Source organism: Oncorhynchus masou, chromosome 23 (assembly GCF_036934945.1).
Source record: "Oncorhynchus masou masou isolate Uvic2021 chromosome 23, UVic_Omas_1.1, whole genome shotgun sequence".
NCBI lineage: Eukaryota > Metazoa > Chordata > Actinopteri > Salmoniformes > Salmonidae > Oncorhynchus > Oncorhynchus masou.
The window spans coordinates 18287943-18360031 of record NC_088234.1 but is presented as its reverse complement, the minus strand read 5'-3'; the positions used below and the strand labels follow the sequence as shown (position 1 = coordinate 18360031).

The following is a 72089-nucleotide window of genomic DNA, read 5'->3' as shown; positions in this document are numbered from 1 at the left end:
TTTCTTATATCAGCAGAACGCTTCCGTTACAAATGCGAGGCAGGAATGTTTAAGAGGGCGGGTCTTTACTGTAAAGCTATTCGTGTAGTTCTATAATTCGGGTATCTGTGCTTTTTCTGTACAGTGGAGGTTGAGAAAAGACTACAAATAAAGACTTTACGTCACTCCTTAGAGTCTACTATATTGTAGGTTTTACCACTAGTAATGGGGCTACCTCTAGAGATTTCTCGAACACTAAAATATGTAAATACACATATTTTTATCTAATAAAAAATGTTGATGGAGAAAACATCTCCTCGAAGTACCAACGCACATAGCGGAACCTGTTATTGTGAGCAACGTGAATAGTGGGACCTATCTTTGAGAAACACAGGACATTTTCGCAACCGAAAATTGGTAGAGAAATTTGCTTATGTTGTGATCTGGAAACCAAATTTAGCAGCTATTACACAGATACCGTATCAGTTATAATATCATTAATGTGTTTAGAAAACAAAATTAGTCAAAATGTTGATTAAAGTCAAGGTAAGAGAACGTCAGACACGGATATTCAGCCACTAGCAAATTAGCTAGTTTTTGCTTTTAATTCAGATGCTCAGTGCATACAATCAGTAGCAAGCTAGCTACCTACATGGGTCCATAACATAAGATTCGAATAATATAATATTTTACATGGCTACATAGATCATAAGTAACTGTCTTCTGCTGGTTATGAGTGGTCAAATAATAGATAATCCTGAACATGATTAAGTATTTTCTAAATGTCTTTCTCTCAGACCCTCACAGGGAAGGAAATTGAGATTGACATAGAGCCCACAGACAAGGTATGTATGTATGTACTTTTTCCAGTATTCCCTTTGTTCCTGATGTGTGTGTTTGTGTGTGTACACCATGCACTGATATTATGTGTTCATTGTGTGTATTCCGTTTGTCTCTGTCAGGTGGAGCGGATCAAGGAGCGAGTGGAGGAGAAAGAGGGGATCCCTCCTCAACAGCAGAGGTTGATCTACAGCGGGAAACAGATGTAAGCCACAGAGGCAATATCTTGGAAATAATCATGAGAAAAATGTAAAAAAGCTTATATGTTTCGGAAATCCCAGTCCTAGGGCAACAGCACTGGAACATTGTTAATGTGGGAGGCAGCCCATTTGCCTTAGGTATACTACACCTCTACAAACATACTTTAGTCAGTGGTCAGATAACAACAGACATGAACATGATATTGTCCCATTCTTCCTAACATCCCCTTTTCCCCGCTGTGTCTTTCCCTCAGGAACGATGAAAAGACAGCGGCAGACTACAAGATCCAGGGAGGTTCTGTACTACATCTGGTCCTGGCACTGAGAGGAGGGGAGGTCCTCCACTGTCCCACGAGCCTTCTGCTCGCCTTGTAACCACCACGCTTGCCTTAGCCCCGGTTAGATGTTGCCCTTAGGCACAGATCTAGGATCAGCTTAACCCTCCTCAAATCCAAACCGTAATCGTTATGGGCGACAAATGCAAAACGGACCTTGGATCAGTGATTGTGGGCAACTTCAGCTCTATCCCCTTGGAACCGGCCAATGTCGACCTTCTCTGAGACATATTACAACTGTAACGAGGTGTTGTCCTTTTGTGTTGGGAGGATCGCCATGTCAGCATTCTCTCTTGTCCCTTCCTCGTTTGAGAGCATCAAACTGATGCAGATGTTACGTTTATAATGCGTGACAGTGTGAGAAAGTATTATTCTGTATAGAGATAGATTCATGTAATGGTTTAGTTTGTCATTAAAACATCAGTTATCCGCGATGGATGTTGCATTGTCATTAATGATGTGTTTAATGTTATGGGACTGCTTTGTAGGAAAAATTCAAACACCACACCAGTCAACAACAATTATTTTACCCTAGTATAATAATCTCTTGTTACTGTAGCTATGTACATTCATGCTGGATCTCACAAAAATAATCCATAAGAGACAGGAGGTTGGTAGAAAGTTAAACAGTTCTCTTTGAAGTACAGTGCCTTGCGAAAGTATTCGGCCCCCTTGAACTTTGCGACCTTTTGCCACATTTCAGGCTTCAAACATAAAGATATAAAACTTTATTTTTTTGTGAAGAATCAACAACAAGTGGGACACAATCATGAAGTGGAACGACATTTATTGGATATTTCAAACTTTTTTAACAAATCAAAAACTGAAAAATTGGGCGTGCAAAATTATTCAGCCCCTTTACTTTCAGTGCAGCAAACTCTCTCCAGAAGTTCAGTGAGGATCTCTGAATGATCCAATGTTGACCTAAATGACTAATGACGATAAATACAATCCACCTGTGTGTAATCAAGTCTCCGTATAAATGCACCTGCACTGTGATAGTCTCAGAGGTCCGTTAAAAGCGCAGAGAGCATCATGAAGAACAAGGAACACACCAGGCAGGTCCGAGATACTGTTGTGAAGAAGTTTAAAGCCGGATTTGGATACAAAAATATTTCCCAATCTTTAAACATCCCAATTACAGTACAACGGTTTGATTTGTTTGATCGTAGCTAGCTAGCTACATAGCCGTCTTTGTATCTAAGACAATTGTGTAGTCTAGAGCGATTTTCTAGGTTAGCTAGCCAGCTATTGTCGTTCTTTTAACGTAACGTAACGCAATCAACACTGCTAGCTAGCCAGCTAGCCCCCGACTAGCAGCACTGTAGAAACTATTACAGTACAACGGTTTGATTTGTTTGATCGTAGCTAGCTAGCTACATAGCCGTCTTTGTATCTAAGACAATTGTGTAGTCTAGAGCGATTTTCTAGGTTAGCTAGCCAGCTATTGTCGTTCTTTTAACGTAACGCAATCATCACTGCTAGCTAGCCAGCTAGCCCCCGAATAGCAGCACTGTAGAAACTATTACAGTACAATGGTTTGATTTGTTTGATCGTAGCTAGCTAGCTACATAGCCGTCTTTGTATCTAAGACAATTGTGTAGTCTAGAGCGATTTTCTAGGTTAGCTAGCCAGCTATTGTCGTTCTTTCAACGTAACGTAACGCAATCAACACTGCTAGCTAGCTAGCTAGCCCCAAATAGCAGCACTGTAGAAACTATTACACTCGACGGAACGACTTGATTAGTGTAGTGTCAACATCGCAGCCACTGCCAGCTAGCCTACTCCAGCAGTACTGTATCATTTCAATCATTTTAGTCAATAAGATTCTTGCTACGTAAGCTTAACTTTCTGAACATTCGAGACGTGTAGTCCACTTGTCATTCCAATCTCCTTTGCATTAGCATAGCCTCTTCTGTAGCCTGTCAACTATGTGTCTATCTATCCCTGTTCTCTCCTCTCTGCACAGACCATACAAACGCTCCACACCGCGTGGCCGCGGCCACCCTAATCTGGTGGTCCCAGCGCGCACGACCCACGTGGAGTTCCAGGTCTCCGGTAGCCTCTGGAACTGCCGATCTGCGGCCAACAAGGCAGAGTTCATCTCAGCCTATGCCTCCCTCCAGTCCCTCGACTTCTTGGCACTGACGGAAACATGGATCACCACAGATAACACTGCTACTCCTACTGCTCTCTCTTCGTCCGCCCACGTGTTCTCGCACACCCCGAGAGCTTCTGGTCAGCGGGGTGGTGGCACTGGGATCCTCATCTCTCCCAAGTGGTCATTCTCTCTTTCTCCCCTTACCCATCTGTCTATCGCCTCCTTTGAATTCCATGCTGTCACAGTTACCAGCCCTTTCAAGCTTAACATCCTTATCATTTATCGCCCTCCAGGTTCCCTCGGAGAGTTCATCAATGAGCTTGATGCCTTGATAAGCTCCTTTCCTGAGGACGGCTCACCTCTCACAGTCCTGGGCGACTTTAACCTCCCCACGTCTACCTTTGACTCATTCCTCTCTGCCTCCTTCTTTCCACTCCTCTCCTCTTTTGACCTCACCCTCTCACCTTCCCCCTACTCACAAGGCAGGCAATACGCTCGACCTCATCTTTACTAGATGCTGTTCTTCCACTAACCTCATTGCAATTCCCCTCCAAGTCTCCGACCACTACCTTGTATCCTTTTCCCTCTCGCTCTCATCCAACACTTCCCACACTGCCCCTACTCGGATGGTATCGCACCGTCCCAACCTTCGCTCTCTCTCCCCCGCTACTCTCTCCTCTTCCATCCTATCATCTCTTCCCTCTGCTCATACCTTCTCCAACCTATCTCCTGATTCTGCCTCCTCAACCCTCCTCGCTTCCCTTTCTGCATCCTTTGACTCTCTATGTCCCCTATCCTCCAGGCCGGCTCGATCCTCCCCTCCCGCTCCGTGGCTCGACGACTCATTGCGAGCTCACAGAACAGAGCTCCGGGCAGCCGAGCGGAAATGGAGGAAAACTCGCCTCCCTGCGGACCTGGCATCCTTTCACTCCCTCCTCTCTACATTTTCCTCCTCTGTCTCTGCTGCTAAAGCCACTTTCTACCACTCTAAATTCCAAGCATCTGCCTCTAACCCTAGGAAGCTCTTTGCCACCTTCTCCTCCCTCCTGAATCCTCCTCCACCCCCTCCTCCCTCTCTGCAGATGACTTCGTCAACCATTTTGAAAAGAAGGTCGACGACATCCGATCCTCGTTTGCTAAGTCAAACGACACCGCTGGTTCTGCTCACACTGCCCTACCCTGTGCTCTGACCTCTTTCTCCCTCTCTCTCCAGATGAAATCTCGCTTCTTGTGACGGCCGGCCGCACAACAACCTGCCCGCTTGACCCTATCCCCTCCTCTCTTCTCCAGACCATTTCCGGAGACCTTCTCCCTTACCTCACCTCGCTCATCAACTCATCCCTGACCGCTGGCTACGTCCCTTCCGTCTTCAAGAGAGCGAAAGTTGCACCCCTTCTGAAAAAACCTACACTCGATCCCTCCGATGTCAACAACTACAGACCAGTATCCCTTCTTTCTTTTCTCTCCAAAACTCTTGAACGTGCCGTCCTTGGCCAGCTCTCCCGCTATCTCTCTCAGAATGACCTTCTTGATCCAAATCAGTCAGGTTTCAAGACTAGTCATTCAACTGAGACTGCTCTTCTCTGTATCACGGAGGCGCTCCGCACTGCTAAAGCTAACTCTCTCTCCTCTGCTCTCATCCTTCTAGACCTATCGGCTGCCTTCGATACTGTGAACCATCAGATCCTCCTCTCCACCCTCTCCGAGTTGGGCATCTCCGGCGCGGCCCACGCTTGGATTGCGTCCTACCTGACAGGTCGCTCCTACCAGGTGGCGTGGCGCGAATCTGTCTCCTCACCACGCGCTCTCACCACTGGTGTCCCCCAGGGCTCTGTTCTAGGCCCTCTCCTATTCTCGCTATACACCAAGTCACTTGGCTCTGTCATAACCTCACATGGTCTCTCCTATCATTGCTATGCAGACGACACACAATTAATCTTCTCCTTTCCCCCTTCTGATGACCAGGTGGCGAATCGCATCTCTGCATGTCTGGCAGACATATCAGTGTGGATGACGGATCACCACCTCAAGCTGAACCTCGGCAAGACGGAGCTGCTCTTCCTCCCGGGGAAGGACTGCCCGTTCCATGATCTCGCCATCACGGTTGACAACTCCATTGTGTCCTCCTCCCAGAGCGCTAAGAACCTTGGCGTGATCCTGAACAACACCCTGTCGTTCTCAACCAACATCATGGCGGTGGCCCGTTCCTGTAGGTTCATGCTCTACAACATCCGCAGAGTACGACCCTGCCTCACACAGGAAGCGGCGCAGGTCCTAATCCAGGCACTTGTCATCTCCCGTCTGGATTACTGCAACTCGCTGTTGGCTGGGCTCCCTGCCTGTGCCATTAAACCCCTACAACTCATCCAGAACGCCGCAGCCCGTCTGGTGTTCAACCTTCCCAAGTTCTCTCACGTCACCCCGCTCCTCCGCTCTCTCCACTGGCTTCCAGTTGAAGCTCGCATCCGCTACAAGACCATGGTGCTTGCCTACGGAGCTGTGAGGGGAACGGCACCGCAGTACCTCCAGGCTCTGATCAGGCCCTACACCCAAACAAGGGCACTGCGTTCATCCACCTCTGGCCTGCTCGCCTCCCTACCACTGAGGAAGTACAGTTCCCGCTCAGCCCAGTCAAAACTGTTCGCTGCTCTGGCCCCCCAATGGTGGAACAAACTCCCTCACGACGCCAGGACAGCAGAGTCAATCACCACCTTCCGGAGACACCTGAAACCCCACCTCTTCAAGGAATACCTAGGATAGGATAAGTAATCCTTCTCACCCCCCCTTAAATGATTTAGATGCACTATTGTAAGTGGCTGTTCCACTGGATGTCAGAAGGTGAATTCACCAATTTGTAAGTCGCTCTGGATAAGAGCGTCTGCTAAATGACTTAAATGTAAATGTAAATGTAAGGAGCACTGTGCAAGCGATAATATTGAAATGGAAGGAGTATCAGACCACTGCAAATCTACCAAGACCTGGCCGTCCCTCTAAACTTTCAGCTCATACAAGGAGAAGACTGATCAGAGATGCAGCCAAGAGGCCCATGATCACTCTGGATGAACTGCAGAGATCTACAGCTGAGGTGGGAGACTCTGTCCATAGGACAACAATCAGTTGTATATTGCACAAATCTGGCCTTTATGGAAGAGTGGCAAGAAGAAAGCCATTTCTTAAAGATATCCATAAAAAGTGTAGTTTAAAGTTTGCCACAAGCCACCTGGGAGACACACCAAACATGTGGAAGAAGGTGCTCTGGTCAGATGAAACCAAAATTGAACTTTTTGGCAACAATGCAAAACGTTATGTTTGGCGTAAAAGCAACACAGCCCATAACCCTGAACACACCATCCCCACTGTCAAACATGGTGGTGGCAGCATCATGGTTTGGGCCTGCTTTTCTTCAGCAGGGACAGGGAAGATGGTTAAAATTCATGGGAAGATGGATGGAGCCAAATACAGGACCATTCTTGAAGAAAACCTGATGGAGTCTGCAAAAGACCTGAGACTGGGATGGAGATTTGTCTTCCAACAAGACAATGATCCAAAACATAAAGCAAAATCTACAATGGAATGGTTCAAAAATAAACATATCCAGGTGTTAGAATGGCCAAGTCAAAGTCCAGACCTGAATCCAATCGAGAATCTGTGGAAAGAACTGAAAACTGCTGTTCACAAATGCTCTCCATCCAACCTCACTGAGCTCGAGCTGTTTTGCAAGGAGGAATGGGGGAAAATTTCAGTCTCTCGATGTGCAAAACTGATAGAGACATACCCCAAGTGACTTACAGCTGTAATCGCAGCAAAAGGTGGCGCTACAAAGTATTAACTTAAGGGGGCTGAATAATTTTGCACGCCCAATTTTTCAGTTTTTGAGTTGTTAAAAAGTTTGAAATATCCAATAAATGTCGTTCCACTTCATGATTGTGTCCCACTTGTTGATTCTTCACAAAAAAATACAGTTTTATATCTTTATGTTTGAAGCCTGAAATGTGGCAAAAGGTCGCAAAGTTCAAGGGGGCCGAATACTTTCGCAAGGCACTGTATGTCTCAGTAGGGCTCGGAGTTTCTCGGTCTGCTCACATGGTCAAGAAAAACATTTTGCGTCACTCATGTACAATAAGGTAGGTGGTGGGACTGACAGCTACAGTCAAAGATTTGACAGGTGTAAGAAATATGGTAATAGCTCACGCTTCCACTGTGATAGGCTAGGTGGAAGTTGCAGCAATCCTCTCAGATATCCAGAACTGCATAGGGCTTAACGGTCGATTTGGCCAACCACATGACTCCAACAGGGTCACCAGGAGGGATAGGCCAATGAAGTTGGAAGTCCCACCCGGTTGACTACATTAAATTGGTAGAAGCCCTCAATGGCACTGCCCATGTTAATACCTTTGTCCACAAGAGGCCTCTATCGTTATCTATGGCAAGGGGGGGTCAAATCCGGACCGCTGGGCACTTCAATCAGGCCCACAAGACACATTTCTATTGAATTTATCATTTAAAAAAATGTCTTACCCCTTTTTTCTCACCTATTTTGTGGTATCCAATTGGTAATTACTGTCTTGTCCCATTGCTACAACTCACGTACGGACTCAGGGGAGGCGAAGGTTGAGAGCCAAACCCTCACGATGCTGGGCCAATTGTGCGCCACCTCATGGGTCTCCCAGTCAGCTGTGACGTGGCCTGGGATCAAACCCGGGTCTGTAGTGATGCTGCAAGCACTGAGATGTAGTGCCTTAGACTGCTGCGCCACTCGGGAGGCCCCTGCAAATTGATTTTAACGAACAACTGGTCCCCCAAAAAATGCGGTCCTCTGTTGAATTTCAAAATCCCGATGTGGTCCTCGAGCCAAAAAGTTTGCCCACCCCTGATCTATCCAGTTGGTGAATGCAATATTCAGTGTGGCTTAAACCATTCTAGCATAGACAGGATGTGGCCAATGAATTACTGAGGTGTGTTTTGCATTATACAGTATATATTGATAAAGTACATAATCTACCTATTTTATTTATATGTTGCAATGCAACACACAGTGTCACGTTCTGACCATAGTTCTTTTGTGTTTTCCTTGTTTTAGTGTTGGTCAGGACGTGAGCTGGGTGGGCATTCTATGTTGTGTGTCTAGTTAGTCTATTTCTATGTTTGGCCTGATATGGTTTTCAATCAGAAGTAGGTGTTAGTCATTGTCTCTGATTGGGAACCATATTTAGGTAGCCTGTTTTGTTTTGGGTTTTGTGGGTGGTTGTTTCCTGTCTTTGTGTCTATGTGTCATGTCTTGTTATGTCTGTTCCTGTCCTTTCTCTTCATTCTCTCTCTCTGCTGGTCTTTTTAGGTTACCTTCTCTGTCTCTCATTCCTCAGCTGTTCTACATCTGCCCTAACTAGCTCTTTCACTCTTCCCCACCTGTTCTCTCTTCCCCCTCTGATTAGGTCTCTATTTCTTTCTCTGTTCCTGCTACTTTCAGTGTCTGATTCTTATTTGTGTTTTTTGATGCCAGAAGCAAGCTGTCGTCTCGTTTGCTTCCACCTTGTCCTGTCCTGTCGGAGTCTGCCTGGCAGGAGCATCCTGCACTATACTAACGTTCTTTTGTTCCGCTGACAACGTTGGAAGAGGATTTATGCCATTCCTGTATTTTCATTAAAGAACTCTGTTTTCTGTTAAAACCGCCTTTGGGTCTTCACTCAAGTTCATAACAGAAGAATCAGACCAAGAATGGACCCAGCGGCTCCGGACCCTTTTCACTCCGCCGTCGAGATCCAGGGAGCGATGCTAGGCAGACACGAGGAGGAATTGTCTGCTGCTCAACATGCCGTTGAGACCCTGGCCGTCCAAGTCTCCGACCTCACAAGACGGGTTCACCAACTCCACCTCGATCCACCGCCCACTTCCAGGGTTTCCGAGTCGCCGGAGCCCAGGATCAACAACCCGCCGTGTTACTCTGGGGAGCCCACTGAGTGCCGCTCATTCCTCACTCAGTGTGATGTGGTGTTCTCTCTCCAGCCCAACACTTACTCCAGGAGCGCAGCCCGCATCGCCTACGTCATTTCTCTCCTTACCGGACGGGCGCGTGAGTGGGGCACGGCAGTCTGGGAGGCGAGGGCTGAGTGTATTAACCAGTATCAGGACTTTAAGGAGGAGATGATACGGGTTTTTGACCGTTCTGTTTTTGGCGAGGAGGCTTCCAGGGCCCTGTCTTCCCTATGTCAGGGGAATAGATCCATAACGGATTATTCTATTGAGTTTCGCACTCTCGCTGCCTCTAGTGACTGGAACGAGCCGGCTTTGCTCGCTCGTTTTCTGGAGGGTCTCCACGTCGAGGTTAAGGATGAGATCCTCTCCCGGGAGGTTCCTTCCAGTCTGGACTCCTTAATAGCTCTCGCTATTCGCATAGAGCGACGGTTTGATCTTCGTCGCCGAGCTCGTGGAAAGGAGCTCACGTTCTCCGTTGCTCCCCTCTCCACATCACTGCCACCTGCCGCATCACTGCCACCCTCCTCCGCCGGCTCGGATGCTGAGCCTATGCAGCTGGGGGTATTCGCATCTCGGCCAAGGAGAGGGAACGGAGAATCACCAATCGCCTCTGTCTCTACTGCGGCTCCGCTGGTCATTTTGTCACCTCATGTCCAGTAAAAGGCCAGAGCTCATCAGTAAGAGGAGGGCTACTGGTGAGCGCAACTACTCAGGCCTCTCCTTCTGGATCACGCACTACCTTTCCGGTCCATCTCCGCTGGCCCGGTTCATCTGCTTCCTGCAGTGCCTTGATAGACTCTGGGGCGGAGGGCTGTTTTATGGACGAGACCTGGGCTCGGGAACATGACATTCCTCTCAGACAGTTAGGGGAGCCCAGGGCCTTGTTCGCTTTAGATGGTAGTTCTCTCCCCAAGATTCAGCGTGAGACGCTGCCTTTAACCCTCACTGTCTCTGGTAATCATAGCGAAACCATTTCTTTTTTAATTTTTCGTTCACCTTTTACACCTGTTGTTTTGGGTCATCCCTGGCTAGTGCGCCATAACCCTTCTATTAATTGGTCTAGTAATACTATCCTATCCTGGAATGTTTCTTGTCATGTAACCTGTTTAATGTCTGCTATCCCTCCTGTTTCCTCTGTCTCTTCTTCACAGGAGGAGCCTGGCGATTTGACAGGGGTGCCGGAGGAGTATCACGATCTGCGCACGGTGTTCAGTCGTTCCAAGGCCACTTCTCTCCCTCCACACCGGTCGTATGACTGTAGTATTGATCTCCTTCCGGGAACTACTCCCCCGGGGTAGATTATACTCTCTGTCGGCTCCCGAACGTAAGGCTCTCGAGGATTATTTGTCGGTTTCGCTCGACGCCGGTACCATAGTCTCCTCCTCCTCCCCCGCCGGAGCTGGGTTTTTTTTTGTTCAGAAGAAGGACGGGTCCCTGCGCCCATGCGTGGATTATCGAGGGCTGAATGACATAACTGTTAAGAATCGTTATCCGCTTCCTCTTATGTCTTCAGCCTTCGAGATCCTGCAGGGAGCCAGGTTTTTCACCAAATTGGACCTTCGTAACGCCTACCATCTCGTGCGCATCAGGGAGGGGGACGAGTGGAAGACGGCGTTTAACACTCCGTTAGGGCACTTTGAATACCGGGTTCTTCCTTTCGGCCTCGTTAACGCTCCAGCTGTCTTTCAGGCACTAGTTAACGACGTCCTGAGAGACATGCTGAACATTTTTGTTTTCGTTTACATGGACGATATCCTGATTTTTTCACCGTCTCTCTCGATTCATGTTCAGCACGTGCGACGCGTCCTCCAGCGCCTTTTGGAGAACTGTCTTTATGTGAAGGCTGAGAAGTGCATTTTTCATGCCGCCTCTGTCCCTTTTCTCGGTTCCGTTATTTCCGCTGAGGGCATTAAGATGGATCCCGCTAAGGTCCAGGCTGTCATTGATTGGCCCGTTCCTAAGTCACGCGTCGAGTTGCAGCGCTTTCTGGGCTTCGCTAATTTCTACCGTCGTTTCATCCGTAATTTCGGTCAGGTGGCAGCTCCTCTCACAGCCCTTACTTCTGTTAAGACGTGCTTTAAGTGGTCCGTTTCCGCCCAGGGAGCTTTTGATCTTCTTAAGAATCGTTTTACATCCGCACCTATTCTTGTTACACCTGACATCTCTAGACAGTTTGTTGTTGAGGTTGACGCGTCAGAGGTGGGCGTGGGAGCCATTCTTTCTCAGCGCTCTCTCTCTGACGGCAAGGTCCATCCTTGCGCGTTTTTCTCTCATCGCTTATCGCCGTCAGAACGTAACTATGATGTTGGTAATCGCGAACTGCTCGCCATCCGCTTAGCCCTAGGCGAATGGCGACAGTGGTTGGAGGGGGCGACCGTTCCTTTTGTCGTTTGGACTGACCATAGGAACCTTGAGTACATCCGTTCAGCCAAACGACTTATTGCGCGTCAGGCTCGTTGGGCTCTGTTTTTCGCTCGTTTCGAGTTTGTTATTTCTTATCGTCCGGGCTCAAAAAACACCAAACCTGATGCTTTATCTCGTCTCTTCAGTTCTTCTGAGGTCTCCACCGACCCCGATGGGATTCTCCCTGAGGGGCGTGTTGTCGGGTTGACTGTCTGGGGAATTGAGAGGCAGGTAAAGCAAGCACTCGCTCACACTCCGTCGCCGCGAGCTTGTCCTAGGAACCTTCTGTTCGTTCCCGTTCCTACTCGTCCGGCCGTTCTTCAGTGGGCCCACTCTGCCAAGTTAGCCGGCCACCCCGGCGTTCGGGGTACGCTCGCTTCCATTCGCCAGCGTTTCTGGTGGCCCACTCGGGAACGTGACGCGCGTCGATTTGTCGCCGCTTGTTCGGTCTGCGCGCAGACTAAATCTGGGAACTCTCCTCCTGCCGGCCGTCTCAGACCGCTTCCCATTCCCTCTCGACCGTGGTCTCACATCGCTTTAGATTTTGTCACCGGACTGCCTTCATCAGCGGGGAGGACAGTTATTCTTACGGTTGTCGATAGATTCTCTAAGGCGGCTCATTTCATTCCTCTCGATAAGCTCCCTTCTGCTAAGGAGACGGCTCAGATCATTATCGAGAATGTTTTCCGAATTCATGGCCTTCCGTCTGACGTCGTTTCCGACAGAGGTCCGCAGTTCACGTCTCAATTTTGGAGGGAGTTTTGCCGTTTGATTGGGGCTTCCGTCAGTCTCTCGTCCGGCTTTCATCCCCAGTCTAACGGTCAAGCCGAACGGGCCAATCAGACTGTTGGTCGCATTTTACGCAGTCTTTCTTTTCGTAACCCTGCGTCTTGGTCAGAACAGCTCCCCTGGGCAGAGTACGCCCACAACTCGCTTCCCTCGTCTGCTACCGGTCTATCCCCTTTTCAGTGTAGCCTCGGGTACCAGCCTCCGCTGTTCTCATCTCAGCTCGCCGAGTCCTGCGTCCCCTCCGCTCAGGCTTTTGTCCAGCGTTGCGAGCGCACCTGGAAGGGGGTCAGGTCGGCACTTTGCCGTAATAGGGCGCAGACTGTGAGGGCCGCTAATAAGCGTAGGACCAAGAGTCCTAGATATTGTTGCGGTCAGAGAGTATGGCTCTCCACTCAGAACCTTCCCCTTAAGACAGCTTCTCGCAAGTTGGCCCCGCGGTTCATTGGTCCGTTCCGTATTTCCCAGGTCATTAATCCTGTCGCAGTGCGACTTCTTCTCCCGCGCTATCTTCGTCGCGTTCACCCGGTCTTCCATGTCTCCTGTGTTAAGCCCGTTCTTCGCGCCCCGCTCGTCCCCCCCCCATCCTTGTCGAGGGCGCACCCATCTACAGGGTTCGTAAGATTTTGGACATGCGCCCTCGGGGCCGTGGTCATCAGTACCTAGTTGATTGGGAGGGGTACGGTCCTGAGGAGAGGAGTTGGGTTCCCTCTCGGGACGTGCTGGACCGTTCGCTGATCGATGATTTCCTCCGTTGCCGCCAGGTTTCCTCCTCGAGTGCGCCAGGAGGCGCTCGGTGAGTGGGGGGGGTACTGTCATGTCTTGTTATGTCTGTTCCTGTCCTTTCTCTTCATTCTCTCTCTCTGCTGGTCTTTTTAGGTTACCTTCTCTGTCTCTCATTCCTCAGCTGTTCTACATCTGCCCTAACTAGCTCTTTCACTCTTCCCCACCTGTTCTCTCTTCCCCCTCTGATTAGGTCTCTATTTCTTTCTCTGTTCCTGCTACTTTCAGTGTCTGATTCTTATTTGTGTTTTTTGATGCCAGAAGCAAGCTGTCGTCTCGTTTGCTTCCACCTTGTCCTGTCCTGTCGGAGTCTGCCTGGCAGGAGCATCCTGCACTATACTAACGTTCTTTTGTTCCGCTGACAACGTTGGAAGAGGATTTATGCCATTCCTGTATTTTCATTAAAGAACTCTGTTTTCTGTTAAAACCGCTTTTGGGTCTTCACTCAAGTTCATAACATCTATGCACCAGATAGGACTGTTTTGGTTTGTGCATTGTTTTGTATTTTGTTCATGATAAGTTTCTCTTATTAAAGAACCATGAACTCTAACCACGCTGCATTTTGGTCCTCCTCTCCTTCCCAAGAAGAAAACCTTCACACACAGCAAGGCTACCACTGTGTATTCCTGAACCAACATTGAAGGCCGGCAGGCCTCTGTCTGGTCCAGGTAAAGGCAGGCAAGGACTCGGCAGAGGCTGCCTGCTTGGTTTAACAGATTAGATAAGGCAGTGATTGAGTAGTCTCGTTCTATGTGTTCTAAATCCCCTGGCAGATTGGGTAAAGAATCTGTCGATGTGTCCTTGAGCAAGGCACTTAACCCTAATCGCTCCTGTAAGTCGCTCTGTATAAGACCGTCTTCTAAAATGTACATTTCTGCAGTGATTGTGTATGTATAATATGGTTCTGTAAAAAGATGATTGTGAGATAATTGGCGTTAATGTTCCGAACACACATTGGTTTGAATGGTGTCAGCTATATTTATCTTTTATTCTTTTGAACTTAACATGGTATTTAGAGTACTATATAGGTAGAGAACATTGAACTGAACAAGACTAAATGTCAATCACTAAATGTTGATAAAAATGCAGATAGAACTGTTTAGTCTCAAACTTTCAACATGTAAAAATGTTGGCTAAAAGCGCCTACATCTCATCTAAAATCAGATTGCGTGACCAAGCAGAACTCTGAGATTACCATAATCTCTGAAATGATGTTATTACAATGTTATAATGATTTCTCATTATCATTTATCGCATAAGTGTTTAAAAGATGATTGTTCAACTGAAGGAAATAGCAAAACGGGGATACCATGTTTAAGTGCTATGCCTGTTATTCCTCGGTATTAAAACACACAAAAGCTACAAGATTGGGTTTAACATTGGGTTACCATGAATGTCTACAGTAGAAAGCGGTCGACCATGTGTAAGCGTCGTGATGTCATCCTGTTGTAATAGTAAAGCCATAATGCAGCTGAGGTAACTGAGATGGTGATGAGATAACGAAGCACGGTTACAATATGTCCATAAAGAGGATAACACTCCCACTTTAAATAAAACATCACTTTTTTCTGTGGTAACTTTCCATACAGTACGTCATGTGACATCTAGTGATATACAGGCACAAAACACATCTGTCACGCTACTTTCAAAGACATGGTAGACCTTTCAGAGCTACAGTATAGGCCTAAGATCCAGGCTGACTACATGGTAGACCTTTCAAAGCTACAGTATAGGCCTAAGATCCAGGCTGACTACATGGTAGACCTTTCAAAGCTACAGAATAGGCCTAAGATCCAGGCTGACTACATGGTAGACCTTTCAAAGCTACAGTTTAGGCCTAAGATCCAGGCTGACTACATGGTAGACCTTTCAAAGCTACAGTATAGGCCTAAGATCCAGGCTGACTACATGGTAGACCTTTCAAAGCTACAGTTTAGGCCTAAGATCCAGGCTGACTACATGGTAGACCTTTCAAAGCTACAGTTTAGGCCTTAGATCCAGGCTGACTACATGATAGACCTTTCAGAACAACAGTACACAGTAGCTACAGTATACATTTTGCAATTAAATGCAAATTAATTACTTAAAAATCATACAATGTGATTTTATGGATTTCTATTTTAGATTCCGTCTCTCACAGTTGAAGTGTACCTATGATAACAATTACAGACCTCTACATGCTTTGTAAGTAGGAAAACTTGCAAAAATCGGCAGTGTATCAAATACTTGTTCTCCCCACTGTATCTGCTATCCACATAGCAATCTGATGCCTCACGGACCATTTGATGACTTAACACACAACCATCGGTTGATGGGAAGGCAACATCCGCAACGTAGTTGACCTTGGAACTCAACCTTCCACCTCTGAACCGTGTGATCCTTAAATCTTCCCATGGACTAAACAGACTACAAGCCATACCATGACCTTTGACTTGTGATAGCACTGCAGAGAGCAAAATGTTCCTATACAAACTGGCTGATTTATCAGAAACCTGTATCTGTACATATTACCTTCACTGACCTGTCATATACTGGACAGTATGTGTGTCTAAGACCCAAATCCGTGTTTGCAACTGCATCCATGACATTCATCTTGTGTCTGTGTGATCATTAACGTTATGTCCAATGGTCAGTTAATGTGATTTTAGTGGGATTATTTGTGTCTGTGTGATCATTAACGTTATGTCCAATGGTCAGTTAATGTGATTTTAGTGGGATTATTTGTGTCTGTGTGATCATTAACGTTATGTCCAATGGTCAGTTAATGTGATTTTAGTGGGATTATTTGTGTCTGTGTGATCATTAACGTTATGTCCAATGGTCAGTTAATGTGATTTTAGTGGGATTATTTGTGTCTGTGTGATCATTAACGTTATGTCCAATGGTCAGTTAATGTGATTTTAGTGGGATTATTTGTGTCTGTGTGATCATTAACGTTATGTCCAATGGTCAGTTAATGTGATTTTAGTGGGATTATTTGTGTCTGTGTGATCATTGACGTTATGTCCAATGGTCAGTTAATGTGATTTTAGTGGGATTATTTGTGTCTGTGTGATCATTAACGTTATGTCCAATGGTCAGTTAATGTGATTTTAGTGGGATTATTTGTGTCTGTGTGATCATTGACGTTATGTCCAATGGTCAGTTAATGTGATTTTAGTGGGATTATTTGTGTCTGTGTGTATAAATGTATGAATGATTAAGACGTGTAGAGGAATGACATCTTCACTGCCCTTGACAGAGATCTTAAGATAAATTGGTTGATTCCCAGGAAGCCACCCCTCTAGAGAAACCTACCAAGGGCTCAATTCAATCCGTGATTTAAGTTTAAAGGTCATTTCCGATTGAGCCGACATACGCAGTGTTTACCGTGAACGCAGTCTCTGCGAACGCGGGGAACAGTGCCTTTTCATTGACATTTCGCTACAGTGCTGAACTTCCGCAATACGGATTGAATCGAGCCCTTATATAGTCTTAAGTGTTCATTGGCTGCATGATGATAAAGCAGTCGGAATGTCCTGAGAATTCCTCAAACTGGTCATACAAACTGTAGAAGAAGAGGAGTGTGTGTGTGTCTGTTCCAAAGGGCCAATAGCAAGGACATAGTGGGTATACTGGGCCACACAACCATCTATGTATACATTACAGTTCCCTGACAATAAACATATCATTCCTGGTTAATACAGGGGTGCAAATTTAAATCCCTGAAGGCTTTAACACCACATGTAACTGTACATGTATTTCATGTACCATGTGTTCCACTATAGGGCGGGCAGGTAGCCTAGCAATTAAGACCGTTGGGTCTGTAACCAAAAGGTTGCTGGTTCGAATCCCTTAGCCGACTACGTGAATAATCTGTCGATGTGCCTTTGAGCTAACTCTAATTGCTCTGGATAAGAGCACCTGCTAAAATGTAAATTATGCCAATGATTGTTTTTATATTATGATCAATTATATTTATTAAAACACCCCTAAATAGCACTATCAAACGTTTATAGAGTGGATTTATAGATCTGTTTTAATTTACAAAAATACTGAATTAACCTCATGATAGACATTGACATTAAAACACATTAAAACACAGGAACACTACTGGTTGGCCTCATTCACAACATTACAGCTTTGCTACACATGATTAAACTTGTGTCAATTTTCTCCACGGAGGTTCACGTGTGTTTGTGTGCATGTGAGTTTGTACATGTCTGGTCAATATTGCGGAGAACCCTACTCAAAATGCTCTTCAGAGTCTGCTAGCCTACCCCTATATTTTTCAAGACTTCTCTGTTTGTTAGTATCTGTAAAGGTTTAGCACTGTAGTCAGTCTGTACTGCGAGTCTTTCATGGAGCAGGCGGTCCATCTGTAGAGTTGATTGTCTGTCTTTAATGAAATCTTGTCCAGTAAAATGAAGTCACTGAGTCAAAGTGGAATATTCAAAATGGCCACTCCATTCTTTTTCCAAATGTTTTCTTAGCTCTTTAAAAATATCAGAATAAAATAATCTGTCAACATCAATGATAACAAAAATAGACCAATACCTAAGTACAGAATATATCAGAATTAGAGCGATAAAAGAGTTGATTTTGTACCAGGCAAGGATCTGACAGGCACTGAACCCCATAGGCTCTTAAATGTATATCTCCGCTGTTGCATGATGTTGAATAGAAAAAAACCACACACTAAAACTAACATAATAAAACTAAAATAATAACAATGACACATGATATAAACAATTATCACAGATATAAAATACATTTTGGAATCACAGTTGTTAAAATTTAAAAAACACAGAGAGTATTTAGTGTATTTGACATAGAACATGAAATGAATTGATATTAATTTGATGTTTTTGACGATCAAAAAATCCAGCTTTGGTGTGTTTTCAGTAAGACAAGGCAAATTCAAAAGGTGTCAAAAAAGAAACGCAAACTGACACAAGCAATATTGATGATGAATCTGCCACAGTACACTACGAGTACTTTAAAATGGCCGCCACTCTCACTCATGAAGTGTGCAGGGAGTGTGTGGAGGAAGATGAAAAAGAATAGGAGGGGGAAGAAAAAGAGGAATCCTTATTATTGTCAAGTGGGTAAATAAAAAAAAAACGAGAGGATGAAAAGAGGTGTGTATCTGTGAGTATGTCAGGTTGGATATGTCTTCTACAGTAAGCAGCATCGAAAGGAGGCACACTAACATGTAATGACCAGATATAGTTCTATAATCTCCCCTCTCCACTAAACGTTTATCTCCTCCTCCTTCCCACCCCCTCCCACCTCCATCTCCTCCGTTTCTCTATTTGGCACAGCATTCGTGATTGAAACAAAGCTACAATTAGACTTCTGAACACATTAAAATAACAGTGTGTGTCACTGAATGTTTCCAAGTCTGTGAGTGTGTGGGTGTTAACTCCCCTCTGCCATAGTGATATACCTGAAACTTTGACTACCTCAACGAGAGTGTGTTTCTCTGAGTTTGTGTGTGTCTGTGTGTGTATGGTGAGGCGTTGGGTGTTGGGGGGTTAGTCAAGGTGTGTGTTCAGCAGTCTGCAGACTTTTGTGTCTCGCCGTCCTCCTGCGAGAGAGGAGCCCGCGACTCCTTCAGCTGCTCGCACTCCTCCCCGCTCCCTGCCTCCTCGCCTCCCTTCGTCTCCCCTGGATACACCACCACACAGAACTTCTGGCCCAGGTAGGTCATCTTGGCTGGAGAGAGAGAAGGGGAGAGGTTAGGGATACCAGTCTAGAGTACAACGCCCAGTAGATACAGAGAGAAGCCAAGGAAGTTAATACAGTGAAAGGAGTCATAGGGAAAAGAGCCACGAGTCAGAAGAAGAATCTGTGTTTGTAGTGATATCTTGTGAATCAACATTCATAATGTCACGTGACTAGAAAGCCAGTCATTTGAATAATAATAATAACAATGCTTTTGAAAGTTGAACGTCGCCACGATGTCACGCCCTGGTCTATATTTATTATGTTATCTTCATTTATTGGGTCAGGCCAGGGTGTGACATGGGTTTATTTGTAGTGTGTTTCGTCTTGGGGTTGTGTGGGGTGTATAGATTAGTCTATGGCTGCCTGAGGCGGTTCTCAATCAGAGTCAGGTGATTATCGTTGTCTCTGATTGGGAACCATATTTAGGTAGCCTGGGTTTCACTGTGTGTTTGTGGGTGATTGTTCCTGTCTCTGTGTTTGTTGCACCAGTCAGGGCTGTTTCGGTTTTCGACGTTTGTTGTTTTGTATTGTTGGTGTTTTTTCATCATTAAAGATGGATCGAACGAACCACGCTGCATTTTGGTCCGATCCTTATTCCACCTCTTCGTCAGAGAAGGAGGTAGAAGAAACCCATAACACACGAGCAGCACCGCAGATATTGAGATGAGCGAGATGCAAGACTTCGCTCTCACACAGTCGCACACACCCTGGTAGCCAGGGCACCAAAATGGCGGAGAGGTTGAGCCTCACACTTCAACGCTCTTTGTTGTTGTGGAACTTGACCCACTATAATGTTTACTTTCTGAAACTCTGTCATATTGCCGAGTCTACCTTTAAGGAAGTTCCAGGCCATCCTTGTCAATACGAAGTTATTCTTAACGGACTTGCCTGCTAAAATAAAGGTTAAATAAATAAATCAAGTTGAAGGAATTAGAACGAGGCTGCCGTACCAACGAAGTTGTTGAAGCACGCGGGCTTGTTGTCCCAGTAGACACCCAGGAAGTAGACAGGTACTCCAGTCAACATGATAGCCATACCGAGGCCACACACCACGGGCTCAGAATACAGGGAGAAGATGAGCAGGAAGGCCCAGAACAACAGATAGATCACAGGCCATGCCAGACTGATCTGTAGGAGGGAGAGAGACAGATGGTGGAGTCAGTCATTGTGCAAACCACAATAAGAATGCATATAGTAGGACCTCGAATACCTAGGGTCAGATTGACTAAACACTGAGAACATAACAAAAAGGTCAAATAAAAACGTGGGAGAAAGTCTAGCCCCTGTAGAACTTAATAGAACCCAATGCCAGGAATGGGTCTCCTAGGAAACTCACCCTGATTGGTCGGTGCATGTCGGGTTGCTTGATGCGCAACACAATCTGCCCGGCAACAGTGACCCCATAGAAGAGGTAGTTGATAAAGCCCACGTAGTTGATGAGGGTGTACATGTCACTGGTGCACAGCATCAGCAGGGTGGACAGACACTAGGGCAGGGAGGGAGAGATGGATAGAGAGAGAGAGAGGTTAGAGGGTATCAGATTGCTTGCTAGAAACTTCTCACTGGGCACAGACGTCAGTTTAACGTCTATTGAACTTTATATTTGTGGCGTGGACAGGGAAATTGGTAAACAGTCTGAGATAGAGAAGGACAGAGTTGGTACTCACAGTGAAGAGCAGAGCAGGGATAGGGGTGCAGCGCTTCACATGGATCATAGCCAGAAGACTGGGGAGGTGGCCCTCTCTGGCTCCAGCAAAGAACAATCTGTTATAGAGAAAGAGAGAGAAAGAGAGAGAGATAATCAGAATGAACACCAATTTAATCTGCAACACAAACTTGTTAAAGGAGAGATCAGCAGATAAACCCTGGTTGTTAAAGGAGAGATCAGCAGATAAACCCTGGTTGTTAAAGGAGAGATCAGCAGATAAACCCTGGTTGTTAAAGGAGAGATCAGTAGATAAACCCTGGTTGTTAAAGGAGAGATCAGCAGATAAACCCTGGCTGTTAAAGGAGAGATCAGCAGATAAACCCTGGTTGTTAAAGAAGAGATCAGCAGATAAACCCTGGTTGTTAAAGGAGAGATCAGCAGATAAATCCTGGTTGTTAAAGGATAGATCAGCAGATAAACCCTGGTTGTTAAAGGAGAGATCAGTAGATAAACCCTGGTTGTTAAAGGAGAGATCAGTAGATAAACCCTGGTTGTTAAAGGATAGATCAGCAGATAAACCCTGGTTGTTAAAGGAGAGATCAGCAGATAAACCCTGGTTGTTAAAGGAGAGATCAGCAGATAAACCCTGGTTGTTAAAGGATAGTTCAGCAGATAAACCCTGGTTGTTAAAGGATAGATCAGCAGATAAACCCTGGTTGTTAAAGGATAGATCAGCAGATAAACCCCGGTTGTTAAAGGATAGATCAGCAGATAAACCCCGGTTGTTAAAGGATAGATCAGCAGATAAACCCTGGTTGTTAAAGAAGAGATCAGCAGATAAACCCTGGTTGTTAAAGGATAGATCAGCAGATAAACCCTGGTTGTTAAAGGATAGATCAGCAGATAAACCCTGGTTGTTAAAGGCTAGATCAGCAGATAAACCCTGGTTGTTAAAGAAGAGATCAGCAGATAAACCCTGGTTGTTAAAGGATAGATCAGCAGATAAACCCTGGTTGTTAAAGAAGAGATCAGCAGATAAACCCTGGTTGTTAAAGGATAGATCAGTAGATAAACCCTGGTTGTTAAAAGAGAGATCAGCAGATAAACCCTGGTTGTTAAAGGAGAGATCAGCAGATAAACCCTGGTTGTTAAAGGAGAGATCAGCAGATAAACCCTGGTTGTTAAAGGAGAGATCAGCAGATAAACCCTGGTTGTTAAAGGAGAGATCAGCAAATAAACCCTGGTTGTTAAAGGGATGTTGACACTGACCGTGAGGAGGTGAAGAGGGATCCGTTTACCCCTCCGAAGGTAGACAGAGCTACAGAGATGGGCATGATCCATGACATCACTCCCAGCAGCTTTTCACCAAAAGTCTGGAGGGAGGGAGGGGAGAGAGAGGGAGGGAGGGAGGGAGGGAGGGAGAGAGAGAGGGAGGGAGAGAGAGGGGGAGCAAGAGAGGGAGGGAGGGGAGAGAGGGGGAGGGGAGAGAGAGGGAGGGGAGAGAGGGGGAGGGGAGAGAGAGGGAGGGGAGAGGGAGGGAGAGAGAGAGAGAGGGAGGGAGAAAGGGGAGAGAGAGGGAGGGGAGAGAGAGGGAGGGGAGAGAGAGGGAGGGGGGAGAGAGAGAGGGAGGGGAGAGGGGGAGAGGAGAGGGGGGAGGGAGGGAGAGAGAGAGGGAGGAAAGAGGGGGGAAGAGATGGTTAAACACACACTCAGACATTCAATGAACTGATGCATAGCGACATAAATATCACAAACATGTTTATATACTAAAATTGAAAAAAGAGTGGAAGATTGATAATTATTGATTGTGTTACTGTGATGCTACTACATGCTTCAATACTCAGTTTAATTTGAAGCGCATTAACTCTTAGTGACCAGAAGAGGCCGCCAGAGGCCTTTTGCAATACTGACTATGAATAAACCCAGAGCACGTTGGTCTTTCTGACAGGGTGGTGGGTGGAGCAACTCACCACGGCAACAGCGTTGGAGGCCAGCAGCTCCTGAGGACTCATGGCAGTGACGTAGGCGATGTTAGCAAACACGTAGACGAACGTCACCAAGGGGATGGAGATGAAGATGGCGCGAGGAAGATTCCTAGAATAGAGAGAGGAATGGAGGGATGGGGAGAAATAAGTAAAATATATATTATCTTTACCACTACCTACATGACAACATGTTATCTATTATCTTTACCACTACCTACATGTACAAATGACCTCGACTAACCTGACTCGGTACCAGGACCCCATGTACAGTGGGGCAAAAAAGTATTTAATCAACCACCAATTGTGCAAGTTCTCCCACTTAAAAAGATGAGAGAGGCCTGTAATTTTAATCATAGGTACACTTCATCTATGACAGACAAAATTAAAAGAAATAATCCAGAAAATCACATTGTAGGATTTTTAATGAATTTATTTGCAAATTATGGTGGAAAATAAGTATTTGGTCAATAACAAAAGTTTATCTCAATACTCAAAATGTTTTCTGTATGTCTTCACAATGTTTTCACACACTGTTGCTGGTATTTTGGCCCATTCCTCCATGCAGATCTCCTCTAGAGCAGTGATGTTTTGGGGCTGTTACTGGGCAACATGGACTTTCACCTCCCTTCAAAGATTTTCTATGGGGTTGAGATCTGGAGACTGGCTAGGCCACTCCAGGACCTTGAAATGCCCGTACGGTGTGTTTGGGATCATTGTCATGCTGAAAGACCCAGCCAAGTTTCATCTTCAATGCCCTTGCTGATGGAAGGAGGTTTTCACTCAAAATCTCACGATACATGGCCCCATTCATTCTTTCCTTTACACGGATCAGTCGTCCTGGTCCCTTTGCAGAAAAACAGCACCAAAGCATGATGCTTCCACCCCCATGCTTCACAGTAGGTATGGTGTTCTTTGAATGCAACTCAGCATTCTTTGTCCTCCAGTACGAGTTGAGTTTTTACCAAAAAGTTATATTTTGGTTTCATCTGACCATATGACATTCTCCCAATCTTCTTCTGGATCATCCAAATGCTCTCTAGCAAACTTCAGATGGGCCTGGACATGTACTGGCTTAAGCAGGGGGACACGTCTGGCACTGCAGGATTTGAGTCCCTGGCGGCGTAGTGTGTTACTGATGATAGGCTTGGTTACTTTGGTCCCAGCTCTCTGCAGGTCATTCACCAGGTCCCCCCGTGTGGTTCTGGGATTTTTGCTCACCGTTCTTTTAATCATTTTGACCCCATGGGGTGAGATCTTGCGTGGAGCCCCAGATCGAGGAGGATTATCAGTGGTCTTGTATGTCTTCCATTTCCTAATATTTGCTCCCACAGTTGATTTTTTCAAACCAAGCTGCTTACCTATTGCAGATTCAGTCTTCCCAGCCTGGTGCAGGTCTACAATTTTGTTTCTGGTGTCCTTTGACAGCTCTTTGGTCTTGGCCATAGTGGAGTTTGGAGTGTGACTGTTTGAGGTTGTGGACAGGTGTCTTTTATACTGATAACAAGTTCAAACATGTGCCATTAATGCAGGTAACGAGTGGAGGACAGAGGAGCCTCTTAACGAAGAAGTTACAGGTCTGTGAGAGCCAGAAATCTTGCTTGTTTGTAGGTGACCAAATACTTATTTTCCACCATAATTTGCAAATTAATTAATTAAAAATCCTACAATGTGATTTTCTGGATTTTCCTTTCTCATTTTGTCTGTCATAGTTGAAGTGTACCTATAATGAAAATTACAGGCCTCTCTCATCTTTTTTAAGTGGGAGAACTTGCACAATTGGTGGCTGACTAAATACTTTTTTGACCCACTGTATATAGCCTCATTATTGTTATGTCATTTTATTGTGTTACTTTTTATCACATTTTTTTTACCTTAGTTTATTTAGTAAATATTTTCTTAACTATTTATTGAACTGCATTGTTGGTTAAGGGCCCATAAGTAAGTATTTCACAGTAAGGTAACCTGTTCGGCACATGTGACAAATACAATTTGATTTGATTTAGTGCCCAACTTTTGACCAGAGCCCTAGGTGCCCTATAAAACACTGCGCTATAAAGGGAACAGTGTGCCATTTGGGAGGCAAGCGTGTACTAATTGATATGTGTTACACATAGCGGTCGACAAGATCCTCAGTGACGTAGTGACAGAGCCCTATGTGCCCTGGTCCAAAGTAGTGCACTACAAAGAGAACAGGGCGCCATTTGGGAGGCACTACTAATGGTAGTGTCTTACACATAGGGGTCGACCAGCTCCTCAGTGACGTAGTTGAGGAAGTTCCATCCCCCGTAGGCGAAGGAGCCTTGTAGAAAGGCCAGGGCTATCAGTCCCACGTCGTACTCCTGGAAGGGCTCGAAGGCATTCGCTGGCTCCAGCCAATAGTACTCTCCTGGAGGAGAAGAGGACCAGAGGCTTTAGAATTACGATTATGTAGGGTTGGGAGGAAATGTTCATCTGTTTGAAGTTGGTCAACTGCTGTTACAACAACGCAGATCAAATAACAAACTGCCAGGTCACACATTGCGTAACAATGAGGAGGTGTGTAACAGCAGACAGACAGACAGACAGACAGACAGACAGACAGACAGACAGACAGACAGACAGACAGACAGACAGACAGACAGACAGACAGACAGACAGACAGAGTATTGGTTTGTACAACATGTCTGCTTTGTAGCCCAACCCATCTGTCTGTCTTCTTTCCCCTGGCTCACCTTTTCGTTGGCATGCCAATATGAACATGACATGGCCCTCTCTCTCTCTCTCTCTCTCTCTCTCTCTCTCTCCCCCTTCCATCTCTCTCTGGCGGGTGACTCTCCCATACTCTCTCACCCATTATGTTCTAACACCAACACTCAGAATCCTCCTCTCCTCTCCTCTCCTCTCCTCTCCTCTCCTCTCCTCTCCTCTCCTCTCCTCTCCTCTCCTCTCCTCTCCTCTCCTCTCCTCTCCTCTCCTCTCCTCTCCTCTCTCTGTGTCCACACCCCTATTGTCTCTATCCGTCTCTCTCATAACTGAGCCTCACGACTGTTATGATAACTAAACCACAGAGACACGCTGGGATGGAAACTACATTAAAACCCTATTAGCTCTGTGAGTTTTACTAGAGGGAGGCTATGGCAACGTCTCAAATGGCACCCCTATTCGGGCGGCAGGGTAGCCTAGTGGTTAGAGCGTTGGACTAGTAACTGAAAGGTTGCAAGTTACAAGGTACAAATCTGTCATTCTGCCCCTGAAAAAACAGTTAACCCACTGTTCCTAGGCCGTAATTGAAAATAAGAATTTGTTCTTCTTCAAGTTAAATAAAGGTAAAATAAAGGTAAAATTAAAAAAAAATTAAAAAATGTAGCGTATTACTTTTGACCAGGGTCCATTGGGCTCTGAATAAAAGTAGTGTACTATATAGGGAATAGGGTACAATTTGGGCCCCAGACTTTGCGTCCCCAGTGACCCAGTGATGGGATGTGACTCTGTGTCTCTGGATGAAGAGAGAGATTAGAAAGATGCAGTGGCACAGATTGTGTAGGGACACACACACACACACACACGCACGCACGCACGCACGCACGCACACAAACACACACACGCGCACACACACACACACACGGAACCTAGTCCTACCCTTGCAGATCTGCACGATGCCCATGATAATGATGAGAGCCAGGGCCAGCAGCTTGCCGGCTGTGAAGATGTCCTGGACTCTGGTGGCCCATCGCACACTGGAGCAGTTCACCCACGTCAACAACACTGTGAGAGACAGAGGGAGTGTTATTATCGATTAAATATGAGTTATTTTACGTGTCAAGTTGAAGCCATGATGCTCCTGTACTGCGCGCGTCTGAGTGATGGAAGCGAGGAGAACAGGTCCCTGATGATCTTCTTGGCCTTCCTGAGACACCTGGTGTTGTAGGTGTCCTGGAGGGCAGGCAGTGAGCACCCAGGGGTGCGTTGGGTTGTGCGTACCACCCACCGTAGTGCCTTGCGGTCAGCGGCGGTGGAGTTGTCGTACCAGGTGTTTTTACTGTGACACTATAAGATAGACTTATAAAGCCACGAAAGCCTGTGGAATTCAATTGCGAGAAACATTACAGAGATCAACACAATACAATTCACACTGGGCGTTGTGTTCCATCCATTCATGTTCTCCGCTGCTCTCTGCTACATCAGGCTACTGAGAATAACAGAGGAATACAATGGTGATTCCCAGTACAATAAACAACACTGCAGACTGGAGGAATTCTCACCATACAATTCTCACCAAGTCAGTATAGAATTGTTGCTAACAATGCACAAAGGGAGATGCACAGTGCATAGCTACACTATATTCCCCCTCTGCTCTGCTCTGTTCTGGCCTTTTGAAGGCTTTATAACAGCAACCAGTGAGAGCATTGGACACATAGAGCAGGTAGCGGTGATTGCACTATAAATAACGATGTAAGGAGAGAGGGATAGAGGGAGAAAGAGACTGAGAAACAGATAGATATAGCAGTATAAGGTGGATGGACAAATAGAAAGAGGGCGAAGAAGGTGTGTGTGTGTGTGGGGGGGGGTTGTGTGTGTCTGTGTGTGTGTGTGTGTGTGTGTGTGTGTGTGTGTGTATGTGTGTGTGTGTGGATGTGGGTGTGGGTGTGGGTGGGGGTTACAGTAACACACATTGTGCTGCAACTGGCGTGACGTGTCATAAAAGGTGAAAGGCATGTACTATCACAATGAACTATGACCCCTCTCTCCTTGCCTATCAACTTCTCTGATACAATGACAACGACCACACCCCAACAGACACTGACTGGGCGTTCAGCCTGTCTGTTCTGCAATCTGTTGCACCTTCACGTTTGGGTAAAAATCTGCCGTTCTGCCCCTGAGCAAGGCAGTTAGCCCACTATTCCCCGGGCGCTGAATACGTGGGTATTGATTAAGGCAGCCCCCTGCACCTCTCTGATTCAGAGCAGTTGGGTTAAATGCGGAAGACACATTTCAGTTGAAATGATTCAGTTGTACAACTGATTAGGTGTCTCCCTTTTCTCTCCCTCTCAATACAGCACCACTGTACATTACATCAGGGCTAATGGAAGGGCCTGCGATAGGCCAGCGTCCTGTCCAGGGTGTGTACATCAAGCTGCCTCACGCTGCCTTGGCTACTTACTTACTAGGTTAATGCTAAATACGATGGTATTCAATTCTAGAGTGTAGTGGGGGTGGCAGGTAGCCTCCCGGTTAGCATTGCGCTAGTAACCAAAAGATTGCTAGTTTGAATCCCCCAGCCGACAAAGTGAAACACATGTCAATGTGCCCTTGAGCAAGGCACTTAAAGGAATAATCCAGTCAAAACCTATCTTTTGGTATTTTGTTCATTAGTCCGCTGTTGATACAGTCCCAAAATGTTATGCATGTCAGAAATCAAGTATTCAAGATAAAGCATTATCAAAAAGACAATTGTCACTTGTCACATCACCATGATGATGCAGAAGTATGTATTTTATTGGTGCAGACAGAAGTATGTGTTATTATTGGTGCAGACAGAAGTATGTATTTTATTGGTGCAGACAGAAGTATGTATTTTATTGGTGCAGACAGAAGTATGTATTTTATCGGTGCAGACAGAAGTATGTATTTTATCGGTGCAGACAGAAGTATGTATTTTATTGGTGCAGACAGAAGTATGTATTTTATTGGTGCAGACAGAAGTATTTATTATTATTGGTGCAGATAGAAGTATGTGTTATTATTGGTGCAGACAGAAGTATGTATTTTATTGGTGCAGATAGAAGTATGTATTTTATTGGTGCAGACAGAAGTATGTATTTTATTGGTGCAGACAGAAGTATGTATTTTATCGGTGCAGATAGAAGTATGTGTTATTATCGGTGCAGACAGAAGTATGTATTTTATTGGTGCAGACAGAAGTATTTATTATTATTGGTGCAGATAGAAGTATGTGTTATTATTGGTGCAGACAGAAGTATTTATTATTATTGGTGCAGATAGAAGTATGTGTTATTATTGGTGCAGACAGAAGTATGTATTTTATTGGTGCAGATAGAAGTATGTGTTATTATTGGTGCAGACAGAAGTATGTATTTTATCGGTGCAGATAGAAGTATGTGTTATTATCGGTGCAGACAGAAGTATGTATTTTATTGGTGCAGACAGAAGTATTTATTATTATTGGTGCAGATAGAAGTATGTGTTATTATTGGTGCAGACAGAAGTATTTATTATTATTGGTGCAGATAGAAGTATGTGTTATTATTGGTGCAGACAGAAGTATGTATTTTATTGGTGCAGATAGAAGTATGTGTTAATATTGGTGCAGACAGAAGTATTTATTATTATTGGTGCAGATAGAGGCAGCAGTCGGGTCGGAATAAGGTTGACAGGACCCTCTAACGACCCTGTTGTTGCACACATCACATTACACACACATCACATTACACACACATGACATCACACACACATGACATTACACACACATGACATTACACACACACACACACACACACACACACACACACACACACACACACACACACACACACACACACACACACACACACACACACACACACACACACACACACACACACACACACACACACACATCACATTACACACACATCACATTACACACACATCACATTACACACACATCACATTGCACACACATCACATTGCACACACATCACATTACACACACATTACACTAGAAATACCTCAGAGCTTATCTGTTCTGGTCAGTCTGCCAAGGAACAGAGACAGGCTACTCAGCCAGACAGAGACGGAGAGAGGAGGAGGAGAGGAAAAGGGGCTGGGGTGGGAGGGTTGTTCATAGTTTATCGTTGTAAAAGAGTGTATGGTGTTTAGCGGTTTGGGGAAAGGAAAGGGGGGTGGGGTGCGAGGGAAGGGGTAGGGGGGATGTATGGCCTGATCTGTGGATATGTTGTCAGCTGGTAACACACAGTTAGCTGGTCCCAGGTCTGTGCTGTTGCTCTACAATACAGAAGTTAACTAAAGCACATAAAGTGTAGATCTGGGATCAGGCTAACACAAACTGCGTCTACACTACATGGGAGTAGGAGCTGAGCAGTGTGTGTGTGTGTGTGTGTGTGTGTGTGTGTGTGTGTGTGTGTGTGTGTGTGTGTGTGTGTGTGTGTGTGTGTGTGTGTGTGTGTGTGAGCGTGTGTGTGTGTGTGTGTGTGTGTGTGTGTGTGTGTGTGTGTGTGTGTGTGTGTGTAATAAAGAACATACAGCACAGGTGACGCCAAGCAGCAAGTGTGTTTGCAATCATCTACAGTAACAATAACCTATGTAATGGAAGATATCTGTGAGATTTCTGAAATATGCCTGACATATCCACTTTGCAGCACATTCAAAAATAAATATATACATTTGACCTGTGCTGCAGTGCAGGGAACATTCTAAATCATCCCAACTGAATCTCATAGTCCCGTGAATAAAAACAACATGAATCCTACTCCCATTCCCACTCTGTTCTATATGTGGTCTGGCTGAGTAAGAGGAACATCCACTGGTTAACACCTGGGAAACAGTTTGTTACTGAGCACACACTGCAACATGCTGAGAAGCTCCATAACATGACTGTTCAATAACATGACAACACGCAACCCCGCTCCACCCCGCTCCAGGCCATGGAGACAGGGGAGACTGGAGGGGGATGGGGGGGGTTGGAACATGTTTTTGAAACTCAACACTTTTCTAATGTTTCCTCATTGCCGCAGCAGCAGTCTGTCCCCGTGACCAACGAGTGGTTAGTGGTTGTGTGTTTAGAAAAACATGAGTGGGTGCCCACGAGGGGAAGGGGGTCAAGGTAACTCAAGAAAACAAACAGTATATACATACATACATATGTATATGTATACTTTATTGTTTTTTTTTGTGTATAGTCAGCAAAAGTGGTCACACAGCACCATATACAGGTACAGCAACCCCGCCATCTATGCCTGCTGTAGATACAAATGTAGGATTTCATTTGTTCACTCTTCTGTTGATGGGCAGAAAATAATGCAAACTTGTAGTGTATTTGATTTTTAAAAAGGCTTCTAAAATTTGTGATTTCCACTTTGAAAATTCAGACTTGATTTGCCCAATTGAAAAATGAATCAACCCCTACAACAACGTCCATTAATTATAATCCACATATTAAATCACATTTCCTGTTGCTGAAGGATTCTTTTCCTGCTGTAGCAAACAGCCTCAAATGAAGATCCCACTGTAATATTGACTGTACGTTTGTTTACTTCATGTGTAACTCTGTGTTGTTGTATGTGTCGAACTGCTGTGCTTTATCTTGGCCAGGTCGCAGTTGTAAATGAGAACTTGTTCTCAACTAGCCTACCTGGTTAAATAAAGGTGAAATAAAATAAAAAATAAAAACATCTGTAGCATATCATTTTTCAAGGGCTACATCGCTATACTTAAAGAAACGGAGGAAAATAATATCTGCACTCTCACGACTCTCCTAGACACATGAAACCCCCTTGTATAGCACAACACACAGAATGTCCCTGAAACCACCGTCAGAGATACCGAGATACAGACTGTACCGTCCATGCAGGGCCACAAAGGAACCCAAAACAACAGAGCCTGAGGAAGAGGAGGAACAGCAGAAAGAGGAGGGAAAGAGAGAGAAGGAAGAGGAGCATGAAAGAGAAGGAGAGAGAGAGAGAGAGAAAGGAACTTGTCCTAAAGTAACCCTTCACCCAGTTGTCTTATGTTCCGCCGCTGGCTGTAAGAGGAACAACAGCAGAACAACAGCAGAACAACAGCAGAACAACAGCAGAATAACAGCAGAACAACAGCACAACAACAGCACAACAACAGGGGAATAAGTTGGTAAAAAAACAACAACGTTGACGCTGAGTTTCGACATTCTGCTTGACAACATCTGACCAATTTGTTTCGAGGAAACACAGATTAGGGCTGTCGCCTCGGCCAATCAGATTGCAGTGTTCTAAAATTATTGGACATCATCATCGGTGTAGGAAACACTCTCGGCCAAGGAAAATGAATCTTTCTGGCAAGTCTCAACACATCTTCCCCCAGAGGCATTATGGATTTGCATAACGCTTCAGGGAAGAAAACAGGTACATTATGTACATGTACGAGTGCTGGTCTAGGATCAGTTTAGCCCTTTAGACTGTTCGATTATCATCATTTTATGGACAGGGAGGACCTGATCCTAGATCAGCACTTCAATACTCTGAGAATCTTTGTGAATACAACGCCCCCAGATCTTCTCTAATTACTGAAACAATCCCAGCTGGGAAGACTGTGTGACTGGGTTCACGATCGGGACGGCACGAAGACGCCCACAGGGAGTCTGTCTGTCTGCACCGCCAAGCTATCCTAGTATCCTGCTCTAACTGAAGATCATCAGGGCAACAGAATCGCCACCGGTGCATTCCAGCTAAAGTGGGTACTGGGCTTGAATGGTGACACGAAAGAACAGTTTCCCACAGCAATTATTCGTCAGTAACAATCGAGCCAGTTACAAAAACCTATTGATGAGATCAACTCGTAATAAAATATTATTAAACAGTTCTTATGGGTTTTGGGGAAAGATTTCACAGACAGAAGAAAACATGTTGAAGCTATTTGGGAGGTTGTTGTTGCTTTCACAAACTAGCTTCACAATGTCGGTCTATCTCTCTCTCTCTCTATCTCGCTGTCTCTGTCTCTCTCTCCCCATCTCTCTCTCTCTCTCTATCTCGCTGTCTCTCTCTGTCTCTCCCCCCCTCTCTTTCTCTCTAACCATCTCTCTCTCTCTCTCTCTAACCATCTCTCTCTCTCTCTCTCTCTCTCTCTCTCTCTCTTTCTCTCTGACTCTCTTTCTCCCCATCTCTTTCTCCCTCTCTCTGTCACTCTCTGCCTGGCTGAGCCCACCTTGTGGTATTTGGGCTACGTGTGTGAGGTTTGTAGAGAAGTCTGTCACCAACACTAACTTTTTCTTACATGTTCTTTGACCGTGAGTCACAAGTGTATGTTACTGAAAGAACAGAAGAGAAAGTATGGCAGGAGGAGGATGTGAGCGAGAGACAGAGAGGAAGAGAGAGAGACAGAGAGAGAGATGAAGAGAGAAAGAGCAAGAGACATGACGAGAGCGTGCGAGAGAGAGATGAAGAGAGAGAGAGAGAGAGAGAGAGAGAGAGAAAGAGAGAGAAAGAGAGAGAGAGAGAGAGATGAAGAGAGAGAGAGATGGAGAGAGAGGGTGAGAGAGAGATGAAGAGAGATAGGGTGAGAGAGATGAAGAGAGCGAGAGAGATGGAGAGAGAGAGAGATGGAGAGAGAGATAGCGAGAGAGATGAAGAGAGGGAGAGTGAGAGAGCGAGAGAGATGGAGAGAGAGATGAATAGAGAGAGAGCGAGAGAGATGAAGAGAGAAAGAGATGTAGAGAGAGAGAGATGAAGAGCGAGACAGTTAGAGAGAGATATGTGGTGTTGATGGTATCCTCAATGAAATGATCAAATATACAGACAACAAATTCCAATTGGCTATACTAAAACTCTTTAACATCATCCTTAGCTCTGGCATCTTCCCCAATATTTGGAACCAAGGACTGATCACCCCAATCCACAAAAATGGAGACAAATTCGACCCCAATAACTACCGTGGAATATGCGTCAACAGTAACCTTGGGAAAATCCTCTGCATTATCATTAACAGCAGACTCGTACACTTCCTCAATGAAAACAATGTACTGAGCAAATGTCAAATTGGCTTTTTACCAAATTACCGTACAACAGACCATGTATTCACCCTGCACACCCTAATTGACAACCAAACAAACCAAAACAAAGGCAAAGTCTTCTCATGCTTTGTTGATTTCAAAAAAGCCTTTGATTCAATTTAGCATGAGGGTCTGCTATACAAACTGATGGAAAGTGGTGTTGGGGGTAAAACATACGACATCATAAAATCCATGTACACAAACAACAAGTATGCGGTTAAAATTGGCAAAAAACACACAAATTTCTTCACACAGGGTCGTTGGGTTAGACAGGGATGCAGCTTAAGCCCCACCCTCTTCAACATATATATCAACGAACTGGCACGGGCACTAGAAAAGTCTGCAGCACCCGGCCTCACCCTACTAGAATCTGAAGTCAAATGTCTGCTGTTTGCTGATGATCTGGTGCTTCTGTCACCAACCAAGGAGGGCCTACAGCAGCACCTAGATCTTATGCACAGACTCTGTCAGACCTGGGCCCTGACAGTAAATCTCAGTAAGACCAAAATAATGGTGTTCCAAAAAAGGTCCAGTCACCAGGACCACAAATACAAATTCCATCTAGACACTGTTGCCCTAGAGCACACAAAAAACGATACATACCTTGGCCTAAACATCAGCGCCACAGGTAACTTCCACAAAGCTGTGAACGATCTGAGAGACATGGCAAGTAGGGCATTCTATGCCATCAAAAGGAACATAAATCTCAACATACCAATTAGGATTTGGCTAAAAATACTTGAATCAGTCATAGAGCCCATTGCCCTTTATGGTTGTGAGGTCTGGGGTCCGCTCACCAACCAAGACTTCACAAAATGGGACAAACACCAAATTGAGACTCTGCACGCAGAATTCTGAAAAAATATCCTCCGTGTACAACGTAGAACACCAAATAATGCATGCAGAGCAGAATTAGGCCGATACCCACTAATTATCAAAATCCAGAAAAGAGCTGTTAAATTCTATAACCACCTAAAAGGAAGCGATTCCCAAACCTTCCACAACAAAGCCATCACCTACAGAGAGATGAACCTGGAGAAGAGTCCCCTAAGCAAGCTGGTCCTGGGGCTCTGTTCACAAACACACCCCACAGAGCCCCATGACAGCAGCACAATTAGACCCAACCAAATCATGAGAAAACAAAAAGATAATTACTTGACACATTGGAAAGAATTAACAAAAAAACAGAGCAAACTAGAATGCTATTTGGCCCTACACAGAGAGTACACAGCGGCAGAATACCTGACCACTGTGACTGACCCAAAATTAAGGAAAGCTTTGACTATGTACAGACTCATCGAGCATAGCCTTGCTATTGAGAAAGGCCGCCGTAGGCAGACATGGCTCTCAAGAGAAGACAGGCTATGTGCTCACTGCCCACAAAATGAGGTGGAAACTGAGCTGCACTTCCTAACCTCCTGCCCAATGTATGACCATATTAGAGAGACATATTTCCCTCAGATTACACAGATCCACAAAGAATTCGAAAACAAATCCAATTTTGAAAAACTCCCATATCTACTGGGTGAAATTCCACAGTGTGCCATCAGAGCAGCAAGATTTGTGACCTGTTGTCACGAGAAAAGGGCAACCAGTGAAGAACACGCATCATTGTAAATACAACCCATATCTATGCTTATTTATTTTATCCTGTGTCCTTAACCATTTGTACATTGTAAAAACACTGTATATATATATATATAATATGACATTTGTAATGTCTTTATTGTTTTGAAACTTCTGTATGTGTGATGTCTACTGTTAATTTTTATTGTTTATTTAACTTTATATATTATCTACCTTACTTGCTTTGGCAATGTTAACACATGTTACCCATGCCAATAAAGCCCCTTGAATTGAATTGAATTGAATTGAGATGAATAGAGAGAGACGGAGAGAGAGAGAGATAGAGAGAGATGAAGAGAGAGACGGAGAGAGAGAGATGAATAGAGAGAGATAGAGAGATGAAGAGAGAGAGAGATGGAGAGAGAGAGATGAAGAGAGAGAGAGATGAAGAGCGAGACAGAGCTAGAGAGAGAGAGATGAATAGAGAGAGACAGAGAGAGAGAGAGAGAGAGAGAGAGATGGAGAGAGATGAAGAGAGATGAATAGAGAGAGAGCGAGATGGAGAGAGAGACAGAGCTAGAGAGAGAGAGATGGAGAGAGAGAGATGAATAGAGAGAGAGAGAGCGAGAGAGAGATGAAGAGAGAGAGAGCGAGAGATGGAGAGAGAGATGAAGAGAGAAAGTGTATGTGAAGGGTGAGTGAACCAGAAAGAGACCCAGGTTAAATTCAAATACACGAAGTTGTTCCCCACTATTTGCCCTCCTTCACTCTCCTTCACAGATCTGATATGATTGAATAAGTGAAAGCAATACAACGTAGACTAGATGTAGCTACTGCTTGCACCGATTCCAGTTTTCTCAGATCTGTGAAGGAACAATCTGTTGATGTTTTACTCCTCTCTCTTTCGCATGTCCATTCCCCGCCCTTTCCACTCTTCCTGCACGAAGAGGCTCTACTACCACACCAACACAACAGAATCTTATGGGTTTCCTACAAACAAAAAATCTCTGGCATGCAGAGAATTGACAAAACACAGAGTAGAGAACAAACCAATCTAAGTTGTCCAACTAAGGCTAAAATAGTTTTTAAGACTTGCAGTAATTGTAGCATAGAATTGCATTATCATTGCATAGCTAAACATGGAAAAAAACTATTTAAAAAAACTCTCTCTCTCTTTCCCTCTTGTTTCTATCTTTCTCTCTCTCTCTCTGTCACTCTCTCACATTCAATCCATTCAACTTTTCAACCCCCCTCCACACCTCCCTCCACCTCTCCCTCCAGGGTACAGGGTACTCACGTAGGCAGACGCCGGCCAGCAGGCGCAGTCCGTTCTCCGGGGGGAAGCAGGTTGGGAAGAGGGGCTGTAGGACGTAGTTGGAGAATGTGAGAGCGATCACCGCCTGGTTGGTGGGGTAGATCACCAGCACCGCGATCCACAGACGCAGGAATCTAGAGGAGGAGGAGGAGGGAGGGAGGGAGGGAGAGGAGAGGAAGGGAGGGAGGAAGAGAGAGGGACGGAGAGGAAGGGGTAAATTAGGGTTATGAACAGCATGTAGACACTGACGTATGTACGTGCACACACACACACACACACACACACACACACACACACACACACACACACACACACACACACACACACACACACACACACACACACAGATAGTGTGTTTAAAACATAGTAGGACTGGATAACAATTTATTGTATAAATCATGAAGGGGCAGAGCTACTCTTAGAGGGATAGAGGTCACTCACTCACTCACTCACTCACTCACTCACTCACTCACTCACTCAGAGAGTGGATGTGTGTGTGTGTGTGTGTGTGTGTGTGTGTGTGTGTGTGTGTGTGTGTGTGTGTGTGTGTGTGTTAAGGAGGGGGCAGCGATATTTATCTGACTAGAGGAGGAGACCGCATCAGAATATGGTTTTCCCCAAAATTCTCCACCAGCTTCTGGAGCGGTCATTATGCTTCACTGCGTTCCCCATGTTAGCCAAGCTGTTACTCACAAAAACAGTGTGTGTGTGTGCATGCGTGTGTGTGTGAGCCGGTGTTGAGCCAGAGTGTGTCTATGTGTGTGTTAACAAAATGTTCACAAGGCAATACGTGTGTAAGATGAAAGAAAAGCTCCAAAGCTGAGCCCTCAGTTAAGGAATTGATTTGCTAACCATGTGTGATAGTACATCATCAGGACTGAGTGTCAGCACCACCATGGCTAGTACTGGAATGCCTGGCCTGACACCCCCACACCAGTTGGGTGGGCACATCCACAAACACCTATGGAGAGACTCTGCGGAAGAGTCCACCCCCACCACCCGGCAACGCAGGGGTGTCGTTATCAACAACCTTGTTTCTGCTGTACCCTCCTACTCCTACACACCATCAAAACAAACACTCCTTGATCGTAACTTGGTATCACAGAGAGAAGGAAACAGTATGTGTCCCGAAGAGCTTCAAACCTAAACATCTGAGGCATCTGGAGGAAACTGTACGAGACCCATTCGAACATACTAAACAAAGCCTTCAAACAGAGAATATCACTTAGTTCTGGGTAAAAGTTAGTTTCATTGTAAACCTCTCATTGATCTACTGACAGGACACTAACAATAGTCTGAGGTGTTTTGGTCTGGGTGGATTCCTCTCTGAAAATACTCTGATACAAAATGGATCCAGACTGTTACAACACAAGATCTGTGTGCGTTAACCGTCTGGGCGAACACTACAAAACACATGAATCAATGTGGACAAAGGATCGGTGATATGTCCTGGGCAGAGGATACCAGAGAGGATAAGAATGAGTGAGTGAGTTAGATCAGTGAATACAGTCGTGGGTCAAAGGTCACCAAGCACCATAGATCCAGCCACTCACCCTGCCAGTCCTCCGAAGATGTCCTTGACGTATGCGTAGTCTCCCCCTGACTTGGGGATGGTGACACCCAGCTCGGCGTAGCACAGCGCCCCGATGGCCGTGATGATGCCGGTGACGATCCACACGATCAGCGCCAGACCCACCGAACTGGCGTTCTCCATCACACCCTTTGGGCTGACGAAGATCCCCGACCCGATGATGTTACCTAGGATAGAGAGAAGAAGAGGGGACGGTTATTGAAGTGACACCAACAGTTATTTGAGGTACCGAGGAGAAGGGAGGGGGGGGAGGTACTAGCGTGACACCAGTGTTATTCATAGGCAGGAAGAGCTGAAGGGGGATGGAGACATTAGGGTGAGAGAACATCAGTTCCACCATCTAATAACGATGGGAGAAGGGAACGTTATCGACGTGACACCAGCATTCGTCACAGGTTTGCAATCAGGAATCAATTGGGGGGAACAGAGTGGAAGCGATGGAGGCAGTTGAATGTGGGAATCGAAACAATGTGTGTAACAAAATCACAGTTCAGAATCCCTCTTCCAATCATGAGCTCGATACGTCCGAGAGACAACACCGTGGTACCATACCCAGGGGAGGAGGAAGTTCGGACACAGAAGGTCCATTAACATATCTGATTGCTCAGCCTTTTAGCAGATTTCCTAGAGAAGAGAAGGAGGATAATAATGGAGGGGGACAAACAGAATGTTGGGATTTAAAGAGTGGTGTAGTGAACAATGGATGACAGAGGGAAAATGTGAGGATGAAGGAGACAGATAAAGTAGAAGAGAGAGAGAGAGAGAGAGAGAGAGAAAGAGAGACACACACAAAGAGAGAGGGGAGAATTTAATTTTAACAGCAGTGAGCAGCCAGCCAGCCAGCAGACAGAGTGGAAACACAATGTGCTGAGTTAGCACTGAGGATGAGAAGACACAGAGAGAGAGAGAGAGAGAAAGAGAGAGAGAGAGAGAAAGGGGGAGAGGTGAGTGTATGTGTGTGTGTGTGTGTGTGTGTGTGTGTGTGTGTGTGTGTGTGTGTGTGTGTGTGTGTGTGTGTGTGTGTGTGTGTGTGTGTACTAAGGAGGCCCCTACACTGCATCGAAACAATGCCCTGACAGCCTATATAAGCATCAGACTGTCAGTCAGTTTATAGAGCTAGGAAGCATGAAAGAGTCTGTGTGTGTGTGTGTGGTAGGTTAGACTTGGTTTAGATGACAGGTTAACTACTCACACCCCATCAGAGATCTGACGAAGCAGTAGGGGTCAGAGGTCGTGGGTTGAGAATCAGATTCAGCTGACTGATTGGCTCATAAACCTTGACAGCGAATAGCACTCCAGGGCTAAAGATCGTATATTAGAACTTGCAGAGTCAGAGTTGACTGAGGAGAATACACAGTACAAAAGCCAAAGGTATTGATATAGACTTTTTGAATAGGGTTTGGTGTGTGTGTTCTCTTTTACTTCAACATTCCTCTACAGGTAAGACAGTGTCTGGAGGCAATAACCCACACACACACACACACACACACACACACACACACACACACACACACACACACACACACACACACACACACACACACACACACACACACACACACACACACACACACACACACACACACACACACACACACACACACACACACACACACACACACACACACCTAAACCCCTGACCTGTGTTGCCCCAATGGGTGAACAGTCTGTAACCACAAGCATTTAAATTCTCCATATGCATATACTCGCTGGTGCACTTCTGTAGTTGACTTAGTGGCTGAAGGGTAAAGGAGGATTCACCTCAACCTTGACTAAAGAAGGCGACTGCTTCCAGTTAGTTGACTACATCTTTGGTACTGTGCACCAACTTTACAAGGCTTCAGTTCAGCAACTCTGTGACCCTTGGATGGTGAGACAATGAGAGGGGACTGGGTTAGGTTATAGTGTGACTGGTGAGACAATGAGAGGGGACTGGGTTAGGATATAGTGTGACTGGTGGGACAATGAGAGGGGACTGGGTTAGGATATAGTGTGACTGGTGGGACAATGAGAGGGGACTGGGTTAGGATATAGTGTGACTGGTGGGACAATGAGAGGGCACTGGGTTAGGATATAGTGTGACTGGTGGGACAATGAGAGGGCACTGGGTTAGGTTATAGTGTGACTGGTGGGACAATGAGAGGGCACTGGGTTAGGTTATAGGGTGACTGGTGGGACAATGAGAGGGCACTGGGTTAGGTTATAGGGTGACTGGTGGGACAATGAGAGGGCACTGGGTTAGGTTATAGTGTGACTGGTGGGACAATGAGAGGGGACTGGGTTAGGTTATAGGGTGACTGGTGAGACAATGAGAGGGCACTGGGTTAGGATGTAGTGTGACTGGTGAGACAATGAGAGGGGACTGGGTTAGGATATAGTGTGACTGGTGAGACAATGAGGGGACTGGGTTAGGTTATAGGGTGACTGGTGAGACAATGAGAGGGGACTGGTAGGATTGGTGTAGTCATTGGCTGGAGGTAGTTTCCACCATTGTTCACGCCATGAAGGGGAGTTTGCATCCACACACTTTGAGAGAATGGTGGAGAATTGGGAATGAAACCTAAAGGTCTCTGTAAGCACTAGAACAAGTAAGAACCAAACCCAGCATGTGTAATCTGCAGGAGAATGTACACTAAAACATCACTGTACTCAAACAATGCTGGTAGGCCTACAGCTCAGACAAAGCTGTTCATGTCATGTGCTAGGCTTACTTACTCAGACAAAGGCTACGTCCCAATTGGCACCCTATTCCCCAACACAGTGCCCTACTTTAAAGGGAATAGGGTGCCATTTGAGACGCAGACATTGCTTACTTCAGCCTTATGATCCCCTTTCATGAACAATGTGCTGTGTAGTGTGTCCCAGTCTACTGCCCCCTTACCAGAGGCAGGGCCCTTGACCAGAGCTCCCAAGCTCCAAGCTGTGATGAACTGACAAGCATCCCAGAACAACACAGACAGGTGAACGCTGAGCACAGATGTAATGTGCAAAAGGCTCTCTGAGACCTACACTAATGGTTAAGGTTAGGAAGCTGATCCTAGATCTGTACCATGGGGACTTCAAACCAGAGAGTAGCGCTACAGCTGTGAGCAGGTTCTGTGGTATTACAAAGACCAGGGAGATTAGCGCATTTTCACTTCCTCCCTGTCCCTAAAGCCCTCTACAAACTGCCCAGCTGAGGCAACCTGCTGCTTGGACACTGTCCAGAAGCTCTCCGAGGACACACACACACACACACACACACACACACACACACACACACACACACACACACACACACACACACACACACACACACACACACACACACACACACACACACACTGACGCTAAGACACACACACCTCAGAGAGCGCTGCCAATTAGCACTTATCATTACAGCAGTGCCCAGCTTTGGGTTTAATGGGCCCAGAGTAAAAGAGGTGAAGAATGAAGAATTAAATAATGTTAGAAGGAATGAAAGGAGGAGGGGGAGGTGAAGAATGTGGTGAGCTGCTGCAATCCCCATCACCCACCCACCTGACTGACACTCCTACCTGCTGACTCTGATTAGGCCACCTTCCCCTCCTCACCCCCCTCAGCCCCCCCTCACCCAGAAGGGGGTGAAGGTGGACTCACAATAGATCTGACTGACTGTACCTTTAGCTCATAACCCCCCCCGCCCCCCTCAGTCCCCTTCAAGGGAACAGAGAACAAAGGCTGAGGGAAGAGTTGGAACATGGCAGTTTGAGTTCAGTCATCTGACGATAAGGCCTCTCACGTGAGAAAATAGGAGAGATCAGGGTTGTGTTCATTTGGCATAGAATGGAAGAAAACATTCAAACACGGAGGGTACAATAAGAAATGTTTGTTTTCGTCTTCTGTTGCAAAACATTTTGCTTCGGTGTGCATTAATGACTATGTGTTTGTGAAAGAGTGACCTTACTGTAGTCATCATGACATGTAGGCTACTATGGTAATCATTGGCTTGCTCTTTTAAACTTTCATGATTGGGGTTAAATGATGTGGGTTAAACTGTTAATGATATTTGGAAGATGAAGAACCTATGGACTTTCAATTTATTTTTTATTTATTTAACTAGGCAAGTCAGTTATGAACAAATTCTTATTTTCAATGACAGCCTAGGGACAGTGGGTTAACTGCCTGTTCAGGGGCAGAAAGACAGATTTGTACCTTGTCAGCTCAGGGATTTAAACTTGCAACCTTCCAGTTACTAGTCCAACGCTCTAACCACTAGGCTACCCTGACGCCCCTGCCGACTGGGTGGGAGCAATTCACACCTCTAGTCTCTTCACTCTCATATCCCCTATATAGTGCACCACCTTGGGCCATGGCCCATAGAGCTCTGGTCAAAAGTAATGCACTTTAATTAAGAATAGGGTGCCATTTTAGTTTTTGAACCGTTCTGTTTTAATGATGGCCTGTCTAGTATTTATGTTGGGGATGAATGATATTTGAATTGTGAAGAGTCTATGGGGCAGAAGTCAGGACATAGGGGCTCTCTTCATACAGGCTCATTCAATAGAGCTCAAAGGAGAGGTCTACCATGGGCCTTCCCTTCAATATCGGCTTTATTTTCTGTTAGCTGTAACCCCCCTCCACCTCTCGCTCTCTCTCTCTTTTTTCTCTCTCTCTCTTTTTCTCCCCCCCCCCTCTCTCTCTCTCTCCCTCTCTCTCTCTCCCCCTCTCTCTCTCTCCCCCCCCCCCTCTCTCTCCCCCCCTCTCTCTCCCCTCTCTCTCTCTCCCCCCCTCTCTCTCCCCCCCCTCTCTCCCTCTCTCTCTCTCTCCCTCTCTCTCTCTCCCCCTCTCTCTCTCTCTCCCCCCCCTCTCTCCCCCCCTCTCTCTCCCCTCTCTCTCTCTCTCTCTCTCTCTCCCCCCCTCTCTCTCCCTCTCTCTCTCTCCCCCTCTCTCTTTCTCTCCCCCTCTCTCTCGCTCTTTCTCTCTCTACTCCCAACTCTGTCTCTAAACAGAAAGGACCCTGGGACTATCCAGTCAGTTCAGTAACCATGGCAACCTGCCAGTGAGTGAGTCATCTCCCTCAAGGTTGAAAGACCAGAGACCAGAGACCACCCCACTGATTCACCTGGACCTCACAACAACAAATCCCCTGTCTGTGTATCGATCTACACGCCTCAAATGATTTGCATTGTGCTCCTAAATTCCTTTGTGCGCGCCTACCTTTCTCAACTGGTGCATACACATGCTCCCTGTAAAAAAAAAGTCCGGCCCTGATGTGTTTGAATATTGGGATGATCACTTTCACTAAGCATAACCCACATCAGATGGCTCTGATCATAAGTATTGGTAAACAGATTTAGGAGTGATATAAGCCTAGTTCGGTGGTTACATGGGGTTTCACGTTCTAATGGTAATGATGGTGTAATTACTTGGAACTACAGAGAAATTGTAAATGTGAAAAAGTGTTGCTTTTTCTTGAAATTACAGCTCAGAGCTCAGACATCTTAATTTACAGCAGTGATGGAGATAATGTCCTGACAGTTTCAGTTTGGGCTGAAGATTAAAGAGATGATCAAAGTGTTGCTGATGAACTGACTAATGAACTCACAGCGAGATAGAGAACGAATTGAATTGAATGACTGGTAACTGCTGAAGTGATGCAATAGCCATCAACGATAATTAGCCTACATTAGAAGTTGTTTAAAATGATCCATTAATAAGGTCCCATTTTGAGTAAGTGGGAGAGCGACCTTATGCTACCCAAACCAAATCTTATTCATAATGTTTATGCCGTACTTAAAAGCACTTTAAGCTACTCTGAGCAGTGGTCAGTCCAATTCACTCTCATAGCACTGGTTTTCCAACTAGTTATGCACGCACGCACGCACGCACGCACACACACACACACACACACACACACACACACACACACACACACACACACACACACACACACACACACACACACACACACATACATACACACACACACGCACACACTTTCTCTGAGTCAGTGTACCTAAAGCTCAGTCAGGCTATTATTCAAAATTAACTACGCCTATTAATAACTTATTCGCAAACCAGCCTTTGCAAATACGCATGAACATTATTAGAGACCTATCCAATGTTTGATTTTTGACACTTACCAACAATAATTCCGCAGGCGCTCACAAGGCCGATCTCTTTCTTCAGAGCCACCCCTCCTGACTCCTTCCCGGACTCGGAGACAGCATCCCCGCCAGACGCCGCTGCGCTGCCCCGTTGCCTTGGTCCGTTCGTCATTTTGGTGATAGAGTTGTTCAGTCCTCGCTGTGACACTTGCTGCTGCAGCTGTGCCTGTGGTCGCTCTAAATTGATAGCTAAAGAGCACTTGGACGTAGGGGCTCAATGTGCACTTCGGTAAGACCACACAGCACACTTCACAGCACTTCGCCCAAAGGTGTCGAAGATGACTAGATACAAGTAATTGTTTACGGTACTTGTTGCAGTATTCTGGTGTAGCCTGTTCAACACCTCGCGAATCGAATCGAGCCTTCAGATGTTATGGGCAACGCACTGCCGCAAATAGTTAATTTATATAACAATAAATCAGTGCAGTTATACGTAATGTAAACTTGTTTTTAAACATGTATTCTCATGTTGTCCAGAATACCAATGTATTTGCTGTTAGAATGTTGCACTGGCGCACTACCTGAGCGCTAAGGAAATTGCAACAAGTTCGCCTACCTTATCAGTTGATAAAATACGAAAAATGCCTAGTTTGCACTGCGGGCAACGACAACAAAAACATGAGATAACAGCTTTTTATCTCGTATTGACCGTTATTAACGCGACTGTCTAATTTGAGTAACAAAGTTGTGATATTTCACAGGTAATCTAGTTTAGTTGTTAGACATATGACAAAAAAAAAACGTATTGTTGAAAATATATAACCAAATAAGTAACAGGTATTCAATAGTCCATTTAGTGAACAAGAATGGCGTATTCCAGTGACATACTGCGAAAGACCCTTCTGTCACAAAATATTCGTTTTGAAACAAAACTAAAACGTATTTCACTGCTTCCTTGACTACAGATGAGAGCTCCAGAGACCCGACTTAGAGCATCCTTTTACACACCATTAAAACTGGTTGAAAAACATACAACTGTGTCTCCCACCCAAAAACTGAACCTCAATAAAAATGTCCTTTCTGGTCTTCAGGTCTTCAGCGGTAACCTTGCAGCTTGGTTTGACTAAACAATGAGCAAGATATTGGGTAAATATACATGTCCCCTTCATATTATGAGTACAGTAGGACCGCCCCTTTCCACACTAGCCCCTCCTCTTCTCACCACCAGGCTTCAGTTCAGCCTGTATACCCTTCACCTCCTCCCCATATTCAAGTAATCAGCTTTCCCTCAACCCCCCTCTGCTCCATACAGTACAACCCGAAGAAAACACCACACAAACATAGTGGAATACTGCACAAACTCTCTCTCCACCTTTCTCTCTCTCTCTCCCCCTTCTTTCTCTCTTTCTCTCTCTCACTCACACCTGAACCTACATGTAGCACGTTCACTTGCACCTCTAGTGTTTGCTGGTGGTGTAGTAGCTATACCATTAGCCTACATACATACAGTGCCTTCGGAAAGTATTCAGACCCCTTGACTTTTTCCACATTTTGTTGTGCTACAGCTGTTTTCTAAAATTGATTAAATTGTTTCTCCCCCCCTCATCAATCTACACGGAATATCCCCAAACTAAGAAGCAAAAACATTTTTTTAAATTTAATTTGGCACATTTATAAAAAATAAAAATATTGAAAATTTAACATTTACATAAGTATTCAGACCCTTTACTCAGTACTTTGTTGAAGCACTTTTGGCAGAGATTACAGCATCTATTCTTCTTGGGTATGATGCTACAAGCTTGGCACACCTTTATTTGGGGAGTTTCTCCCATTCTTCTCTGCAGACCCTCTGAAGCTCTGTCAGGTTGGATGGGGAGCATGTGCAAAAATGACTATAAATCTGTTTTTGCTTTGACATTATGGGATATTGTGTGTAGATTGCTGAGGATGTTTTTTTATTTAATCAATTTTAGAATACGTCTGTAACGTAACAAAATGTGGAAAAAGTCAAGGGGTCTAAATAATTTCCCACTGTATGTAACGTAGGGTGGAGGGAGTGCATTTCTCTGACTTCCCCTATGACAACCTTGTTGGCATTGCACACAGACCATACACACCACATACACAATGCACACACACAACACACCATGCACACCGTGTATGCAAATGTGTCTCTAGCAGGTCTCTTGGGTTTGGCTGATATGCTACTCTCTGGCTGCTATCCTTTATTATCTGCTAAGAGTTTGACTGAGTGTGTGTGTGCGTGTGTGTGTGTGTGTGTGTGTGTGTGTGTGTGTGTGTGTGTGTGTGTGTGTGTGTGTGTGTGTGTGTGTGTGTGTGTGTGTGTGTGTGTGTAAATCAGGTGTTTATTTACTGGCCAGCTGTCTTTCAAGATGTATAGCCGAATCATAGCAGGTGTCTAAGACCTTGAGACTGTGTACATCGAGAGCCTCACCTCTGCTATAATGGACATGATTGATGTTAGATAGTGGTGAGATGCTGTAACAGAGGAAATTAACCTTGCGACCGGTCAAAGTCTAGCCATAGCACCAGACTTTAGTGTCCAGCTGGTTGGTTCTGGACGGATTATTGCTGAGATAGGCTTGCTTCGACCAGATTACCCAACTCCTACTCCTAACCATAACCATTAGGCCGATCTACAAATATCTGACCCTGGATCTGTGGTTAGGAAACTCTCTGACAGAGCTGTTCATTGTTTCTGAGTGGCCCAGTAACCTGCTTCCCTAGTCATGCCCAGTGTGGGTGCCAGTATGTATGTGTGTGTGTGTGTGTGTGTCAGCATGTAAGGTCTAAGTAAAGAGAGATCCTCTTCTCTACTCGCCACTGCGTTAATGGCCTCAATGACAGACCATTGTCATTGTGCGTGTTTCTGTGTCACTGTGTGTGTGTGTGTTTGTATGTGTGTCATTGTGTGTGTGTGTCAGTGTGTAGTCACTGTGAATAACACCCACTAGGTAATATTCTGTTTCTGTTCTCTTTCACTCAGCAGTGCAGTTTGAGGGTCCCAAATGGCACCCTATTCCCTATATAGTGCACTATGAAAATATAAAAAATCAGAACACTATATAGGGAATAGGGTGCCATTTGGGACACAGCTGGTAATGAAGGCTATTTTGAGAAATCATTAGTTGAGGTAATGCAACTCGTGCTTTCTTTGTTCCAATGAGTGCTTAGCTCACTAGTGATGAAAGCCGAAAATGTGATTCTGTGTGTTAACACTGCAGTGATGAGCTAAACCAGCTTTGCCATTTTAATTTGATAGGGTTTCGTCATGACATGTTCAATAAGACTCATAGACAGTAAAGTAGCACAACATGCTACCAGGTCACACCATGGAGTGCAGAAGGTTGCCTTTTAGATGTATTATTTTAAGAAGGTGTTCCTAAAGTTCCTAAAGTTAATTTCTATTCGTGTGGGAGTTTAAACATTCATCAGAAATTATGAGAAGCTTTTCTGGTTGCTCTGAAATCAGTTAAGATTGTCAGGAAATGATCGATACCGTGTATTTCTTTATTTGAATAGACTTACAATAAGTTTCTCTGGATGAGAGCGTCTTCTAATGACTATGTCATTCATTGCTTTTCTATTCCTCTGGTAGTACGTGATAACTCTTGATCAGGTTTGAGAGTGAAACCCAGGGAACATTTTGTTTGTCCTGTTTGCAGTGATTGATTAAATCAAACTGACTCTAACTGCCTTTTGTCTGGAGTGGCACATTGATTTTTTAATGAACATTTATTTAATCTCGGCAAGTCAGTTGAGAACAAACTCTTATTTACAGTGACGGCCTACCAAAAGGCAAAAGGCCTCCTGCGGGGACGGGGGCTGGGATTAAAAATACAAAATAATACATATAACATATAAATATAGGACTTTGATAGTAGACTAAATGAATGACAAGTAGTGATTATACAAGTGATACAATTGGGGAAAGGGTGAATAGCACTTAATAAATTAATCAATTGATCAAATCGTTTTATAAAGCCCTTTTAACATCACACAGTGCTTTTTATGATAATCACTGATGCTTCTAAGTGTACTGTGTTAATCAAATGGACAGTAGTCTTAAAAGCCTATGTGTGTGTACTAATGCGTCTTCTAATCTCATCTGTGTAGAGACAATAGACAGTGAGCTAGACTAGAGAGTAGGCACAGTGTGTTCCTTCTGTTCTTGATCATTGGGACAGAGCAGTGAGCAGGTTCAGAAAGATCTGTCTGTTTGCAGAGTGGCTTGTTGGCACACATAATAGACCTAGGTAGAGACAGGCCCCTGTGTGCAGATGCTGGGGTGTGTGTGTGTGCGTGTGTACGTGTGTGTATGGCTGGATGGCTTTGTTTGATCTGACCACTGGACCGTTAGGGCAACAAGATAAGGACAGACAATGCCTGCTTACACCCAGGAGAGGGATAGAGAGGGATAGAGAGAAGCAGAGAGAGACAGAGAGGGACAGATAGGGACAGATATAGAGAGAGGGATATAGAGAGAGGCATGGAGAGAGAAAGAGAGAGAGAGAGGGACAGAGAGAGGGACAGAGAGAGAGAGAGAGAGAGATAGAGGAATAGAGAGAGAGAGAGAGAGAGAGAGGGATAGAGGGAGAGGATTTTATCTTGTGTCCTTTACCATTTGCACATTGTAAAAACACTGTATATATATATAATATGACATCTGTAATGTCTTTATTGTTTTGAAACTTCTGTATGTGTGATGTCTACTGTTAATTTTTATTGTTTATTTCACTTTATATATTATATACCTTACTTGCTTTGGCAATGTTAACACATGTTTCCCATGCCAATAAAGCCCCTTGAATTGAATAGAGAGAGAGAGAGAGAGAGAGAGAGAGAGAGAGAGAGAGAGAGAGAGAGGGATAGAGAGAGAGTGGTAGAGAGAGAAAGACAGAGAGAGAGGCATAGAGAGAGTGGGATAGAGAGAGACGGAGAGAGAGTGAGACAGAGAGAGAGAGGGGATAGAGAGAGAGGGATAGTGAGAGAGAGACAGAGAGAAACATGGAAACAACCAGACATTCACAGCCCAGTAAGCTGTACAACATCAGAAATTCATGCAGATGGGCCCAAATCAGCACAGGAGAATACCAGAAAGCAACCAGTAACCAAAATATCCAAACACTCTTAGATAACTTTCTGGACACCACATTCTCTCACAGTAAAGAAGACATCAATCTAGCCATACAAAACATCAACTATATATTCAGGCAAACGGCAAAAGAAGCACAATTGAAATCGATAAAAAAACAAAACAAAAAGATCGCAGATGACAACTGGTTTGATGCAGATTGTAAAATTATAAGGAAAAAACTTAGAACACTATCCAACCAAAAGCACAGATACTTTAAAACTCTAAACGTACACTCAGAACCAAAAAAGCACAGTACAACAGCAAGCAGCTGACACTAATTGAGGAGTCCATAAACACAAACAACTTCTGACAAAATTTGAAAAAACTAAAAAAAATCGAAACAAAAGGAATTAGTAATCCAAAATGGTGACATATGGACAACCCATTTTAAAACACTCTACAACACCATTCAAATTGACACAAATGCAGAACAACGCCAAATTCATGAGAAGTTGAATGGATTAGAAAAAGCCATAAAGGACTATCAAAATCCAATGGACTCCCTAATTACTGACCAGGAGCTCTATAAGAAACTTCAGGCTCTCAAATTTAAAAAAGCATGCGGACCTGATGGCATCCTAAATGAGATGCTCAAACTCACTAGTGCAAAATTTCAATTGGCTATATTTAAACTGTTTAATTTGACCCTGAGTGTAGGTTATTTCCCTGACATTTGGAATCAAGGGGTCATAGCCCCAATCTTTAAAAACGGAGACAAATTTGACCCTAACAATTACAGAGGCATTTGTGTGAACAGTAACCTGGGGAATGTTTTCTGTAGTATATAAATCTAAGAGTTCTAAACTTCCTTAATAAGCACAATGTCTTGAGTAAAAGTCTAATTGAATTTATACCTAAACATCGCACAACTGATCATATTTACACCCTACACACCCTGATAGATAAACATGTCCACAAAAATATACGCTTGCTTTATCAACGTCCAAAAAGCATTTGATTCTATTTGGCATGCAGGACTGTTCTACAAAGTTATTGAAAGTGGTGTAGGGGGTAAAACATATGACATAATAATTAAATCAATGTATACTGGCAATACGTGCAGCATTAAAATTGGCAAGAAAATAACAGAATTCTTTAACCAGGGGCGGGGCCTTCGTCAGGGTTGCAATCTGAGCCCTGCACTCTTCAATATTTACATAAATGAATTGGCCACTATTCTAGAAAAATCCTCAGCCCCTTGTGTTAGTCTCCACAATTCAGAAGTTAATTGCCTACTCTTCGCAGATGACCTATGCCTCTTGGCATTGCAGGGCTTGGTAATGATATGAGAGGGGGTCACTGTATTTTAGATGTTTCCAAAACTTAATTGCTCTTTTTTGAGTTTTATTATTAGTGGATATTGGCCTAATTCTGCCCTGCATGCATTGTTTGTAGTTTTCCTCTGGACATGTAGGAGAATCTTACAGAACTCTGCATGCACGGTTTCAATGGGGTGTTTGTCCCATTTGATGAAATCTTGTTTTGCAAGTTTAAAAATAAGCTCAACTGGACACCTTAATGAGGCAGTGAATGAACTGAGAGAGAAAGAACGCAGGGCATTCTACGCCATTAAAAAGCAAATTCAAATTGAAATACCTATTAAAATATGGCTACAACTAATTGAATATGTCATTGAACCAATTGCACTTTATGGCAGCAAGGTGTGCTGTCACCCACAGCACATGGCCTACAGCAGAGCCTGGACCTGCTAGAGCAGTACTACCAGACCTGGGCCCTGGCAGTAAACCCCAAAAAGTCTAAAATAATGATTTTCCAGAGAAGATCCAGATCTCAGGGAATTAGACTAAAGTTCTCAATTGGTACAAAATAGATAGAGTACTGCACACACCACTGAGCAAAGAAAAGAGTCACATCATCCAGCTGGTCCTGGGGCTGAGTTCACAAACCTGTTTTGCTAACACGCCTCAGAACCAGAACATCCAATCAATCAGTATAAACCAGATTACAACACAGTCAAAACAAAACTATATTGCTTATTGGGAAACACAAGCACAAACACAAAGCAAAATGCAGTGCTGGCCCTAAATCGGCCCTAAATCGACAGTACACTGAGGCTAAATATTTGACCATGGTTACTGATCAAAACCTGAGAAAAACCTAGACAAAGTACAGGCTAGTACAGGCTAGAGAGAGGCATAGAGAGAGTGGGATAGAGAGAGAGAGAGAGACAGAGAGACAGAGAGCGAGACAGAGACCCTTATTCAAGGTTTCAAAGACCTCTCTGATGAGAGTAGGCTACTCGTCCTGTTGGGGGAGGACGCAGAGAGCTGTGGGTTGGCAGCGCACTACATTGCTGCCTGCCATAAGTTGAGGGACAGTGTCTGACAGACCAACCAACCTGCACATGTAGTCTACTGTATGCTTATTGTTATTGTTGAATGTATGGTTATTTTGACACTTGGTTATTGCTGTTACTGTTGTCCCGTTGACAATTTTGATTCTCATTTTTCTTTTTCTATTGTAAATATCCAAAATAAGCTTTGGCAATATGTACATTGTTACGTCATGCCAATAAAGAAGATTTTATTTAATTTAATTTAATTGAGAGAGGTATAGAGTGAGAGGGATAGAGAGAGAGATAGAGAGAGAGGGATAGAGAGAGAGATAGAGAGAGAGGGATAGCAAGAGAGAGAGAGGGAGGGATAGAGAGAGAGGGATAGAGAGAGAGAGAGAGAGAGAGAGAGAGAGAGAGGGATAGAGAGAGAGAGGGAGAGAGGGATAGGGAGAGCGGGATAGAGAGAGAGAAAGAGAGAGAGGGATAGCGAGAGAGAGAGAGAGCGAGAGATGGATAGAGAGAGATGGATAGAGAGAGAGAGGGATAGAGAGAGAAAGATAGGGAGAGGCATAGAGAGAGTGGGATAGAGAGGGACAGAGAGAGAGGGATAGGAAGAGAGGGATAGAGAGAGAAAGACAGGGAGAGGCATAGAGAGAGAGGGATAGAGAGAGAGAGAGGGATAGCGAGAGAGACAGAGAGAGGGATAGAGAGAGAGGGATAGAGAAAGAGAAAGAGAGAGGAAAAAATTAAAGGAATAAATAATTGAGAGTTAAGAAATACATAGAGAATGATAGAAGGGGAGGGGGATCAGTAAAAAAAAGGATAATTAAAACCACAAATAACCAGGACAAAAAGACAGGAGTGTAGAAGAAGAATGGAGTGTCAAGAGGGATAAATTAGTGAGAATGTACTGAGTGTGAACTCCAGTGGCATTTCCTGACTCAGCTGTTCTTGTGCTTTTATCGTGGTGATATCATAAACCAGTCCTCTTTCAACACACACACACACAGACATGCATGCATGCACGCACGCGCGCGCACACACACACACACACACACACACACACACACACACACACACACACACACACACACACACACACACACACACACACACACACACACACACACACACACACACACACACACACACACACACACACACACACACACACACACACACACACACACACACACACACACACACACACACACACACACACACACACACACACACACACACACACACACACGCAGGCACACACTCCATCTCTCTGCCTCTGTAGGTGATGAAATGCAAGGTCATAGGCAGAAAGATTCTCCAGATATGGAGGGTTAATGTGTAACTGTGGCTTTTCAACCTGTTTACTGCTCAGTGGCTGGGAAATGTTAACAATAACATGCAAACACAGAGGTAATGGCTGTGGTGCCACTGAGACCAGAGAGAGGGTATAGTAGTCAACCTAACAGGCTATTAGATCCAGTCCGTAGGGGTTCTACCACCGTCACAACCATCCTACCAGTCAGCCTTTAGGATCCTACAGAGATGATATATCCGGGTTGCATTAGAGCTAGAGTCAGAGTGGAGAAAGAACAAAGATGATTAGGCCCATAAACTCTTTACTGTCTCATGGTAATAAAGGGATCATGTGCAATCTGAAAAACAAAATGAACGTATAATCTTATCACATTTGAAGGTTTTCGTCTGTACCCATCTACAATAAAAAGGAGAGTAGAAAGGAAATCTATTTATTGTTTAAGACAATAAAGACATTCACTAACTTCCATCATCCATTATGACTGGAATGTGCATGATCTATCTATGAGCTGATTGAGGTGATGAAATAGGTTGTTCAAGTAAATGATAGGGTTAGTAGTAAAGTGAGAGTGTAGCAATATAATTAATAGAATGGGTACATTGACTCCTCAGACCATTGTCAGTAGCATAGAATGGGAATATGTGTTCCTGTGTTCCAGGAATTCTAATTCTATGGGTTAATTAGAGGGAGGCCAAGGGGTTCCACCTGTTGGTTCCACCAGGACTTTCTGTGTTGCAATAGGCAGAGTGCTGGGGCTAGGGTGAGGAGGAGGAGGGGTGGGGTGGGGTGGGAGAGTGTGTGTGTGCAGCCGCTGACCTCCCTTATGGAAAAAACACCTGATTTTCACGTGAACACATGTGATCTCGTGTGATCTCATTTGATCACGTGCTTTAATGTGAAGCAACATGTGATAACATAAAACTACAGGTGACAACATGGTCTGATGTGAAATTAATGTGAAATAACTGTGACAACATGGGGAGGCAAAATCTCAAGATGTGATTACATGTACTGTATATACAGGTGACAACATTTCTACAGATAATTTAGGGTGTAAATGTGAAAGGACAGTATAACGCTGCAGGCTGATTACTTGAGACTCAATCTCTCTTGGGATTTAAACTCACAACCTCCTTGTTGGTATATACCTGAAGTTCCTGCTGAGCCACCAGGTCTGTGGACATAATGGAGATTGGCTATATATTTATCACTAAGAATACACTTTTGTACTTTGTCTAAAGTTGCAGTAAAAATAAAGTAAATATATACAAAAACTTGAAGGTGCTACAGTTAAAGTCAGAAGATTACAGACATTTAGGTTGGAGTCTTGATTTTCAACCACTCCACAAATTTCTTACTAACAAACTATAGTTTTGGCAAGTCGGATAGGACATCTACTTTGTGCATGACACAAGTAATTTTTCAAACAATTGTTTCCAGACAGAATATTTCACTTATAATTCACTGTATCACAATTCCAGTGGGTCGGAAGTTTACATACACTAAGTTGACTGTGCCTTTAAACAGTTTGGAACATTCCAGAAAATGATGTCATGGCTTTAGAAGCTTCTGATAGGCTAATTGACTTAATTTGAGTCAATTGGAGGTGTACCTGTGGATGTATTTCAGGGCCTACCTTCAAACTCATTGCCTCTGCTTGACATCATGGGAAAAGAAAAATAAATCTGCCAAGACATCAGAAAAAAATTGTAGACCTCCACAATCTGGTTCATCCTTGGGAGCAATTTCCAAATGCCTGAAGGTACCATGTTAATCTGTACAAACAATAGTACGCAAGTATAAGCACCAAAAAGTGCAAATCAATCTCAGAACAACAGCAAAGGTCCTAGTGAAGATACTGGAGGAAACGGGTACAAAAGTATCTATATCCACAGTAAAACGAGTCCTATATCGACATATACCTATACCGCTCAGCAAGGAAGAAGCTACTGCTCCAAAACCGCCATAAAAAAGCCAGACTACGGTTTGCAACTGCACATGGGGAAAAATATCGTACTTTTTGGAGAAATGTCATCTGGTCTGATGAAACAAAAATAGAACTGTTTGGCCATAATGACCATCATTATGTTTGGGGAAAAAAGGGGGATGCTTGCAACCCGAAGAACACCATCCCAACCGTGAAGCTCGGGGGTGGCAGCATCATGTTGTGGGGGTGCTTTGCTGCAGGGGGGACTGGTGCACTTCACAAAATTGATGACATCATGAGGTAGGGAAATGATGTGGATATATTGAAGCAACATCTCAAGACATTAGTCAGGAAGTTAAAGTTTGGTCGCAAATGTATCTTCCAAATGGACAATGACCCCAAGCATACTGGGGCGGCAGGGTAGCCTAGTGGTTAGAGCGTTGGAGCCAAAAGGTTGCAAGTTCAAAATCCTTTAGCTGACAAGGTACAAATCTGTCGTTCTGCCCCTGAACAGGCAGTTAACCCACTGTTCCTAGGCCGTCATTGAAAAAAATAATTTGTTCTTTAACTGACTTCCCTTTAAATAAAGGTAAAAAAATACTTCCAATGTTGTGGCAAAATGGCTTAAGGACAACAAAGTCAAGATATTGGAGTGGCCATGACAAAGCCCTGACCTCAATCCCATAGAAAATGTGTGGGCAGAACTGAAAAAGCGTGTGCTAGCAAGGAGGCCTACAAACCTGACTCAATTACACCAGCTCTGTCAGGAGGAATGGGCCAACATTCACCCAACTTATTGTGGAAGGCTCCCCGAAACATTTTACCCAAGTTAACAATTTAAAGGCAATGCTACCTTTATGTAAACTTCTGACCCACTGTGAATGTAATGAAAGAAATAAAAGCTGAAATAAATCATTCCCTCTACTATTATTATGACATTTCACATTCTTAAAATAAAGTGGTGATCCTAACTAACCTAAGACAGGGAATTTTTACTAGGTTTAAATGTCAGCAATTGTGAAAAACTGAGTTTAAATGTATTTGGCTAAGGTGTATGTAAACTTCCGACTTCAACTGTATTTCTATTAAATGACAGTATGCTGCAGTATTCTGATTTAAATTACTGTAAAATCTTGTATATTTTTGCCCTGTGAACACAGTCGGGACTTTAAAGTTTCAATATGTAACTTTTTTACCAAATTCACTTAGAAATGTGTTACAGATCTGTCATACTCATTGAAAGTAACCCCTTCACAATGCAGTGCTTGATTGTCACACGCTCTTACAAAGACTATAAAACTGTCACTGTCCATAAAAACATTTGTTCGACCTTCCGTCCTTCTGGCACAACGTTCCGACTGACGGTTGGTACAAATGCATCATATTTTAGACCATGCCCCCAAATATGCTAATGAGCCACTGAATGCAGCACATGAATGGAGCATAATGCTGTGTTCGTAAACAAGTGGGACTTTACCACATACGATTGGGAATAATCCATTTAAACAGCCCTTCAACTGGTAATCTCTAGTGAAAACCCGTCTATCATCCTGAGCTCCCATTTCTCCCACATACTGACCTCTGACGTCAACTACTAAGGAAAATACCTTTACAACAGCATTTAAATGCACCAACAAACATTATTAACAAAAAATACATCTATTCATTTGTTTACAAGCGTGATAACTGTAGTTTTAGTTTAAGGTTACACAGCTTGTTGGCCATAAGCCAATCAGTGATTCTCAATGAGTTCAAAGCACGTGCATGTATCCAATTGGTATTTACGTCTTCACAACTGGTAAATTCCCATCTCCCACATGGTTACGAACACAGCATTAAATGGAATATATTGGGTAGAAAAATGTACCATTATACTAGATGATCTGAACATGTACCCTAAAAGGTACCAACCAGTACCATGTGAGTTCCTCTGAGGGTGCCTTATGTGTACCTTTGACCTTTTTGTAAACTAGAGAACAACACTGCAACGTAACGCAGTTACACCTCTGGCACTGCCAAAACTTAACATGCGTCCCTGAGCACTGCACATTTTTTTGTTGGCGTTGTCAGATAATCACACAATTATTTACTTGATTACAGGCAACTTTTAGCCAAGTGCAGAAATGTATTCTTGCCAATATAACTGTGGTTGATCTCTGTCGTGTCCACAGACCTGTTGGCAAAGCAATGTTGAATGCATCTAAAGCATCCTGTGAGTTTAAAATAAATTGCGTGTGAGGCATGCCAAGTAAATACCCTACCCAAGTGCATTGCAAGTAAATATTTAGCAAAACACTAATACAGTATCCTACTGTATTATTGTAGGAATTTACTGTAAAATGATAAAAATGAATCTAAAAAATGAACAGCAATTGGCTAATAGTGTAGTGTTGTCACATGTTGAACCACATGATTTCACATGTAGAACATTTGAACACTTACATTTGGAACACTTCATGTGTCATTTCACATGTGAAAACATGTGTTTTTGGAATTGTATTGCTGTTCAGCTGAAGCATGACCCTATCTCTGAACTAACAACCTCAGGATTGCGCCACAAGTATGCAGTGTTCTCATACACATTCAATACCGATAATACATCTCCGCATGGAGCAAAAGCACGCCATCTGCACTGCTGTTTTAGTCATCAGTTAATCTGACTATTCGCTCATTGATTTAATTTACTGGATTCGGTCATTTGAGGGTTTTCTGTATAATTGCCTAATGTTGTTGGGGCATATTACTCTGCTTTAATGTTACTCCTGAATCACTATGATAAATAAAATCGTTTTTCTCAAGTGTTTTTTTTTTAACAAAGCTGAGATGTACTTTGAAGTCCAAAGTGTAGGAATACAGTTGAAATCAGTTATTGACACAGACATGGTGGCACAGCAGGACCATGAGAATGCAGTGAACCAGAACTCACATCCCTGGTCAGGACATGTTCAATAACAATGACTTTTTAAATAAAGATCCAAAAAGTTGTCAGATATGTAAGCTAAAAACCCTGTATGTTAATAGCACAGAGTGTGTGTCACAGCAACACATTTTTGTTTGCAGGGCATCACCTGTGAATTCTCATCTGAAAGGTTATTAGATCACATGTGTTTCTCCTCCAGTGGAGGCTGCTGAGGGCAGGTTGGCTCATAATATTGGCTGGAATGGAGTGAATGGACTGGTACCATTCTATCCCCTCCATGTCGGCCATTACTACGAGCTGTCCTCCCCTCAGCAGCCCCCACTGTTATCCTCATACTGTAATACTCCACTGTCTTCCTCATAAAGCGTCTCTGAGTAGGAGTGCTGATCTAGGATTCTCTGTCCATGTAAAGTTACTCATTATGATCTAAAAGGATGAAACTGATTCTAGATCAGCACTCCTAATCTAAGACTAATGAATATGGGCCCTGAAGTCAAGTGATGACTCGGCATAAACACGATACGGCTGCTTCCATGATGTAGGCTATTCTCTGAACCTGTCTAGAGGGGGGGGGGGGGGTTATGGCACGTGGGGTATTCACGGTATGTTTAGTGACATAACATGATTCATCACTGGGTGGTGTAAACACTTCACCTGCCAAACACTAGAGCAGTCTGCCGCAGCCACACTGAGTTGCCCAACTGGGTGCTGGGGAAAGATGGAAAGGCAGGAGAGATAGAGGGATAGAGGAAGATGAAAGGAAGAGTAGGGTTAGGGAGAGAGAGTGGTAATCTTTGTGAGGGAGACAGAGAGAGAAGGAGTGCAAGAGAGACAGAAAAAGAGAGAGAGAGAGAAATAAATACATTGAGAAAGAAAGAAGGATTGGACTGGGAGAGAAATTGAGGAGAGAGAAGGAGTGTAAGAGGCGTATAGTGGAGGAGGGTAATTCGAGCCATGTGTTTACCATGTCGCTGAGGAACACATGGTCAGGAACAATATGTTCAAATCCTTCCCCAAACAAACTTCTGAACCACATCGCCATCTTCCACTATCTGTTTACAGGCTCTCTGTTAATCCTCTAACCTACTGCGGGAGTGTGTGTGTGTGTGTGTGTGTGTATGTGTGTGTGTGTGTGTGTGTGCGTGCGTGTGTGTGTGCATGTAGTTGGCGCTTGTGCCTCTGCCCAAGATGAAACTGTATTTTTGTGCCAAAGCTTTTGTTTGTTTGTTTGTTTGTCAGACCATTAGCACCTGTTTGTGTGTGTCTGTGTGTGCATGCGTACGTGTGTGTGTACGTGTGTGTACGGGTGTCTGTTTATTGGGTAATGGCAGTGTTTGTACATGTTTATACCCTGATCTCTGTTAATCTAGACGGATCCTAGTGGCAGCTCCTCACTCAATATGATCATATAGCAGACATGTTTATACCCTGATCTCTGTTAATCTAGACGGATCCTAGTGGCAGCTCCTCACTCAATATGATCATGTAGCAGACATGTGTCACGCCCTGGCCATAGTTTACTTTGTATGTTTCTATTTTTTGATTGGTCAGGGTGTGATCTGAGTGGGCATTCTATGTTGGATTGTTTGTCTATTTCTGTGTTTGGCCTGATATGGTTCGCAATCAGGGGCAGGTGTTAGTCATTGTCTTTGATTGGGAACCATATTTAGGTAGCCTGGGTTTCACTGTGTGTTTGTGGGTGATTGTTCCTGTCTCTGTGTTTTGCACCAGATAGGGCTGTTTTCGGTTTTCGTATGTTTGTTATTTTGTTAGTTTATCGTGTATAGTTTCCGTATTAAATAAAATGAATCACAACTACGCTGCATTTTGGTCCGCTCCTCCTTCCCACAACGAAAGCCGTGACAACATGTTTATATCCCAATCTCTGTTAATCTAGACTGATCCTCATGGCAGCTCCTCACTCAATATGATCATATAGCAGACATGTTTATATCCCGATCTCTGTTAATCTAGACTGACCCTCAAGGCAGCTCCTCACTCAATATGGTCATATAGCAGACATGTTTATATCCCGATCTCTGTTAATCTAGACTGACCCTCAAGGCAGCTCCTCACTCAATATGGTCATATAGCAGACATGTTTATATCCCGATCTCTGTTAATCTAGACTGATCCTCAAGGCAGCTCCTCACTCAATATGGTCATATAGCAGACATGTTTATATCCCGATCTCTGTTAATCTAGACTGATCGTCATGGCAGCTCCTCACTCAATATGATCATATAGCAGACATGTTTATATCCCGATCTCTGTTAATCTAGACTGACCCTCAAGGCAGCTCCTCACTCAATATGGTCATATAGCAGACATGTTTATATCCTGATCTCTGTTAATCTAGACTTACCCTCAAGGCAGCTCCTCACTCAATATGGTCATATAGCAGACATGTTTATATCCCGATCTCTGTTAATCTAGACTGATCCTCATGGCAGCTCCTCACTCAATATGGTCATATAGCAGACATGTTTATATCCCGATCTCTGTTAATCTAGACTGATCCTCATGGCAGCTCCTCACTCAATATGGTCATATAGCAGACATGTTTATATCCCGATCTCTGTTAATCTAGACTGATCCTCATGGCAGCTCCTCACTCAATATGGTCATATAGCAGACATGTTTATATCCCGATCTCTGTTAATCTAGACTGATCGTCATGGCAGCTCCTCACTCAATATGGTCATATAGCAGACATGTTTATATCCCGATCTCTGTTAATCTAGACTGATCCTCATGGCAGCTCCTCACTCAATATGGTCATATAGCAGGCATGTTTATATCCCAATCTCTGTTAATCTAGACTGATCCTCATGGCAGCTCCTCACTCAATATGGCCATATAGCAGACATGTTTATATCCCGATCTCTGTTAATCTAGACTGATCCTCATGGCAGCTCCTCACTCAATATGGTCATATAGCAGACATGTTTATATCCCGATCTCTGTTAATCTAGACTGATCCTCATGGCAGCTCCTCACTCAATATGGCCATATAGCAGTCACTTGTATCCAAAGCCACTTGTTCACTCTATTTATGTCGATACAGTGCCTTCAGAAAGTATTCAGACCCTTTGACTTGTTTTTGTTACGTTACAGCCTTATTCTAAAATATATTCTATATATTTCTTTCTCATCAATCTACACACAATAGACCATAACGACAAAGCAACAACAGATTTTTAAAAATGTTTGCAAATTTAAAAAAAAGAAAAAAGAAAACTGAAATATCACTTTTACATAAGTATTCAGACCCTTTACTCAGTACTTTGTTGAAGCACCTACGGCAGCGATTACAGCCTCGAGTCTTCTTGGGTATTGTAACGATCTTCATCTTCATCAGATGAGGAGTAGCAAGGATCGGACCAAAACGCAGCGTGGTAAATGTCCATGATATTAATTATCACAGAACACGAAAATACAAAACAACAAAGTGAATGTAAGAAATGAAAATCGAAACAGTCCTGAAAGGTGAAAACACAAAACAGGAAACAACTTCCCACAAACACCAGGTGGGAAAAGGCTTCCTAAGTATGGTTCTCAATCAGAGACAACGATAGACAGCTGCCTCTGATTGGGAACCATACCAGGTCAAAAGCTTAGAAAAGAAAACATAGAAAAACAACATAGAATGCCCACCCCAACTCTTGCCCCGACCAAACCTAAATAGAGACATAAAAAGGATCTCTAAGGTCAGGGCATGACAGGTATGACGCTGTAAGCTTGGCACACCATTATTTGGGAAGTGTCTCCCATTCTTCTCTGCAAATCCTCTCAAGCTCTGTCAGGTTGTAAGGGGAGTGTTGCTGCACAACTATTTTCAGGACTCTCCTGATGTTCGAGATGTTCGATCGGGTTCAAGTCCGGCCTCTGGCTGGGCCACTCAAGAGCATTCAGAGACTTGTCCCGAAGCCACTCCTGCGTTGTCTTGGCTGTGTGCTTAGGGTTGTTGTCCTGTTGGAAGGTGAACCTTAGCCCCAGTCTGTGGTCCTGAGCGCTCTTTAGCAGGTTTTCATCAAGGATCTCGCTGTTCATCTTTGCCTCAATCCTGACTAATCTCCCAGTCCCTGCCTCTGAAAAACATCCCCACAGCATTAAGCTATTACCACCATGCATCACCGTAGGGATGGTGCCAGGTTTCCTCAAGACGTGACACTTCGCATTCAGGCCAAATAGTTCAATATTGGTTTCATCTGACCAGAGAATCTTGTTTCTCATGACCTGAGAGTCCTTTAGGTGCCTTTTGGCAAACTCCAAGCGGGCTGTCAGGTGCCTTTTACTGAGGAATGGCATCCGTGTGGCCACTCTACCATAAAGGCCTGGTTGGTGTTTCTGTTTTTTATTTACAATACATTTGCAAAAATATCTAAAAAACCTTTTTTTTACTTTGTCATTATGGAGTCTAGTGTGTAGGAAAATGTTTTATTTAATCAATTTTAGAATAGGGCTGTAATGTAACAAAACGTGGACGAGGTCAAGGGTCTGAATATTTCCTGAAGGCACTGTATCCAGATGGGGAGGTGTACTGTATCCCCTCCCTTCCCCTGCATTAAACCGGTTGACGTGATTGTTTTAAGGAGATCTGGCTCAATCCAGTTACCACTGCATTCTGCCAGGGCCCCTTCATCTCTATGCCTGCCCCACTCACTCCCGCTCTCTCTCTTCCTTTATCTCTCTCTCTCTCTCTCTCTCTCTCTCTCTCTCTCTTCTTTACTTCTCCCTCTCTTCCTTTACCTCTCTCTCTCTCTCTCTCTCTCTCTCTCTCTCTCTCTCTCTCTCTCTCTCTCTCTCTCTCTCTCTCCTCCTGACACCGTGTGACTTTAGCACCAGCATGGGGATTTCTTTAGCCAGCAAACTGACAAAAAGTGAGAGAAAAAGTGGAAAATGGAGAGTTACATTACAGAACGTGGTAAAGTGTGGGAGTTTGTTTGTGTGTGTGTGTGTGTGGATGTGTGTGCAGGGGAGAGGGCAGATACATTTTGTGTGAGTAGGCTACCTACAGTATAATGTCAGGGGAATGTGAATGTTATGATGCTTCACAATGATTGAGTTTGAGTGTGAGTGTGTGTGAGTACATGTGTGTAAGTACGTGTGTGTGTGAGTGAGTACGTGTGTGTGTGTGTGTGTGTGTGTGTGTGTATGTGTGTGTGTGTACGTGCTCCTGTATGTGTAGGAGCACTGCAGAAAAAAATGACATTTCTCTGTGAAATGTTACACTATGCATCCGTGTGGACTCTTCCCACGATGCAGCTCTCCATGCATTCACCTGTGTGTAAGCTCACGTATGTGAGCATACCTGTGTGTTTTGTGTATGCATGTGTGCGCGTTTGTGTGGAAATTTAAATACTACATATGTACAACAGTATGTATCCACATTTCATATTTATAAACCTGTTCGTATGCATGGACGCAAGCATTCTATATGACAATTACGTCCCTTTATAGCATTATAAATGACAATAATGTCATGTTATAGCATTCTATATGACAATGATGTCATGTTATGGCATTCCAAATGACAATGACATCATGTTATAGCATTCTATATGACAATTATGTTGTGTTATAGCATTCTATATGACAATGATGTCGTGTTATAGCATTCTATATGACAATGATGTCGTGTTATAGCATTCTATATGACAATGATGTCGTGTTATAGCATTCTATATGACAATGGTGTCGTGTTATGGCATTCTATATGACAATGATGTCGTATTATGGCATTCTATATGACAATGATGTCGTGTTATAGCATTCTATATGTCAATGATGTCGTGTTATGGCATTCTATATGACAATGATGTTGTGTTATAGCATTCTATATGACAATGATGTCGTGTTATAGCATTCTATATGACAATGATGTCGTGTTATAGCATTCTATATGACAATGATGTTGTGTTATAGCATTCTATATGACAATGATGTTGTGTCTTAGCATTCTATATGACAATGATGTTGTGTTATAGCATTCTATATGACAATGATGTCGTGTTATGGCATTCTACATGACAATGATGTCGTGTTATGGCATTCTATATGACAATGATGTCGTGTTATGGCATTCTATATGTCAATGATGTCGTGTTATAGCATTCTATATGACAATGATGTTGTGTTATAGCATCCTATATGACAATGATGTTGTGTTATAGCATACTATATGACAATGATGTTGTGTTATAGCATTCTATATGACAATGATGTTGTGTTATTGCATCCTATATGACAATGATGTTGTGTTATAGCATTCTATATGACAATGATGTCGTGTTATAGCATTCTATATGACAATGATGTCGTGTTATAGCATTCTATATGACAATGATGTCGTGTTATAACATTCTATATGACAATGATGTTGTGTTATAGCATTCTATATGACAATAATGTCGTGTTATAGCATTCTATATGTCAATGACGTCATGTTATAGCATTCTATAAGACAATGACGTCATGTTATAGCATTCTATACGACAATGACATCATGTTATAACATTCTATATGACAATGATGTCGTGTTATAGCATTCTATAAGACAATGACGTCATGTTATAGCATTCTATACGACAATGACATCATGTTATAACATTCTATATGACAATGATGTCGTGTTATAGCATTCTATACAACAATGACGTCATGTTATAGCATTCTATACGACAATGACGTCGTATTATAGCATTCTATACGACAATGACGTCGTGTTATAGCATTCTATACGACAATGACGTCGTGTTATAGCATTCTATACGACAATGACGTCATGTTATAGCATTCTATACGACAATGACGTCATGTTATAGCATTCTATACGACAATGACGTCGTGTTATAGCATTCTATAAGACAATGACGTCATGTTATAGCATTCTATACGACAATGACGTCGTGTTATAGCATTCTATCTGACAATGACGTCATGTTATAGCATTCTATACGATAATGACGTCATGTTATAGCATTCTATAAGACAATGACGTCATGTTATAGCATTCTATATGACAATGACGTCGTGTTATAGCATTCTATACGACAATGACGTTGTGTTATAGCATTCTATACGACAATGACGTCATGTTATAGCATTCTATACGATAATGACGTCATGTTGTAGCCTGTCGTACTCATGGTGCGGCTGGCCTTATGAAATGTCTATCTCCGAGTCTATTAATATACCGATGAGAACATACACCACATACTGGCTACCACTTTAACCCCCCTCAGCACACTCAGCAACATAGAGGCGGTCTCTCACATACGGAGGCCTATACAGAGACATATATTTGTCAATGTAAGGCTCTTTCCTAAGTATTAGGACTCGTTTGTTTTAGTCACCACACCGTCTCCTCCTCAAGATTACCAACAGAGTACTACAACACACCACACAATCTCACGGTTATCAACTCCACATCAACTCCACATGCAGCACGACACATGTCTAGGACATTGTAGCAGGACGCTGTTGGACCACCTTCAGCACACTCAGCAACATACAGACAGACACACTGGCCTATCTACACACTGGCCTCACAGCCTATCTCCCTATAGTAATATTACCATGCCATCTAGCAGACGTTTTTATCCAAAGCTACTAACAGTCATGCGTGCATACAGTCTACACATTGGGTGGTCCTGGGAATCGAACCCAAAACCCTGGGTTTGGCCGGTGAAGGCTGTCATTGTAAATAAGAATTTGTTCTGACTTGCCTAGTTAAATAAAGGTTACATTGCAAGCGCCATTCTCTACCAACAAAGCTATAGACCTCCCTATCTCTTACATATGTACTGTAGGCCTGTGTATCAAGACTCATGTGTTTTTGGTTTCACCCTCTTCTCCTCGACATTATCAAATTAACACTTAGACCAGCATAGTATTCGACAGCATAGTATTTATTACTGAAGTGAAAAGGTCAGTTTTAACCAAAGCCAGAGGCAGGTGTACAGAACATGACGTAGTGATGCTTTGCCAGCAGCTGAATACATGCGTGGTGTGTCTCAGTCAGCAGGGTTAAAGGTGAAGTCGTATGTGGTATGTGCTTGTCTGTGGCACCGTTCCTCTCTGTCACTGCCCCTCATTCATTTAGCTACTCTTACCTCCCTCATGTCTGTCTGTCTACCCCCACACGCACACACACGCACACGCACACGCGCACGCACGCACGCACACACACACACACACACACACACACACACACACACACACACACACACACACACACACACACACACACACACACACACACACACACACACACACACACACACACACACACACACACACACACACACACACACACACACACACACACACCTGTGATGACTAAGAAACTTTCATTGGCTAGGAGTTAGCATTATTACATGGGTAAAGAAGAGACAGCTGTTTTGGAGGAGCTGTAAGACTCCCAAGATGGGCTTTTCTTTCAAAGTGACACGGTTTCACCTATGCTGCCCTCCCTGTTTGTTACCTAGTTGACTTTTTAGACAGTGACTTAATATTACTATGCCGCCTTGTGGACGAAGACTGCGTGATGGCGACAGGCATGTCTTTATCACCCTCACCATGAGAGCATGTTTCCTTGTGTGTTCTTTATAAAATGATGACATTGAGGAGTAGGCAGCCCTTCTGACTCCATTACATAGGAGTTTGTGAAAGCTTGAAGTCATTGAAAGCTTGAATGGTATATCTACAGTCTACAGCAAAACGAGTAGCGCTAGCTATATGTCGTGTGTTTACTTTGGGTTTAGCCTGTGTTTGTAGCCGCTTCTCAGAGCTCCGCTCGTACACGTTTACTACACGTCTACTCCAGTCTGGGTTGTGCCGTGGCGGAGTTCTTTGTGGGCTATACTCGGTCTTGTCTCAGGATGGTAAGTTGGTGGTTGAAGATATCCCTCTAGTGGTGTTGGGGCTGTGCTTTGGCAAAGTGGGTTGGGTTATATCTTTCCTGTTTGGCCCTGTCCGGGGTCATCGGATGGGGCCACAGTGTCTCCTGACCCCTCCTGTCTCAGCCTCCAGTATTTATGCTGCAGTAGTTTGTGTGTCATGAGACATGATGACTCCTTGCTGTTCCCAGTTCACCTGGCCGTGCTGCTGCTCCAGTTTCAACTGTTCTGCCTGCGGCTATGGAATCCTGACCTATTCACCGGATGTGCTACCTGTCCCAGACCTGCTGTTTTCAACTCTCTAGAGACAGCAGGAGTGGTCGAGATACACTTAATGATCGGCTATGAAAAGCCAAATGACATTTACTCCTGAGGTGCTGACCTGTTGCACCCTCGACAAATACTGTGATTATTATTATTTGACCATGCTGGTCATTTATGAACATTTGAACATCTTGGCCATGTTCTGTTATAATCTCCATCCTGCACAGCCAGAAGAGGACTGGCCACCCCTCATAGCCTGGTTCCTCTCTAGGTTTCTTCCTAGGTTTTGGCCTTTCTAGGGAGTTTTTCCTAGCCACCGTGCTTCTACACCTGCATTGCTTGCTGTTTGGGGTTTTAGGCTGGGTTTCTGTACAGCACTTTGAGATATCAGCTGATGTACGAAGGGCTATATAAATACACTTGATTTGATTTACTACGAAGCGTTCCCACCGACATTTGCTTGTACACCCGCGCATGCTCTGTCATTATTATTATTTTTTTTAATCAAACAGATCTCTCGTATTAAAAATGTACAGTTCTACCAGTTTTCATTCAGAAAGTCCAGTGAATACAACTGAAATAACACGATTTGGCCCCTAGGGAGCAGTGTAACATAAGTCTTTGTATTTTCACGGTCCAATGTAGGCACACAATCTTCATGGGGAATTGGAACTCCATATCTAAACAGAAACACACTGACTCTTGCCCCAATCACATCATTAATTTACAATATCGTTCATTGTGACCCAAATAACTCAAACACAGGTTTATACAAAGAGGGTGTTGTGAGGTGTGGTAGCATGCACATGTTTATGTCATTCATTCCCAGGTCTCAGTGTGTGTCCTCACTATTTTAAACTGCTATATAAAACTTACATGGCACTGGGTTAGTTAAACAATGAAAATTAAAGCTTTTAATTATCTTGTTGATGCGGTTTAATCTCGTGCTCATCCTCTCTCTTGTTCTTCATGGCGTTTGGTTGATTTTAAAATTATCCAGTTGGTGTGGAGTGGTGTTGGCTGTGTGAGAACTATGAAGTGAGTATTTTTGGTACTCTCATTCCCACTACTGGTAAGATTTAATTTAGTACTGCTAAACCATTTTACTAGGAAGTGTTTTTCAACCGTGTTTACTGTGTAGAACTGTGTATATCCTATATTGTGAGAGAAGACAGTGGGTGTTATATGTTTCTCTTAATGTGAATAATCCTATTTTATGCTATACTACCACTGTTCTCTTGTGTTTTTATCTTCCTCTTCTTCCTCTTCTTCCTCTTCTCTTCTTTCTTTGGATAGCTATGTGAGGATTGTGTTGTTACTTGCATCTGCCCTGCCAGTCTTCAGTTGCCGTGGGAGATAAGAAGGACAGGTGCGGAGGCAGTTTGCGATCTGTGTCAACGTGTGTGTGTATATTTATGTTTATGTGTGCGAATGTTGGGTGTGGGTGTGTATGTATATGCATGTACTGTATGTGCTAGTATTTGTGTGTGTCCTTGTGTGTCCTTGTGTGTGTGTGTGTGTGTGTGTGTGTGTGTGTGTGTGTGTGTGTGTGTGTGTGTGTGTGTGTGTGTGTGTGTGTGTGTGTGTGTGTGTGTGTGTGTGTGTGTGTGTGTGTGTGTGTATGTATGTGTGTGTGTGTGTCTGTGTGTGTAGGACCTCTGCCTTGCACAGCTCGTTGCCCTCTGTGCTCCACAGTCTGCCTGGTGACTATGGACAGGCAATGTTTTTGGTCAAGACTGACTGAGGAGTTTATTTACAGAGTGGAGCAGCAGTGCTGTGTGTGTGTCTGTGTGTGTGTGTGTGTGTTTGTGTGTGTGTCTGTGTGTGTTTGTGTGTGTTTGTGTGTGTGTTTGTGTGTGTGTGTGTGTGTGTGTGTGTTGCACCATAGAGCTCTAACTACAGGAAGGCCTATTCTCAGGCCCTCAGACAGGCTCTCTGGGATACACAGAGAGAGAGAGAGAGACAGAGAGTATGTGTGTGTGTATGTGTGTATATGTGTGTGTGTGTATATGTGTTCATGTGTGTGTAATACAGGCATGTCTGTCGCCATCTCATAGTCTTTGTCCACAAGGTGGCATAGTAATATTAAGTCAAATGCTTGCTTATGATCCTTTCACAACGATAAATAGTAAAAAAAAAAAAACCAAACAAACAAACAGTAACTAACACAAGAGGAATGAAGAGGAATACACAAGAATTAAGCTATATACGGGGAGTAACAGTATCAGATCAATGTGCAGAGGTATTTGAGGTAGATATGAAGGCAGGGTAAAGTGACAAGGCATCAGGAAGGATAATAATAAATAAAAACACTGTAGCAGCAGCAAATGATGAGTGCAAGAGTGTGTGTAAGTGTTTGTTTATTTGTTTGTGTTGTGTTGGCATGCGTGTGCATATCTTTTTTGAATGTGTGAGGGATTTGTGTGGGAGTGACAGTGCAGTGTGTGTGAGTGTGTGTGTATATAGTCTAGTGAGTGTGTATAGTGTGTATCACTAAAGCACCTTATACCACCCACCACTGCGACTTGTATGCTCAAGTCGGCTGGCCCTCGCTACATATTCGTCGCCAGACCCACTGGCTCCAGGTCATCTACAAGTCCATGCTAGGTAAAGCTCCGCCTTATCTCAGTTCACTGGTCACGATGGCAACACCCATCTGTAGCACGCGCTCCAGCAGGTGTATCTCACTGATCATCCCTAAAGCCAACACCTCATTTGGCCGCCTTTCGTTCCAGTACTCTGCTGCCTGTGACTGGAACGAATTGCAAAAATTCCTGAAGTTGGAGACTTTTATCTCCCTCACCAACTTCAAACATGTGCTATCTGAGCAGCTAACCGATCGCTGCAGCTGTACATAGTCTATTGGTAAATAGCCCACCCTTTTTCACCTACCTCATCCCCACACTGTTTTTATTTATTTACTTTTCTGCTCTTTTGCACACCAGTATCTCTACCTGTACATGACCATCTGATCATTTATCACTCCAGTGCTAATCTGCAAAATTGTAATTATTCGCCTACTCCATGTGTAACTCTGTGTTGTCTGTTCACACTGCTAAGCTTTATCTTGGCCAGGTCGCAGTTGCAAATGAGAACTTGTTCTCAACTAGCCTACCTGGTTAAATAAAGGTGAAATAAAAAATAAATAAAAAATATGTAGTCTCGTGAGTGTGTATATGTAGTCTAGTGAGTGTGTATATAGTCTAGTGAGTGTGTATATAGTCTAGTGAGTGTGTATATATAGTCTAGTGAGTGTGTATGTAGTCTAGTGAGTGTGTATATGTAGTCTAGTGAGTGTGCATATGTAGTCTAGTGAGTGTGTATATAGTCTAGTGAGTGTGTATATACAGTCTAGTGAGTGTGTATATAGTCCAGTGAGTGTGTATATGTAGTCTAGTGAGTGTGTATATGTAGTCTAGTGAGTGTGTATATATAGTCTAGTGAGTGTGTATATAGACTAGTGAGTGTGTATATGTAGTCTAGTGAGTGTGTATATGTAGTCTAGTGAGTGTGTATATATAGTCTAGTGAGTGTGTATATAGTCTAGTGAGTGTGTATATATAGTCTAGTGAGTGTGTATATATAGTCTAGTGAGTATGTATATGTAGTCTAGTGAGTGTGTATATGTAGTCTAGTGAGTGTGTATATGTAGTCTAGTGAGTGTGTATATAGTCTAGTGAGTGTGTATATAGTCTAGTGAGTGTGTACATATAGTCTAGTGAGTGTGTATGTAGTCTAGTGAGTGTGTATATGTAGTCTAGTGAGTGTGTATATGTAGTCTAGTGAGTGTGTATATAGTCTAGTGAGTGTGTATATACAGTCTAGTGAGTGTGTATATAATCCAGTGAGTGTGTATATGTAGTCTAGTGATTGTGTATATGTAGTCTAGTGAGTGTGTATATATAGTCTAGTGAGTGTGTATATAGACTAGTGAGTGTGTATATGTAGTCTAGTGAGTGTGTATATGTAGTCTAGTGAGTGTGTATATATAGTCTAGTGAGTGTGTATATAGTCTAGTGAGTGTGTATATGTAGTCTAGTGAGTGTGTATATATAGTCTAGTGAGTGTGTATATAGTCTTGTGAGTGTGTATATAGTCTAGTGAGTGTGTATATGTAGTCTAGTGAGTGTGCATATGTAGTCTAGTGAGTGTGTATATAGTCTAGTGAGTGTGTATATGTAGTCTAGTGAGTGTGTATATATAGTCTAGTGAGTGTGTATATAGTCTAGTGAGTGTGTATATGTAGTCTAGTGAGTGTGTATATAGTCTAATGAGTATGTATATATAGTCTAGTGAGTGTGCATATGTAGTCTAGTGAGTGTGTATATAGTCTAGTGAGTGTGTGTATATAGTCTAGTGAGTGTGTATATGTAGTCTCGTGAGTGTGTATATGTAGTCTAGTTAGTGTGTGTATATATGTGAGTACATAAAGTCTAGTGAGTGTGTATATATAGTCTAGAGAGTGTGTATGTAGTGTGTATATATAGTCTAGTGAGTGTGTGTATATAGTCTAGTGAGTGTGTATATATAGTCTAGTGAGTGTGTGTATATAGTCTAGTGAGTGTGTATGTAGTGTGTATATAGAGTCGAGTGAGTGAGTATATATAGTCTAGTGAGTGTGTATATAGTCTGGTGAGTGTGTATGTAATGTGTATATATAGTCTAGTGAGTGTGTGTATATAGTCTAGTGAGTGTGTGTATATAGTCTAGTGAGTGTGTATATAGTCTGGTGAGTGTGTATATATAGTCTAGTGAGTGTGTATATATAGTCTAGTGGGTGTGTGTATATAGTCTAGTGAGTGTGTATATATAGTCTAGTGAGTGTGTATATATAGTCTAGTGAGTGTGTATATAGTCTGGTGAGTGTGTATGTAGTGTGAATATATAGTCTAGTGAGTGTGTGTATATAGTCTGGTGAGTGTGTATATATAGTTTAGTGAGTGTGTATGTAGTGTGTATATATAGTCTAGTGGGTGTGTGTATATAGTCTAGTGAGTGTGTATATATAGTCTGGTGAGTGTGTGTATATAGTCTAGTGAGTGTGTATATATAGTCTGCTGAGTGTGTGTATATAGTCTAGTGAGTGTGTATATATAGTCTAGTGAGTGTGTATATAGTCTGGTGAGTGTGTATATAGTGTGTATATATAGTCTAGTGAGTGTGTGTATATAGTCTAGTGAGTGTGTATATATAGTCTAGTGAGTGTGTATATAGTCTGGTGAGTGTGTATATAGTGTGTCTATATAGTCTAGTGAATGTGTATATATAGTCTAGTGAGTG

The 72089-nt window shown here is 43.8% G+C and overlaps 3 protein-coding genes across 3 annotated transcripts in view; 1 reads left to right on the top strand and 2 right to left on the bottom strand.

Annotated features, from left to right (window-relative positions):
- The window catches only part of LOC135510484 (GMP reductase 2-like), a 9237-nt gene extending 9169 nt beyond the window's left edge, over positions 1 to 68 (bottom strand). The window contains exon 1 of the mRNA XM_064931458.1: positions 1 to 68. This exon is cut by the window's left edge and continues 23 nt beyond it. The gene's annotated coding sequence lies outside the window, so the exon portion shown is untranslated.
- Positions 69 to 248: 180 nt separating this feature from the next.
- Positions 249 to 1788, top strand: LOC135510483 (NEDD8). Its single transcript, XM_064931457.1, has 4 exons — positions 249 to 525; positions 777 to 824; positions 942 to 1024; positions 1274 to 1788. The coding sequence occupies exons 1-4, from the start codon at positions 508 to 510 to the stop codon at positions 1392 to 1394; spliced, it is 270 nt and encodes an 89-aa protein (XP_064787529.1). The 5' UTR covers positions 249 to 507; the 3' UTR covers positions 1395 to 1788.
- Positions 1789 to 17400: 15612 nt separating this feature from the next.
- LOC135510482 (large neutral amino acids transporter small subunit 2-like) lies at positions 17401 to 45213 on the bottom strand. The gene is made up of 11 exons (XM_064931456.1): positions 44060 to 45213; positions 37918 to 38122; positions 36347 to 36498; positions 26361 to 26486; positions 24975 to 25128; positions 22728 to 22851; positions 22027 to 22130; positions 20777 to 20873; positions 20446 to 20595; positions 20060 to 20237; positions 17401 to 19097 (listed from the first exon to the last, which is right to left on the bottom strand). The coding sequence occupies exons 1-11, from the start codon at positions 44193 to 44195 to the stop codon at positions 18934 to 18936; spliced, it is 1590 nt and encodes a 529-aa protein (XP_064787528.1). The 5' UTR covers positions 44196 to 45213; the 3' UTR covers positions 17401 to 18933.
- Positions 45214 to 72089: the final 26876 nt, after the last annotated feature.

Excerpts from the sequence above, each read along its gene's own strand:
- LOC135510483 (XM_064931457.1), top strand. Across the intron at positions 825-941 it reads ACATAGAGCCCACAGACAAG|GTGGAGCGGATCAAGGAGCG; the intron begins GTATGTATGTAT and ends TGTCTCTGTCAG. Across the intron at positions 1,025-1,273 it reads ATCTACAGCGGGAAACAGAT|GAACGATGAAAAGACAGCGG; the intron begins GTAAGCCACAGA and ends TCTTTCCCTCAG.
- LOC135510482 (XM_064931456.1), bottom strand. The coding sequence starts at position 44,195 with ATGACGAACGGACCAAGGCAACGGGGCAGCGCAGCGGCGTCTGGCGGG. Across the intron at positions 36,499-37,917 it reads ATCTTCGGAGGACTGGCAGG|ATTCCTGCGTCTGTGGATCG; the intron begins GTGAGTGGCTGG and ends CTCCTCCTCTAG. Across the intron at positions 26,487-36,346 it reads GCTGGCCGGCGTCTGCCTAC|TGTTGTTGACGTGGGTGAAC; the intron begins GTGAGTACCCTG and ends TGTCTCTCACAG.